Genomic DNA, 72089 nt, shown 5'->3' with positions numbered 1-72089 from the left:
CTGTGAGCATGTGCTGGGCGCGTTGAGATGGCGTGGAGTGCCGGAGGGCACGGTTTCGTGTCATTCGCTGGCGCCGGAGAGCTTCCTGGTCGTCTGCGAGTCCAGGGAGCTGCGTGACCATGTCGCGGCCATGCCGGCCGTGCTCGTCGCTGGAGCACCGCTGCTGTTCCGCCCGTGGAATCGTCAGGCTCATGCGTCTCTGGCGCCGTTGAGGAAGAAGGTCACGTTGGTCTTGGAGGGGGTTCCACCTCACGCGTGGGATGCAGCCGTGGTGGAAGATCTGCTGGGGAACAGCTGCGCGGTGGAGGCGGTGGCGCCGGCGACGAAGTCGAGGAGTGACATGTCGCTCTTCCAGCTGTCTGCCTGGGCGTCAGACCTGGAGGCCATCCCTGTGGCGCGGTTGCTGGCCATCCCGGAGCCCGTTCTGAGCGGCGGCGCGAGTGCTGCTCCAGTCAGTGCGGTGGCTGGAGGTCCAGCGGGCGAGGCGGAGATCCAGACGCTTCAGTACCTTGTGCTGATTCACCTGGTCAGGGTGGAAGAGGAGGCCCCTGAGGGTCCGGGGCGTGTTCTTGGACGTGGGCAGGATGGCAGGGGAGAGCAGGATGAGAGCGGTGGTGACGGCGGAGACGACGGCCGTGGCGCCCGTGGTCGCAGGGTGTCCAGGGACCTGCCTTGGCAGCGTGGGGTTCCAGATCAGAGACAGGGGCCGGGAGGTGTGCCTCAGCGCAGCGCCGTGCGCTTTCCCGCGGTGGCGCCGGAGTTGGGGAAGAGATGGGAGCTGCCGGGGATGGCCAGCCCTGCTCCGTTTACCGTTCAAACGTGCTTGGACGGTCAACAACAGCGGCGGCCGCATCCGTCAGCCACAGCTGTGGCGGTAGACGCTGCCAGAAGCGCTACAGGAGATGGTCTGCATAAAGCGATTTCAAAAGTTCCAGAGGATGAGGGCCTGCATGCAGATCAGTTAAAGCCGGTGCTTTCCGTGGGCCAGAGTGAGAAGGAGCCTATGGGAGCGGGCGACGTGGCGGACGTGGAGCCGGTTGCTCCAGTTTTGGAGCAGGTGGAGTGGGTGGACGCGGCCGACTCGCTGCCAGGCGCGGATCACGAGGAGCTGGGGCCAATCGGGTGCCTGGGTGAGGACAAGGTGGACATGCAGGCCACCAGGAGCACGCCGTCTCCGACAGGCTCTGAGGAGGAGGTGGGGTCCTGGTCTCCGACACTGTCCGAGGCCAGCTCTGAGTCTGTGGTGTCCAGGCCGCGGTCTGCGGAAGCGGATCCGAGGGATGGAGTGACAGGTGGGGACGGGGAGTCTGGCATGGGGATTGGTGAGGATTTTGTCTGTGTCTCCGTGTCTGGCGTGGAGCAACAGGGGAGGGCCATGCCTTCAGGCCCGGATCCTCTGTGGCAGCAGGAGGTGGTGTGCCCAGTTCAGCAGTTGGAGTCTTCTTTCGAGGGGGAGGCCAGCAGGGGCAGCACAGAATGGACCGGTCCCAACAGCCTCATGCAAATGTTTCCTAGGAAGCCGGGGCATCAGCTGGAGGGGGCCCTCGGCCACAGGCCTGGCTCTTCGCAGGACCATGCGGAGGCCATGGAGCTGGCAGACGTGGTTGAGCAGGATCCTGGGGTTGAGGAGCATCAGCTGGAGCGCTCAGAGCTGGTTAGAGTCAAGAGTTTTTGCTCTTCCATTCTGAAGTCGTTGGCACCGCCGCTGTTGAGCGAGTTTGAGAGGACTACGGGTCTTAGGGCGGATGCTGAGCCCTTCACACCAAAGAGGGTGACTCGCAGGTCTGCTGCGGTCTTAGCGGGCACGCAGGTCAAGATGGCGTCAGCCGCGGAGAGCTCCTTACTCAAGGCCTTGGGTTTCTGCCCGGAGAACCTCCCGGTCAAGGAGGATGATTTGAGACGCTTCAAGGAGTTTTTTGACTCACCGATTCAGGACGCACACATTCGAGTCCTTGCGGCCATCTTCGGCAAGGAGCTCCCCGAGAGTTTCCACAGGGAGGCACACTGTGCGAGGGCAGTGTCGGCGCACTGAGCCTTTGGGGTTTGGTGGAGTCCGGAGACTACAGTGTTTCCATGGATTGTGCCTTTGAGTTACTGTGCTGGAACGTTCGTGGTCTGAACGACCCAGCAAAACGAGATGCGGTGCGTGAGTTCATAGCTAGCCTTAGAGTGAGTGTCGTGTGCCTCCAGGAGACGAGGCTTGATGTAATCGATGATTTTCTTGTTATGCAATGCCTCGGGCAATCTTTTGATGGTTATGTTTTTTTGCCTGCGGTTGAGACGAGAGGAGGAATCCTCCTTGCATGGAACAAGTCCATTGTGGACATTGAGCGTATTAGCTATGATGACTATGCGGTTACCGGGGAAGTTATCCCTAGAGACAATAACAGGTGGTGGATCACCACCGTTTACGGGCCACAAACGAACGAGGACAAGTTGTCTTTCCTTCGAGAGCTCTCCGAGAGGCGAAGCCTCTGTCCGGGGCCTTGGCTGCTTCTCGGGGATTTCAACATGATCATGTACGCGGAGGAGAAAAACAATGATCGTCTTGATAGAAACATGATGGCAAGGTTTAGGAGCTTCGTCCAGGAGCATGAGATCAAGGACCTCTACCTCCATGGGAGGAGGTTCACCTGGAGCAGCGAGAGAGAGGTGCCTACGCTCACTCGCATCGACAGAGCGATTGCCTCGGTGGACTGGGACCTCATGCATCCCGACGCCATCTTACAGGCTTTATCCTCTTCGGTGTCTGATCATGCACCTATTCATCTCTCGCTGAGTGCAGCTTTTAGGCCTAAGCGTAGGTTCAAGTTTGAAGCCTTCTGGCTAAACCTGGAGGGCTTTGAGGCCGCCTTGAGAGAGGCCTGGGTATGCGACCCCGGCATTGTGGACCCCTTCAGACGTTTGGACGCTTTGTTTCGTAATGCGGCGGAGTTCTTCCAGGCTTGGGGAGAAAAGAAAGTGGGGAACATCAAGCTAAAGATCGCTATGGCTAATACCCTGATTCTCAGATTTGATGTTGCCCAGGAGTCGAGAACGCTCACGCATGCGGAGGCATGGTTGAAAAGGACGCTAAAGCTTGTGGTGTTGGGGTTGTCGTCCCTGGAACGCACAATCGCGAGACAACGGTCGAGAATTAGATGGTTACGAGAAGGGGACGCAAACACCAAACTGTTCCATGCGGTGGCTAACGGAAGAAGAACCAAGAACTACATCGCCTCGGTGAGAGTAGGTGAGGAGATTGTAACAACCCAGGAGAGGAAAAATGAGGTGTTTACCGAGGCGTACGCCAGGCTCATTGGGAACATTCAGAACCGGGAGCACACCCTTAACATGGAGGCCTTAGACATCCCGATTGCGGACTTGAGTGACTTGGACTCCATGTTCACGGAGGAGGAGGTGTGGAACACTATCCGCGAGATGCCAGGAGACAGGGCGCCAGGACCGGACGGGTTCACTGGGGCCTTCTATCAGCGAGCTTGGCCCATCATTAAGCCTGACATTCTGGCCGGGCTCATGAAGCTAGGAGTGGGGGATGGTAGAGGTTTCGCTCGGCTGAATCGTGCTTTGATCACCTTGATACCTAAGAAGCCGGAAGCGGAGGAAATCAAGGACTTTCGTCCTATCAGCCTGGTGCATAGCTTTGCCAAGCTCTTTTCGAAGATCATTGCCAATAGGCTACGGCCAAGGCTGGGAGAGATCGTTAGCATGAATCAGTCCGCGTTCATCAAGCACCGCAGTTTGCATGACAATTTTGTTCTGGTGAGGCAAGTGGCTAGGAAGATCAACATTAGGAGACAGACCGGAGTGCTGATAAAGCTTGACATAGCTCGTGCTTTTGACTCCATATCTTGGAGCTTCCTTTTTGAGGTCTTAAGGAGGATGGGGTTTGGAGAGAGGTTCCTAAAATGGATAGCTTTATTGCTGTACACAGCAAACACGAAAGTTATGGTGAATGGGGTTCCAGGCGGCCGCATCTATCATGGTCGCGGTTTGAGACAAGGGGACCCCACGTCACCCATGCTCTTTGTGGCGGCCATGGAGACTCTCTCCGCCTTAGTCACCAAGGCGGCGAGAGAGGGCCTATTCGGAGATCTAGCTTCCATCTCACCCCTACAGAGGATTTCGGTCTATGCGGATGACGTTGTTATTTTTATCAAACCGGAGCACAGAGAGCTGTGGGCTGTGAGCCACATGCTCACCCTGTTTGGTGAGGCCTCGGGCCTGAGGGTCAACTTTACAAAGACTACGGCCACTCTGATAAGAGGAACTCAGGTTGAGGAGGAGAGGACTACACGGATCCTAGGTTGTCAGTTGGCGAGATTCCCAATCCGGTACCTGGGGCTTCAGCTCGCACTCAGGCCTCTTTCGAAGGCAGAGTGGCAGCCGCTGTTGGACCAAGTCATCAAATGTGTACCTGCTTGGCAAAGGGGGCTCATCAGGAGAGAGGGAAGGCTTGTGCTGATCAATTCAGTTGTTACAGCTAGAGCGGTGCACCAAATGGTGGTGGCAGAGGCGCCAGCTTGGCTCCTGGAGGACATAAACAGATGGATGAGAGCTTTCTTTTGGGCTGGCAAGGATGAGGTGCAGGGGGGCCAGTGTCTAGTGGCATGGAAGAGTGTATGCAAGCCCAAGGAGTTCGGCGGCTTGGGGGTGAAAGACTTGAGTTTACAAGGACTCGCCTTGAGATTGAGATGGATGTGGCTCAGGCGCACGGACCCGGCGAGACCTTGGCAAGGTCTACCCGGCTTGAGGGATCAGCTTGTAGTAGGAGCGTTTCAGAGTCTCGCGCGTTTTGTTGTGGGGGACGGACGGTTGACCTACTTCTGGAGAGACAGATGGATTGATGGATATACTGTGGAGGAGCTGGCGCCGGAGGTATTTGCCTCTGTTACCACCAGGCGGAAGAACACCAGACTGGTGGCAGAGGCCTTGCAAGGGGACTCTTGGATAGATGATATATCAGCAGAGATGACGGAGGGGTTATGGAGGCAATGCTTAATCATTTGGGAGGCGGTGGAGAATGTCGAGAGAGACGCCTCCGCTCCTGACCGCATACTTTGGAAAGGTGCGGATTCGGGAGGGTACTCGGCAAAGTGCACGTACCAGATGCTTTGCCAAGGCAATGTGAGGTGGAGTATGTGTAGACCGGTTTGGAGCTCCTTTTCACCCATGAAATGCAAGATCTTTGCATGGTTGGCTTTGAGGTACCGCTTGTGGACATCTGATAGGAGGGCGAGACATGGGTTGCAAGAGCATCCGAATGCATGCTACACATGCCTGCAGGAGGAGGACAACGTGGACCACATGTTAGTCCTGTGCCCCTATGCGAGAGAGATATGGTGCAAGGTGCTGCATAGCGCAGGTCTAAGGATGGCTGACCCAGGTTTCACAGGGAACCTGCAAAGGTGGTGGACGGAGGCCCGCAAGCGAGTGAGGAGGTTCGACAGGAAGCGCTTTGACTCTATGGTCATCAGCACGGCGTGGACGATCTGGAAGCAGCGAAACGCTAGGGCTTTCGGCAACGACAGGGAGCAGAGGACGGTGGACCAATCGGTCGCTCAGATTAGGGATGATTTCTACCTATGGGAGAGAGCCAGGAGAGGAGGGAGGCTAGATATAGCGAGAGAGTAGGCCTAGAGGGAGGTGGTGTGTGCGTGGGTTCTCAGTACCTTGGTGCTGATCTTGTAATTTGTTTTGCTCTCCTTCTATAAAGATAAGGCACGCTTTGCGCGTGCTCTCGAAAAAAAAGTATGCTAATCAATAAACGGTAATTAATCAATCACAACCATAATTGGAAGTCTTTTTTATACCTTCTTTGCTCGTTAGCATTAAGTATTAGGGCATCTACAATGCAAGACGCTAAGTGAGGGTGCCGCCTCCTCCTCTCCCGCCCCCCTCCCGGGCGGCGGCGGAGGATCTACCCGCCCCGCTCCGAGCAGCCTTCCCTGGACTGCCGCACCTCAGCCGCCGCTGCTGCCGGTCTCGGCCCCGGCCCCGGCCCTGGCTTCGGCCCCAGCCCGACCACAGCCCCGGTGACATAGGCATCCCCGATGGGCCTGCCGAAGATGGTACCCAGGGTTTACTGAAGGCCCACGAGTCGAAGAATACGAAGCTCGGAAGCCCAATTAGTTGTTGATAAGGAAAGATAGAATTGTATTAGGAATAGAGATTTGTAACTTTACGGGTCGAACTCAAAGAGTCTCCCGGAATCTGTAAACTTGTGTAATACGAAATCCTCGGCTCCGCCTCCTATATAAGGGGGAGTCGAGGGACAAAGAGAGCATCGATTTCATTGTCAACACAACCCTAGTTTTCATAGCAGTCGAGTACTTTTCCGGCTGAACCTTCGAGATTTACTTGCCCTTTACTTCCCTGAAAACCTAGTCTACAATCTGTAGGCATTGACAAGTTAATCCCTTGTCAATTGGCGCCGTCTGTGGGGATTGAAGGCGACAAGGATCTGACCTTGATGGCACGCTCAACATCGTCGACGTCTTCGGTGGGAAGCAACGCAAAGGACAGAGGTAAACAGATCGAAACTGATCTAGTCGATTTTGTTCTTCACCCGCCCTCCCATGTGGATGCATATGCGTATCTGGAGGAGCCTATGGAGATGACGTTCGGGAGGTTCCACTTCCGCGTCGGAAAAGAAGGGTCGCATCGTCTCGAGGTTCCGGTTTCGTCGGGATCATCGGCGGTCGATTCCAATTTTTCGGGATCATCGTCATCGTTCAAGATCGACGCCGAGGAAGTCTCGTCGCCGCGCTTCGCCAAGTCGGCAATAAGCGGTGAACTCGTCAAGATCTTCGGCGGCATGTCCTTCGAGTCGTTTGCGGACTCCAATATAAGCAGCGACTCAGATAGCATCGACAGATCTACTTCTGTTCGTGAGGTCTTCACCGATCTATACGACGGTGTCACCAACCCCAGCAAATATACAGCTTCAAAATATCATCAAGTTTATACAATTGGAGAAGGAAGTCGCCCGCAGGAGGAAACGTCAGAGGATTTCGATGATGTGGGAAATCCATACATCGATCCTGTTGATCTCACGCGAGGTTTGGGCACCAAGTACATAGGGCCTGCAACGTGACATATGGTACAACTTCCGCAAGCAGCCTGGGACAGAGAGGCAAGAGCTATGAACGGCACAAAACCAATGAATACGACTGCAACAACCGAAGAATTGCAAGCGTACCAATATAAACTTGCCCGTGCTGGACGAGAACTTGAAAAACAGAAAGCTGAGCTTGGAAAAAGGAAAGCCGCCGCTTCTGCGTCAAGCAGGCGACGAGCTGAGTTGAGTCGACAGTCAGGAACTTCGGGAGATAATCACAGAGACGAGCTGAGTTAACCGATGTCTCGTGTCAGCCTACAGGATTCCGTCAACCCTAAGCCCCAACCGGAGGGCATTGCCGAGGAGTACCCTCGACAACACTCTTTATTATTTGCCTCTAGGGTACTATATCCAACATCCTCCGCCTCCACAAATACTGCTTCGGCTTAGGCGAAGCCCTGCAGAATTTCCACCACCGTCCCCGCCGTAGTATTATAGATACAATGTTATCTACCTCTCTACCTTCCTCGCTGGATCAAGAAGGATGAGATGTCATCAAGCTTAACGTTTGCACATGTCGGAGGCTCTGTACGGCGTTGATCGGATTGGAACATGAATAAAGTACGACTACATCAACCACGTTTTTACGCTTCCGCTTAGCGACCTACAAGGGTATGTAGTTCTCAATCTCTCTCTTGCTACTTGCATCTTGTATTTTGGATCCTGGCCTTTGTTCGTATTCATAGGATTTTTTGTTTTCTATGCTGAGAATCCCATCACAATCATAAATATTGTATTATGAATCTTAAAGAGATAAATGATAAATAATCTTACAATGTCGCCAATCCCAAATGAATAAAGATTAAAAGTAAGGGAGAGAGAGAGAGTGAAAGTGCATGGAGCCCCCATGTGTGGTTTTGGTAATCAATGACAATCCCTATGGACTAATGTTTGCATTGAGCTATATTTGTAGGAGTTGTTCATAGGCAATGCTTGAACCATATGTTGGCTTCAAGATTGCAATAAGAAGCAAATGAAGAAGATCAAGTGTCAAGTATATCTTGAAGGTGAAGATGAAGTGAGCTCTCAAGGTTAACTTCAAGACATCAACGAAATGAAGTGCAAAGTGTCAAGTATGTCTTGAAGATGAAGATCAAGTGAGCTCTCAAGGTTAACTTCAAGACATCAACGAAATGAAGTGCAAGTTCAAGATGAGCCATCTCGAAGAGATCATATGCTTGAAGCTTGCCATCCATATGGTGATCATGGATATGTGAAGTGGCGTCAAAGAAGAAGCTCTCCCATGGTGGATTATGGGGGAGCAATCCACAAGACTTCATCAAGCAAGCACAATCAAGAAAGGCGTTCCATCTTGTTGAGGTCAAGATCGTCATCATCGAGTTCAAGTGGAATGTGCAAGTATAAGGTTTGCTCTTGATAGGGTTTCTTTCTACCGGTCTCATAGTGTAGTTGGAGACCAGTTTATAGTTTAGTTGCCGTACTATCAAGAGGGCTCTCGAGTGAGTAACTCGAGCGTATCGTTCGGAGAGAGCTCAAACCTTTGCATCCTTGCATCATATTTCTTGGTTGTTATTTGGATCTTATCCATGGGATGTCTTAGAGCTTGTGCTTAGAGCATCTCCACTCGTGCCCCCGGCGAGCGTTTTTTCCATCCGGACGGCGTAATTCGGCCCAGTCGCGCCCCCGGTTCCTCGTTTTCGCCCGGATTTGGCCCTTCATCCATCCGGCGAGCCCACGCCACCCCCGCCCCCCCGGGGAGCGCTCGGGGACTCCGGACGAGTGAAAAGCGGGGAAGGGGCCGATCTGTCGGTGACTCGACGCACGAACCCCACCGCCACATCAAACAAGCCATCTCCCCTACCCCTCGTATCTCTCTCGCCGCCGGCACCACCCCACCGGCTTGTTGCCCAGATTCCGCCGCCCCTCCTTCCCCACCTGCCTATATTCCGCCGTCTTTGGACGACGGCCTATCTGGCTGCTCTTCCGCCGGCCTGTTTTCCGGCCTGCTTGCTCGTCGTCGCTCGCGGCTCGGGTTGCCTCGACCACGCCCGCCGGGTGTTCGTCCATTTGCCTCGTCGGCCATGGACTCGGACGAAGAGGAGGAGCAGATGTTCGTCGAGCTTATGCAAGAAGAGATGGCAGCAGCCGCCCAAGACGACGAGCACATGATGATCCTTGGTTGCTTGGCAAGCATGTACGCCGGACTGGCAACTCGTCGACGTGGTGGGTCGGCACGAGGTCGCCGGAAGTGCAAGCCGAGACAGCGAATGGAGGGCTACCGCATGTTGTACGCCGACTACTTCGCCGACAATCCATTGCACGGTGAGAGTGTTTTCCGGCGTCGTTTCGGGATGAGTAGAAAGCTATTTCTGCAAATTGTGTATGCCATCCGCCACTTTGATCCCTACTTCGGATGCAAGGCGGATTGCACCTGGTTTGGTTGGATTTTCGTCACCGCGAAGTGCACAAGTGGCTATGAGGATGCCGGCGTATGGAGCTCCCGGTGATACTGCAGATGACTATCTTCGGATGGCGGAGTCCACCGCCCTTGATTGTTTCTACCGGTTCAGCAGTGGCCATCATAGCAGTTGTTCGGGGACTATTTCTTGAGATCACCCACTGTCGAAGACACTCGGAGGATCCTTGCAACAAATGAAGCTAGGGGTTTTCCGGGGATGCTTGGAAGCATTGATCGCATGCATTGGCAATGGAAGAACTGTCCGTTTGCGTGGCGGGGAATGTACAAGGGTCACAAAAAGGCTGCACCGTGATACTTCAAGCGGTGGCTACCCATGATCTTTGGATTTGGCACTCTTTCTTTGGTATGCCTGGATCCAACAATGACATCAACATCCTAAACTGCTCCCCGGTCTTTTCCAAGCTTGTTGAGGGTCATGCTCCTCCGGTGGACTATGTGATCAATGGTCGGCACTACAACAAAGGATACTACCTTGCAGACGGTATCTATCCAAAGTGGGAAACATTTGTGAAGACTATCTCCAACTCTGGCACCCCCAAACTTTGCGAGTTTGTCAAGAAACAAGAAGCTTGCCGAAAAGACGTCGAGCGAGCATTTGGTGTCCTCCAGCAGAGATTTGTCGTCGTCCGGTTCCCCGCTATGACTTGGTCCAAAGATCAGATGTGGGAGGTGATGAACTCGCTGTGTGTGCCTACACAATATGATTATTGAAGATGAGCGAAAGCATCCGGTTCCTCCGGCTGAGCAAGAAGCACCATATGAGAGACAGGGTCCTCTTGCACAGCCTAATCACCGGGTGCCTCCATCATGGGCCGCCTTCTTTGCTATGCGCCGGGAGATTCGAGACTCTACAATGCATCGAGCTGCTGCAAGATGATCCGGTGGAGCACATATGGAGGCTCCGAGGCAACGCCAACGCCGACGCCAACTAGTCTCGTCTTAATTTGTTTGAAAAATTGTGAAATTGTGTGCTTCATTTGTTTCAGCACTTGTTAAACATTGTACCGATTATCGCCGAATTTGTTTCAGCAATTTTCGTACTCTTGTTTGCCGAACTTGTTAAATTTTATGTTGAATTTGGTTGAAATATGTCAAATGGTCGAGGTTGGGGGTTTCCTGCCGGGGGGACGGCTGGAACTTAGGCGCTCCCCACGCCAAATCTTCATCCAATCCGGACGAAAATTTCGCCGGATTTGGCCGTGGGGAGCGCCAACGAGTGGGGATGCTCTTATTCTCATGACAAGCTCTAGTTCATCGAAAACGGATTTTGCATAGATCACTTGTTGCGTTTTCGAGTTTGGTGATTTTCTCGGTTTCTCATGTTGAGGTATTGCACCTCTAAAAATAATAGAAAATCACCCCCACTGTTTTCCATATTTCCACTTTTTGTTGGGTAGCTCTTGTCGTCCTCTTTCCAACAAAATTGGTTTCACTTAAATCCGAGTTTCCTAACTCAACTTATTGCATTTTCGAGGTTGGAGGTTTTACCGGTTTGTCTTTTGCTCCTGGCGGAAGTTCCGGCCTCCTCTGGCGGAAGTTCCGCGCAGATGCTCCTCTCAGCAGATCCTCAGCGCCCCTCACGTTGAAGCTCGTCGTTCGTTGGTCGGAAGTTCCGGTGCTGTTGGCCGGAAGTTCCGGTCAGCGGAACTTCCGCCCAACTTCCGGGCAAGTTCCGGAAACGTCGTTTTTACTCGCAGATAGTTCCAGTATGGTTTTCTCGCAATTCCGGAACTTGGCCGGAACTTGGGCGGAACTTCCGGTCGCCGGAAGTTCCGCCCTAGTTCCGCCCTAGTTCCGCCCCAATCTTTTTTGACCAGGTCGTCTGACGCAGAATCTTCCTGGCGGAAGTTCCGGCCCTCCTGGCCGGTACTTCCGGTGCTAGCCGGAACTTCCGGCCCTCCTGGCCGGAACTTCCGGTGTTATACAGAAACGTGCATAACGGTCAGATCTGGAGCATCTTCTCATATAAATAGCTTTCTTCCCCATTGGAACAAAGTGCTCCTCTCACTCTCTCTCTCCTCCATTGTTGAACTAGAGAAGCTTGCACTATCTCTCAATCCCTCCATGATTCTTGCCCCCATTTGAGGGAAAAGAGAGAGGAGATCTAGATCTACATTTCTACCAATCAAATCCATCTCTTTGTGAGTGGAACTCTCTAGATCTTGATCTTGGTGTTCTTTGTGAATTCCTTTGTTCTTCCTCTCTTATTCCCCCAATAGCTTTTGTAGCTTTGTTGGAATTTGAGAGAGAAGGACTTGAGCATCTTTGTGGTGTTCTTGCCATTGCATTTGGTGCATCGGTTTGAGTTCTCCACGGTGATTCATGGAAATGAAAGCAAGAAAGTTGTTACTCTTGGGTTCTTGGAACCCTAGACGGATTTGAGGCCTTTGTGGCGATTTCTTGGGAGCCTCCAATTAAGTTGTGGATGCGTGCCCCAAGCTTTGTGTAAGGCCCGGTTTCCGCCTCGAAGGAAATCCCTTAGTGGAACCGTGACCTAGGCCTTTGTGGCGAGGGTCACCGGAGATTTAGGTGAGGCGCCTTCGTGGCGTTCGGTGTGTGGTGTGAGTACCGCATCTTGGGGTGAGGCCTTTGTGGCGTTGGTGTGCATCGAGCAACCACACCTCAAGGTGAGCCTCTTGTGGCGTTCGGGAGCACTAAGCAACCGCACCTCTCCACCGGAGATTAGCACTCGCAAGAGTGTGAACTCCGGGATAAATCATCGTCTCCCGCGTGCCTCGGTTATCTCTATACCCGAGCTCTTTTCTTATGCACTTTACCTTGTGATAGCCATCGTGCTTGAAGTTATATATATCTTGCTATCACATACTTACGTGTATTGCTTAGCTTAAGTTGTTGGTGCACATAGGTGAACCTTTGCTTAGAATAAGTTGTTGGTGCACATAGGTGAACCATAGTATATAGGCTTTGGGCTTGACAAAGTAAACGCTAGTTTTATTCCGCATTTGTTAAGCCCATCTCGTAAAAGTTTTAAACCGCCTATTCACCCCCCCTCTAGGCGACATCCGTGTCCTTTCAGAGAGGATGGAGATGATTATGAGTCATGAAGTCGATGGCGGTGGCGAGGGCTTCGGCGGGGATTGGATTTGACTATGGCGGCGGAATGTGGCTCTTCTCTTTGTGTATCTCCCAAATGCCTAGGGTGCCTTCACATTTTATACTGGGTTTGACGAGGCGAAGCCCACCGACACATGGTACGGTTAGTCCGTATGGGTGTGTATGACCGTTCTAGTGGCCGTTAAACCTTTTGTGATTCAATTCTCAGCCCTAGTTGACTTGGTGACATCTCGATCTCGTAATTCTTCATTAACTTCTCTTGATTTCTTTCAAAATAAAGAAGGAGATCTGGACATCCTTGCATTGATTAACACTTCTCAGCGGTTGTAGGAAGATATTTATTTCATATTGAGACAAGATATCCCAGTTTAAATGGAGATAATGTGTTTTTTTTTCACGAGTCATCACCTAGCTACTAGATTTTAGTAGTTTGTCGAGATGTAACGTCGCTAATATCAAATAGCAGTTCACCACAAGTACAAGTTATACTCACAAATATTTGTTCATAAAACACAACGACATGGTGTTGCCTCTTCAGCTCTTCTTCTTCACTTATGCAGTCCATACTGTCAATAAGAATCATTGCATCATGAGCCGATTCTTCCCATCCAGCTAACACATATGTGAACTTCATTTCAAAATCAACAATGACAATCACATTTTAGCTGGTGTAGTGCTTTCTCCATGTGTATGTATGATACTCGCTTCTTGGCGCCCTAACCGTGCCATGGGTACCATCAATTGGCCCAACACAATCCTGACATAAACATGAACATGACCAAGTTGTTAGGCCTTCAGTGCAATACAACCGTGTAATCGACTACAAGACAGAGTTGCTCACCTTGAAATATAGAAACCATTGGTAGCTATCTTTGATCTTGGGTGACTGCGAGCAGATGGCGGCTTGCTCATCTCTCCTCTGAGTTCTCCAATAGCATACATGACTTGGCGGCAGTAACAAGATTTTATCTCAGTCGACCTCCTCCATATGCTGTGAATGACTCAAAATCTCTAGTAATGTCCAAGAACATGAAGGAACGTTGCCACTTGCTCTTCAATACATGTGTTGATGGTATCTTTAAGCAACCCATAGCCCTTAACGTGCTCGCGAGGTGGTTAAAAATGGCTCTTTTCATCCTAAGCATATTGGTAACATCTACATCGTTATTGTTGTTGATGTAGTTGAGGTTTGTCATCCTCTGTCTGTCATGCTAAAAAATGGAACCATATGTGATGGAGGGCCTAAAGTTGCGACGAATCTGTGGATCAGAAGAATCTAGGCCTGAATCACAACTATGAGGGTAGCCGCGTGAACGAAAAGTTTGAACAGCTTGGCCTAAATATTTCAATTTCATGTAAGTAACAACTTAATCGGCTAAAAAATGAAACAAGCAAGCTAGCTATATAACTAAGATAGGGGTGGGAGTGGGTTATAGGCGCTTAGGGCATCTCCAACCGGGCGACCCAAACGGATGCGTTGGGCTGTCCGTTTTGGACCGTTTGAGTGGTCGAGCGGACACGCGGACCCAACGCGGCGACCCAAAAAGACGCCATGTGGTTCGTCTTCCTTGCGCGGCACTGCGCCATGGCAGGCCTCGACGGGACAGCAATGGTGGGCGGTGGAACGCGCGGGAAAGTTCCCGCGCGCGGCAAGGTTCCCCCGCGCGCGAAAAGGCTATTAGCGCGCGCTCGCGCCCAAGTTTCCCGCCAGGCTGCCAGCTATAAAAGACGGCGGCGGTCACAGACCGCATCTCACGCCCACTCCGCCATCCTCTCCCCCTCCACCTTCTCCGGCGCCCTCTCCATCGCCATGCCGCGCAATCTGCATGCCACGTGGGCCAAGCTCTCCCTCGCCGCCCGGGCCAGGTTCCCGCGGACGGAGGAGGAGGAGCGCGCGGACTCGCGGTGGGTCGCCGACGACGAGGCGCTCCGCGTCGCTGCCGAGGCGGCGGCGAAGAAGGGAGGGGACGTGGAGATGGTGGAGGCGGCCGCGGACGGCTGGCACGAGACCGCGGATGGCTGGTACGAGGCCGCGGAGGAGGGGGCGGCCGCCGCGGAGGAGGAGCCAGTCGACGAGGAGGACCTCGCGATGGCGAACATCAATGCCGCGATCGAGGAGCGTCTCGCCGACCTCACGCGCGTGACGAAGGAGCACGAGGCCACCTGCCGGGCCGGCTGCCGCTGATTAGGCGACCTCCTCGGCTAGAAGAACGAGCTGCTCACTATGCGAGCAGCCCGCCACCTCATCCAGATGCCCTCGCCCGAGCGGCGCGCCAGGGAGGCTGTGGCGTCGGCGGAGCGCGGCCGGCAAGAACGCATGCGCCGACGGAACGCGAACCACGAGGCCCAGGCCGCCGGCCGCGTTCGCCTGGAGGCGCGCACCGCTGTGGAACGCGCTGCCCTGCAGGAGCTGGAGCTATGCAGGAAGCGGATTGTGCCACCGCAGGAGGTGGAGCGCGAGCGTGCCCGAGGCGCGCGGGCGGAAAGGAGGAGGATGAAGGCCTCCGCCGCGCCACCTAGCTCGTAAGCTGGAGTGGAATCCTCACGCGTACAGGCCGCCCGCGTCGAATGAAATCCACGGCCCCGACGGCGAGCCGGCGAGGGAGTCGCCGGCGAGTCCGCCGGCCCCGTACGTATTAGGATAGAAGTAGTAGGCTAAAAAAAATGTGATGGTTCCTTTGAATGAAAAAAAAGTTTCTATTTCTATGACACGCGGGCCATGGGCGGACAAGGGGCGGACGCGAGCGACCAGCATTCGGCGTCCGCGGCCACGCAAACTCGCCCCAGATTTGGGCCGGGTTTGGGTCGTCCCGGACGCCGCAGCCATCCGTTTTAGGGATGGGTCCGCGCGCTGGGCCGCGTTTTCGTCCGGTTCGTCCCATCCGGACGCGCGGGCGCGGTTTGGGTCGCCCGGTTGGAGATGCCCTTACAACCTTGGTTGAAGGTGGTGCCATGCTACCAGAGCCGGAGACGGAGACGGAAGTGAAAAGATGATGCTAGAGATGAAGAGGGCTCGCTGGTGCCGCAGACCTATGACACCCACCACAACCGAACGACGAATAGAGAGGGTGTCGGAGCAGGTACCGGAGATCTGCTAAGGCGGAGCAGTTGGTGTCCCAGATCTAAATCGATGCCGCCTTCGCTGCTCGAGAGCAAAAGTGGGGATCGAGTTTGTTCTATAGTGGCGGTGGCCCACTGAGAGAGTGGTGATGTTACTTTTCGCACCTAAACATGGAGAGGTTTTATCACTTAGCACCACTAGTTGAGGAAATTTTATCGCAAAACCACAACTCTATTAACTTTTTTCACAGAACACCAACATTTGGGGTAATTGTATCACAAAACACATAAATCTCTACTGATCCGGCTTGACAAGTAATTAGTTGACTCTAGTTATCTAGAGTGGCCCCCAATTACTGTACTCTCTCCCGAGCATGTTTGTGTGACAATATGACAATATTTGTTACACAATAATATTTGCTACGCACCTGCTGTTGTCCGAGCCCCCTCCTCCTCTTCCCCTCACCTCGCCGCTGCCAGAGAGAGCCGACGGGAAAGCCTGCGCGTTTCCCAAGGATGACGGCGGCGGGGATCTCTCCAGTGCTGCTCGTTTGGCCGACGGGTGGCACACCCATGTCCGAGATCTGGAGCTGCAGTTCCCAATCTGGCTCCGGCTGCGGTGCTGGTCCAGCGGACCCCGGCAGTGGAGGCACCCATGGGCTTTAGCGGAAGGGATTGGGCCAGGTGTGTCGCGGCAGGACGTCCATGCCCAGGGTGCTGCTGCCGACAGAACATAGAGGAGGCGGGGGAACCATGGGAGCCCCTGCTCTGGTCCTGTTGGCAGCGAGTCACCTTAGACTGCGCGTGCATCAGATCCCACCTCTCCAAGTCTCTCACCACCAGAGCACCGACCAAGACAGGCAGCAACCACACTTTGACGCGCACCTCCAGCTGGCCACCGCCAATCCAACCGACCGAACTCCCCCGCACCGACGAAACGAAGCAAAGCAGAAGCCTTTCATGGCAAGGAGGACGAAGTTGACCGAAGGACCACCAACCAGGGCACCACTACATGACCCATCGAGAAGCTGCCCGACCAGATCAGCCGACACCGGCCAACTCAAGTGGGGAATTGCGCTAGATCTGGGCGAGGGAGCGCTAGGCACGAGATGGAGGGGAAGGAGAGGGGATACCTCCCGTGCACGGCCGGAGACAGCTCCCAACGCTGGCGTTGAGTGGCCAGGCCCCTGCCATAGCCACCCGAAACTCCCACCGCACCTCCTCACCATACCCACCCTGGGCATGGACGTCCTGCCGCAACACACTGCCGCAACACACCTGGCCCGATCCCTTCCGCTGAAGCCCATGGGTGCCTCCACTGCTGGGGTCCGCCGGACCAGCACCGCAGCCGGAGCCAGATTGGGGACTGCAGCTCCAGATCTCGGACATGGGTGTGCCACCCGTCGGCCAAACGAGCAGCACTGGAGAGATCCCCGCCGCTGTCATCCTTGGGAAACGCGCAGGCTTTCCCGTCGGCTCTCTCTGGCAGCGGCGAGGTGAGGGGAAGAGGAGGAGGGGGCTCGGACAACAGCAGGTGCGTAGCAAATATTATTGTGTAACAAATATTGTCATATTATCACACAAACATGCTCAGGAGAGAGTACAATAATTGGGGGCCACTCTAGATAACTAGAGTCAACTAATTACTTGTCAAGCCGGATCAGTAGAGATTTATGTATTTTTTTTTGACGAAAGGCAGCAAGGCTGCTTTCATTGCGATTAGATAAGAGAGAGTACAAAAGGAAGAAGATTTTCCAGGGTACAAAACAAGAAAAAGGAACAGAACCTAAGAGAAAAAACGAAAGAAAAAGAGCTACAGGCAGAAGCTTTGCAACCTACCGCTACAAAACCAAGGCTAGCAGTCAATCTGGTTCGCGAGGCCTGATTAGCAGGGCGCTCACCCTTCCCCTGCCAGCATCAGCCCAGTCCCTGGCCTCAGTCAAAATTGATTGGAACAAGGCTGTAACCGGCGCCGCAGTATGTCTGAAAATTCTGTTGTTCCTTTCCTTCCATATGCACCACCAGATCAGAGGAACCAAAGCTCGCCAATCTTTCCTGGAATTGGCCCCTACGAGCTGATCAGAACTGCACAGCCAAACCTTGATGTTGTCGTGGGCGTTCGGAGCAATTGTCAAGGGAAGCCTGGCCCTGGCGATGACCATCCTCCAAACTGTCTGCGCAAAGTGGCAGTTAATCAGCAGGTGCGAGGCTGTTTCAGGATAGTTGTTGCACAGGGAGCACAATGGGTCATGCGGACATCTTCTCATAGCAAGCACATCTGCAGTGAGGCACCTTCCTTGGACTGCTAGCCAAGCAAATAATCTGCATTTTGGTGGTGCTTGAGAGCTCCAGATGATCTTTGTGAACTCAGGTCTTATGGAGCCGATGAATTGTTACGCGTATGCCGAGCCCGCCGAGTAAGCTCCGTCTGCCGTCCATCGCCAAGTGACCCTGTCAGGGACATCCGTGAGCAGCTGCACCTGGCGGCAGAGGTTCCACAAACAGGTGAACTGTCGGATGGCGGCCGGCGTCAAGTCCTCCTTGAAGTGTTTGACCCACTTGTCACGCTCCAGAGCCTTATGGAGGGAGATACGGCGCAGCGTACAAAACTTAAAAAGATCAGGGAAGCGGATGGAGAGTTTCCCTGCGGCATGCCACTTATCTGTCCAAAACTGAGCCGTCTTGCCATCACCGACCGAGATGATGGTAGATGCCTCGAATAACGACCTGACCCTCTCGTCGATTGGCAGTGGTAGCCCTGCCCATGGTTTTTGGTTGTCCATCCACGCCTGCCATAGCCACCGGCAGCGAAGAGCGATGCTACGGGCGGCGATGTCAGGAATTCCAAGGCCACCGTATATCTTAGGGGAGATTTATGTGTTTTGTGATACAATTACCCCAAATGTTGGTATTCTGTGAAAAAAGTTTATAGAGTTGTGGTTTTGCGATAAAATTTCCTCAACTAGTGGTGCTAAGTGATAAAACCTCAAACATGGATCCAATTTTACGGCTCACGCTATCTCCATTGTTCTACCCCACCCTCCTCCTGCGCATGCATTCCCTCTTTGTGCGCCCGCTAGCACATGTTCCAGAAAGAACTGTGGAATCAAGTGTTCCTTCGAAGACAGGCCCGAGAGTGCTTTAAAGTTCGTGATAACCAAGAACACGGAAAAACGTTAGCAACCAAATGACCATTTTTTTTTTGCATCCGTGGATACAAGAAACGACATTGCGAGTATTCAAACAGCCCCAAGTCAATACAAATATACATGTATATAAACAGTAGCACTGCTACATATTAAACTTGCATGTGTTTGGTGGCTTCACAACGCGCGAGCTCACTGTTTGTGTACATAAAACAGCACCACTGCTACAATACTCGAACGAGGAGTGAGAGTAGCCGAATGAGTATGGAGGTGGCGTTTTGGCTCATAGGAGCAAATGCTCCTATTATACAAAATAATTAAAAAACAATTTTAAAAATGTCAAAAAATTCTAACATAATTTTTTCGTTGTATATCGTGACATTCTATGTTAGTGCACAAGTTTTCATGGAGAAACAACATTTTATGTGGCGTGTACAAAAAAGACAAAAAAATGTACGTAGTCGTGTTATAGCATCAAAATTTGTCTTTTTTACTGGAGCCACAATTTTTTATATTTTTTTTTGAAAACTTGTGTACGAACATAAAATGTGTAGATGTACATGAAAAATTTTAGTTTAGAATTTTTTGACACTTCGAAATGTTGATTCACACAATGGGAGCAAATGCTCCTATGAGCCAAAGTGAATATCCCAATGAGTATATGAAACTTCGGGGAAAAACAGCTACACGGCAGCAAATTAACATTACGAAGGGAAAAAATTTGCAACTCTAATGTTCATCAACGATATCTTTTGCAGTAACTTCAAAACTAAAATTGATGCACTAAGTTCATCGTCTCTTTTGTTCAAGAAAAGTATTACTGTCTTCTTTTACATTAACTTTGTAAGAAAATTTTCATTATTCATCACCTATTTTATTCGAAAAAGTAATTCTACCTTCTTAGGGCATGGCCAACGCGCCGCTCCAACTTGCTGCCCCGCAGGCCACTAGGCTCGGATGTCAGGTTCGAGCCTGCAACTCGTCGCCCTGCAGACTAAGTAGTCTCTTGCAGGGGAGGCAACATCCTCAGCAGAGAAAGGTAGGAGAAATAGGAAAAAGGGAAAAAGGTAGAAGAAAGAAGATGGTCACGAGCTCCCAAATTACGGCCATGGACGGCCGCGGCTGCTGAGGGTCACGGCCATGGCGGCCGAAACCCAGCCAGCCGGAGCTCGTTGGTGAGGCCATGGCGGACGCGGCGAACTCGAAAAATACGGCCAAGACCGGCAGCGGCAGCTCAAGGTTCCGGCCATGGCAGCCGAAATCCTACTAGCACGAGGTCGTTGGTGCAGCCATGATGGGCGGCGCGAGCTCAAGACGATGCAGCAAACAATGATTTCGGCGATTGACCAACTTGGTGCTTTGATTGAACCGATTTGAGCAGCTATTTTGGTGATCTTCCTGGTTCTATCGTGTATGTGGGGAAGAACGGGGTATCATCAGGGAAGTGTACTAGAAAGGGAAAAGGGAAAAGTAGTACAAAAGAGAGCAATGTAGGCCCCACATACTACTGCTTCCGTTGGGTGAAAATTTAAGAACATAGCAGCTTCAGCACTACAAGCCTACGTGGAGAGGCTGAGGCGACCGCTTGGTACTGCCTCCATTATTCATGCCCTTATGTTGATCGTCTCACGATCGCCCTACCTTTTTGCAGTATCTACACTACTTAAAAAGAATGAACCTGTTCCTTATTCTGCCAAGATATCAATACGTCAAGATTTTGGTCGTTGGCTTCGTCGTTCCGCATTGGCTTAACTGGGCCGAAGCCCAGCTACCAGATCGTTAACTCGTGATGGAACCTAAAACCAGCACCCGAAACCCTCGCCCCTCGACCCTGAGCTCGTCATCCTCCCCCCGTGATAGAAACAGAAGCGTAGGGTTCCTCCCGCACATCCTCCGCCGCCGCCGCACCTGGCTGCTTCGGCCTCCGGCCTCCGCCTGCCCCTGGCCAGCCGACCGTCGCCAAGTCGATCCCCGTCTCTCCCCGCATCCATCCCATGGAGCAGGGCCAGCCCGCGGCCACCCCCCTGCGCGTCTTCGGCCCATCAAGCGGAGCTCGAGCTCACCGGGTGACGCTCCCTCCGCTGCGGCCTAGGACTGGCGATGCGATTCCAGCCCCTCACTGCGCTCCCTCCGCCGGCCTCCTCAAGCCGGAGTCCCGCCTACACCTCGCCAGTCTGAATCCACGCGAGGTCGACCTCATCGGCCAGGTCGCGATGTACCGCGCATCCTCGTCGGCGTCTTGACCAGGATTTGTCCATGCGCGACGTCCTTGCAGCATCTCCTATGCCGCGGCCGACGCGGCAACTGTATCCCTCACGCCCAGTCTCCTCGCGGAACTGAGAGCATGTCAAGATACGGGCGGGTGCCAAGGTAGGCAGTCCCAACCTACTGCCATTTCACTAATACTGCATATTATGGTTGGAGAGTTTTCATAATTCGTGAGATAGTAAGAAAGACAATGGAGAAAATCTGCAGCATTTTTCTTCAAAAAAGAGAGAGATATACTTTTGTCTTGTGAAACTTGCACGTACAAGCTAGACTGCTAGATTGATGTCGGTAGCACTCACGCACATACAAGCTAGCTATCTTGGTATATTGTCTAGATGTATAGAGCTAGCATTCAAGCACAACACCTACAAGCACCTTACTATATCGGCCACATTGATGCAGTGAATATATGGTAAATTAAGCTTCTGTAGCTCTCTGATTTTGTGTTTATACAATGCAGGTTTCATGGTTCAGAGCATGTACCTCTCCTCCACACGCGCCCCAGTTCACCACCAGTTGTCAACGGAAGCTGACGGGGTCGTGTATCACCCGGTAACATCATTTCTCTATTTCTCCTTCTCTTCCCAATGTTTGCTTTTCCCAGGATATCCCATTGTTTTAAATTTGTATAAGTGTATAACTGGGCCAACCCTTCTTGCACAGTTAAGTCTGACAAATTTGATTTATACTATGATTTTGGACACAATTTTGTCAACTGTGGAAGTGCAAGAGCCCTTTGTTGTGTGACATAGCATTTTTACATTTTAATCTTGCTCAGTTTTATAGAGTTAGAGACACCAATTTGGGAAAAGAAATGAGTATTGTGGTTTATTTATTCGTACATGGAGTGTATTTGCTGAACGTTGTTTTGTTTGTTGTTTCATACCTGCAGCTTACTTCCACATTGTACTAGGAAATTTTTTGTATCAGCCGGAACTACTTAAGTTGATATATTCTAAAAGACTAAAAGTTCTACTTCAATTCATATTTTTGTTTGGTCTGAGATCTGAATTGTGTTTACCCTTTCAATGGAATATTTGATGTTTTCGTGTAATCACTAAAGTGCTTGCTACATGAGAATCAATGATTTTGTCTTCTGAAACAGGCATTTTGCACGGTCATTCATCTCAGCAAGGGGAAAGAAAATGGGGAACTTACATGAGTGTCAACTCTGAATTTGTGCTGAATGTAGGTACTTGTCCCCGAAGCACACATCGACATGGAAGCTGATGGAGAAATTAATCGGACGTGTTCTCCTTTGGCACCGTGCTCTTGGAGCTCATCACCGGCCGGAAACCTGTGGACTCGTCCTGTCCCCTCGATGATGAGAGCCTGGTGGAGTGGGTAAGATGATATAGCAGTAGTGGCACTTTGTTATTTGTATCGGTAATTGTGACAACATGATGTATCCAAATTCTTAACGCAGTCGAGGCCGCTGCTCACCCGCGCGGTTGATGAACATGATTTTGAGGAGGTGGTGGACCCTTTGCTCGCCGATAACTTTGCCGATGTGAAGATGTTACGGCACTCGGCTGCAAGGAGGCTCAAGATTGGGCAGGTACAGACTAAATCATGTACCAGATCCCTACTACTACGAGTCCAAGACGTCGACACCATGGGGGACGGGGATGGATGATCTTGGCCATAGAGATGGGGTGGGTTCGGTGGAGCATGGCCATGGGAACAGGGACGGGTCTTGCTGTAGGGTTCGCCCATGCGCGTTCTTTCTCCCCCTTCCCCTGATTCTGTCTAAATCAACTGACCCTTTTCCGAATGCAGGAGGAAACCCTCGAAATTGCGATGGAGGGGATGGCGTCGAAGGCGTCGGCCGCCACTAGACACATGCCTGCCGCCCATGACCGAAGGACTGCTAGCATGCCAAGCTGGTGTTTGCGCCTCCTGTCGATGCGACCATTATATGGATGTGGCAGCTCACCAAGGAGCGCAGCTCGTCAACCACTGGTACGAATCAGTGAACATCATCCCAATTTAGATTTCCTCTTGAGACCTCATTCCAGTTGATGCATACAGACGGAGATTGTATTTGGAGTGATACAGGCTTAGGTTGCACGTGCGAAAGGAGCCTGACCGTTCTCCTCTTTCAACCTCTTTTCACAAGGTAGCAATCTCCTAATATTTTTCTTTGCAATGATCAGTATATAAATCCTACCGGTCTTGTTTCTGCATTTTCTTGTATAAAATAGATTGATAATTGTTTTTATGGGTTGCAAATTTATGATCAAGTACGAAAAAGGCTTTGCTAATTCTTATGCTGTGTTTGGATGCACAGAAAGTTAGCATGGAATTGAAATGGAGTAAGATTCCAAATCTGAGATGGAAATGAATTGGCTTCTAATTCAATTCTGTTGTTTGGATGTCTTTGAAATTTGCTCTTGAAATCAAAAGATATAACTAATTCCAAATCTTGTTTGGGTGTATAAACTATGGAATCTGTGGAATCTGATATTTTGTTGAACTTGAGATGAATCTGGAATGGCTGCGAGGATGGCCACCTGCTGGCGAGGGCACGGATCGGAGCATCGAGGACGACCACCGGCCGGCGAGCGCGCGGGCCGGAGCTGCTAGGAGGGCCGCCTGCCGGCGAGCGCGCGGGCCGGCCATCTGCCGGCGAGCACGGCGGGGGAGCTTGGTGGAGGGAGACGGGGAGGGCTGCCTGCCGACGCACGCGGGCCGAAGCGTCGACGAAGGCGACCTGCCGGCGAGCGCAGCGGGGCGGAGCGTCGACGCCGGCCACCTACAGGCGAGCGCGGCGGGGGAGCGTCGAGCACGGCGACCTGCCGGCGAGCGCGCGGGTCGAAGCGCACCGGCCATCTGCAGGCGAGTCGCGGCGGGGATGGGGAGATGGGGAGGGATGCCTGCTGGCGTGCTTGGTGGAGGGAGATGGGGAGGGATGCCTGCCGGCGTGCGCGCGAGCCGGAGCGTCGAGCGCGGCGGCCATCTGCCGGCGAGCTTGGTAGGGGAGCTTGGAGAAGGGAGGCAGGGAGGAAGACGGGAGGGACGCGACGATGTAGACGAGGGGCTGTTTCCGTGCCTTTCCGAGCTCTGGCCCTCGGAATTTTTTCTAATCGATTTGCACGGGAGGTGGGTGGGCTTGGAATTGCGTTGGCTTTCCATAGATCAATTCGGAGCGCAGCCCAAACGGCGGAATTTGCGGAATCGAGCCCAATTCCAATTTCATGCCCAGTTTCTATGCATCCAAACACAGCATTATACTTATGCATAACATCATTTAGCTACCTTTTACACTACACATTCTGTGATAGGGAAGTTTCCTCATTTTGTACCTCTTTCCACTTTACGAACAAATATTTACTTGTGGAATTTTAGTTACTCTTTTTTTTCGCACAATGGCTTTGCATTGCTAAGTCTAGGCTATACTTTTGTTGGGCAACCAAAGAAGCAGCAAATATTCTTTAGTTTAAATGCTTAGTGTCAACACCCGGATTTTTAAGTCCAGGTGCCTGTTATGCCATACATCGCAATCCCAGGAATATTGTTGTTGCGAGACATAACAGTTGAATATCATAAGTCATCATTCATTACATATCATAGTTGTCTTACAAATAGATCACATGATCCAATATTACAATAATAGTTGAACTATTGTTTCAACACACATCACAAATACATAGCGGAAGCGTAGATCGAAGGGGACTCTATAGTCCACAGGCCAACGCTTGACGTCAGGAGTAGTCCTAGTTGTCGTAGACGTCCTGCTGTCCATCCTCTTCATACTGCTGCTCCTCTTCATAGTCTGGCCATTTGAATAGCCGGGGACACAGCCGTGAGTACTTTAAAGTACTCGCAAACTAATACTAATGTAAGTACGAACATTTCACGGTAAGGGGGTGCTAAGCTCTAGTTTCTTTTGCATAAAGCCAATTTTAGTTCACAAGTATTTGAAATCAAGACCTTTCATGTGCTAACTAACTCAAGTGGGAACATTAGTGTCATTCCCACAACCTTTGTTGTAATTCAAGTCAAACTCAACATTCACCTTTCAAAAGCAAAAATCACAAGTCATAGGTCACATTTTTGAAAAAAGTCCGATGACGGAACGAGTATGGCCTTTCCAACCGTCCTTAACCGTGGACGCGGCTATTCGAATAGGTTTACACTCGCGAGAGGTTGTACGCTTGTGCCACAACTTTTGATTACATCCGTCGGGGTAACCCTGAATAATCGTAACTCGATACGCGGATCATCAACCAAAACCTTTCACTTACATTTCCTAGTATAGGTACCTCTCCCCATGAGCTTGGCCTCCCAGTGAAGACCAACTTGTCAACTCCGGGAGCCGCACGAGGCTTGGGCCGGACATTCACCTCATCTTTAACGTCGTTTCTTTTGTGGTGGAGGCAGCTTTCGGCATAACCCCGATGACGCTTGTTTAGAGGGAACCCATACTAAGACACATAAACTTCCAGTTAAGCCCTACCCATAATCAGGTATTGTGGGGGTACTTGTAAATTGGAATGGTATCGCATCCGAACCCAACCATCGGTTTTGTAAAATTCACCAAGTCATTCACAAGTCATATTCACCTTCAAAATCTTTCAATAGAATGGATCATCATTCCAAGGTTTTCAAAGTCCTTTCATTGCACATATTCCCATCTAGAGTAGTCATTTTTAATTTAGCACTAGCATCTAAGTATGAGGGGTGCTAAGTAATTTTCTTTGCTTCTAGGCTAACTTTGATACTCTTGTACTAATCCAATACTAACCAAGTGAATCATAAATCAAAAAGTACTTTGATAAAACAAAAGTAAATAAAGCTTGTAGAGTAAAACTGGGAAATAGGATCATTAAGCATGAAGGAAAAAGTAATGGTGCCTTGCTCGTGAGGAGCTTTGCACTTGGGTAGTCTTGCAAGAATATTAGCTTGCCTTGGTGGGTGTATTGATCAAAATGTTCCTCCTTCTTCTCCGTAGATGTTCTCGTCGTCCCCTTCGTAGCCTTCGGCACTAGCGTCTATGAATACGAATACGGGGTATACAATCACCACACAAGTTCAAGAGCTATAAAAAGCACACACATAAATCACACCAACTATTCTAGCATTATCACAGTGTCATCATGTGGGTTGATATGGCTTTATTTTTAAGAAAATTAATTTCCTCTCTTTATATATGTAAATGATAGTTTCCTTTTAATTCTTGAGGAATAATTTCCTCTCATTGAATCTTCTTAAGATTTAATTTCTCAAACCATCACACATGAATTTATGTTGACCTAAGTCAACCATTCATCATCATCATTTGAGAAAATGATTTAAATGAGGTAGAGATACCTCATACCATTTAATAATGCCTATTATGATTTAAAATCTCCAAGTATTTCATGTGAGAGTATTTGACCAGGGGTTCAAACTTCATATGAAAATACTTGGGACAAGATTTAAATGAAGTGAAACACCTCATATAATTTACACAAGTTAAACTAGCATCACACATTACTATTAAGTGGGTAAATGTGTTGTTTTCTTATTTAGGAAAAAATAATTTCCTCTCATACTAATTAAGGTGTTACTTTTAATTACTTAGAGAAATAATTTCCTCTCTTTGTCTTATTAAGATTTAATTTCTCTCATGAACAATATATGACCTAGGTTGACCAAAGTCAACCTCTTCATACTTATTATTTAAGAAAATGATTTAAATGAGGTGTAGCACCTCATACCATTTAATCCTAACATGGTAGAGATTTAATATCATCAAACAATTCATATGAGAACTAAATGACCAGAGTCTCTATCTCATTTTTAAATGTTCATGACAAGATTTAAATTAGAGAGAAACTCCCATAGGATTTATTAATAGTTTTGGACAATATATTTGACTAGAAATAGCCATATGGTCCTTTAATTAAACTAGGCCATGATCATTCAAAGTAAGCATGGCATATTTTTGCAGAAACAATTAGTACAAGTGAAATGTGAATTATAGGAGTTGGAATTAACTAAAAAGCATTTTTGGTTGATTTTTAATAATTATTCTAAGTCACAAAAGTCCCTGACTTGTTTATTTTGCTACTTTAATTATATAATAGATCTAGGGTTCAATATAGTGGCATTGTGTAGATAAAATCCTAAGCTTTCCAAATATATAAAATTTGTAAAATTTGGCCAAGTATATTTGGAGTTATTAAATTTTTAGCAAGGCATCTGATAGCAATTTCACTGAAAAAGAATTAAAGCAATTTGAATTCAAACGGGGGCGGGAAGGAGATTGGGCCGGCCCAGCTGTGGCCTGGGCCACGCATGCATGGCGCATGCACGTCGGGTGCAGGCGACGCACGCGGTGCGCTGGATCGGGATCGGACGGCGCGGTTCATCGCCTACCTCGCGATTCCGCAACCTTGCGGGGCCGTATCTTTCACTTCGTAGCTCGGGTTGAGGCGGGGTTAGGTGCGTTGGAAAGCTCTTTCCAAGGGCTACAACTTTGGTATAGGTGTTGGAGGCTATGGTGTCAAAAATCTGGGCGGCTTTTGGTGTGGTCGCCGGCGAGCTTGTGGACGCCGGTGAGCTGCGAGGAGGGCGAGAGGAGCGGTGCTAGGAGGGAGGGGAGGATGCTGTGGGATGGTGTGGTGAAGTCCAGAGGCGCGGGGGAGTTTATATAGCGGCTGGAGGCGCGGGGCGCGGCGTGGTCGGCATGGCCACGACGTCACGGTTCACGGCGGGCACGGGCGTCTTCGGCACTGCTGGCTGCGTCGGGAGGTGAGCTCATGGGTAGGTGATGACGCGTGAGTAGTGGCGCGGTTGATGGCGTCGTGTGCGGGGCGCACGGGGTCAATGCCGACGTCGGCGTCCTTCAAGGACGTCACGTCGTGGCGTCGTCCCGGGGCGCGCGCGGGCCAACGGCCGTGTCCGGCAGGTGGAGCGGGACCGAGAGGGAGCCGGTGGCGCGGGGTGACGTGCTCGTAACGCGGTGTGCATGCGAGGAGAGGGGTGGCCACGGGTTGGTGATCAAGTGACATGGCATGAGTGTTGTGGTCAAGTCTTTGCTCTCCTCCACCAAGGGTCATGTCCGGTAGGTGTAGGAGGTCCATGTCAAGCGTGATGACACGGTGAGAGAGAGAGAGAAAGAGGGGGAGCAAGTGGTGGCATGGTGGTGACTAGGGTGGCCGGCATGGTGTGTCATTGGGTGTGTGTGGTGCATCAAGTCGTCGAGCATCATGTCTGGCACGTTCGGAGTGGTGAGTGGAAGGCCCGGGACATGGTCGTGCATGCTTGAAATGGACCGAGAGAGGAAGGTGACATGGGTGTGTGTCATGCATGCCACGACATGGCAAGCTCGGTGGCTTTGGTCAAGTAGTGGTGATGGCAAGTGGTGGCACTGGTGCTGCAGGGTAGGGAGGGTCTCCGAAGTGCGGGGGTGGCCGGAGTTGGACCAAGTCCAACCAAAATTGCAGCATGGGCACAACTTGATTCCCCGCCTGCAAGGTGTTTGTAGAAATGGCCGCAAGAGAAAAGTTTTCAAAATTTGGAAATTCCTTTGGTGGATCTCATTCATATATTCATAGAGATGGAATGGTGGTGGTGGTGGTCAATTTGGTGTTGTTTTGCAAGTTTTCAAAAAGTGGGTCATCTTCACATAGTTTCAAAGTCTCCACTTGTCAAATGCATTCTGGTCAACCTGGTCAACATTAGGTATGGTGGTCAACATGAAAGTTGTTCACCTTGACATGGTCTTGGATTACATGGCAAGATTTGGTCAAGGTTAGTTTGGGAAAAGTCAAAGACAGGGGTGCAAAGTGGGTAAGATTTTATAAATGGTTCACATGACCATTATCACATGTAAGTTGATTTTGAGATTTGCTTGGATTTGATTTTGGTTTCTTTGATGCAATTGTGTTTGTTTATCATATATAAGAGTTTTACAAACAATAGGTCAAGCAATGGTGGCCTTTGGTGAAGATTTGCAAATTTGGCTAAGTGTATGTGAGTGAATTTTGGGGATTTTCTCCCTATTTGATTTCTCCCCATTTGAGTTGACTTTTGTTGACTCTAATGTGATTCTTATTAGTTTAGAAACATTTTCAAACCATTGAATCCATTTCAAAAGGTCTTGATCAAAGATTTGCAAAATTGGCCATAACACATAAGAGGTGAGGTTCAAATTTTATTATTTTTGTAAATTGTTCCCCTTGCTTCACTTGGACATGGGTTAGGGTCAATTTAGTGTTATATTAGGATGAGAGATGGTTTCACATCATTTGGTCAAGATTTAAAGTCATAGGTCAAAGTTGGGTGAAATGGCTATGTGTCACATATGCCACTATGCATATGTGGCATTTGATTTTTAATTTGATTGTTCTTGGCCCATTTGATGTTGTTGAGTGTTGAAATGGTATATAGGAGTGATCCAACCATTCACCACAAGTCTTAGGGTCAAGATCCTCAAATTCACAAATTTGCATTTTACTCTCATATGCCTCTATGGCATTTTTAGTTTCTTTTTATTTTCTTTGGAAAACACTTGGAAATGGTTTGATAGGTACTAGGTAAGGTGTATGAAGGTTTTCCAAACCTCTAAGAAAGGTAGAAAGGCTTAGGGTAAAGTTTTATAAATATAGCCATAGGCACATATGCCTCTTTCTCATTTAATTTCCTTTTATTTTAATTTAACTAGGGTGGTGGAAAGAGGGGTGAGGTTTAGGGTTTTGTGGGGTTCACAATGGTTCACCACCATTTAGCATAATTAATAAAGGTAGGGTTCAAGATTTACCTATTAGGGCTATATGCCCCCATCTGTCTTTTATTTTATTTTGGAGTTCTCAAAATAGATCCAAACTGATTCTGGAGAAGATTAGGGTTTAAGGTTTTTCTTATTTGATTTCTCTCTCTTTTATTTTATTGGGTTGGTGACCTTCACTTGATCAATTTAGGGTTTTAGGGTTTAGCACATAAGCATAATAACACTCATCATGGCAAAACACAAGATTTAAACAAGATCTATATGTATCAATCTTATTTTAATAAAAGTTTTTGTTGGTTCCAAAATTTGGAACTAGGGAAATTCATTTTGTTTGTTTTCAAATTTTTGGGTTGTTACAAACCCTTCCCCCTTAAACAAATCTCGTCCCGAGATTTTAAGAAAAGTTAGGTTCCTAAGAGAGATTGAGCAGTGAGATTAACGGGGGAACATACTTGGCATGGCCTGGGGTGCTTCACGTAGCTTCGGTGGTATTCAAGCGGTAGTAACGACCGTTGCGGTTGTTTGGGTAGTTTGGGGCAAACTTTCTTCCAGTTGTGACACAGCGCTGCTGCTGGGCAGGTGCAGCGGTATTGAGGGCAATCCTGGCAAGCTTCTTGAGGCATTCATTGGAGTAATGACCCACAGTTCCACATTCATAGCAGGTTATCGTTGACTTGTCCTTTTGGGCAATGGGTACAGCATTGCTTCCAGTCCTTGGGGCATTGTTGGCGGCTTTCATCGGGCACTTTTTAGAGTAATGACCAGTAACACCACATGCATGGCAAGTCACAGTGGACTTGTCTCTGGGGGCATGGTTGGGTAATGGGATGAGTTGCTCCAGGGTTGCTATCCTCACGCGGAGACGAGCAATGAGGTGGTCCTTCTTGGCGTGCTGATGACGAAGTGCCTTGCGCTCCATTGCGAGGATGTTGATGGTGTCAATCATCTTGGTGTGCTTAATGTGCATCTGGTTGGCTTGGGCACGGGGGTTGTTGCGGGTAGGAGGGGCCATCTGAACAATGAGGTAGATCATAAGATAAAGGGGGAATTTCTATGGTCTGGTTGAGATAAAATTTGAAAAGTTCCAAACTTGAGTAGTGTTGAGGGGGTACAACCAACAACACTTTTTCATTCATACCAAGCATCACACATTACAAATCTAACACACCGTTGGTTTGAAGAACCATTCATCGCTCTACGATACAAGGGGGATCCTGATACAAACTCTTGCGTAGGTGTGAGTTCTACTAAAGTGATCAAGTGTGCAAAATTTTAGGTAGAATTTCAAGGAAAAGTAGAGCATGGACTTCTCCTTTTGAAAAGATTTCAAGGATAAGAGTGAGAATAAGTTTTCATAAATATTCACTTCATTGGTTTTGAAACTAAGTTTTTCGGACGTCCATTCTAACTAGGGTCTCCTAAGGTCAAACAATGGCTCGATACCAACTTGTCAACACCCGGATTTTTAAGTCCAGGTGCCTGTTATGCCATACATCGCAATCCCAGGAATATTGTTGTTGCGAGACATAACAGTTGAATATCATAAGTCATCATTCATTACATATCATAGTTGTCTTACAAATAGATCACATGATCCAATATTACAATAATAGTTGAACTATTGTTTCAACACACATCACAAATACATAGCGGAAGCGTAGATCGAAGGGGACTCTATAGTCCACGGGCCAACGCTTGACGTCGGGAGTAGTCCTAGTTGTCGTAGACGTCCTGCTGTCCATCCTCTTCATACTCGCTGCTCCTCTTCATAGTCTCGGCCATTTGAATAGCCGGGGACACAGCCGTGAGTACTTTAAAGTACTCGCAAACTAATACTAATGTAAGTACGAACATTTCTGGTAAGGGGGTGCTAAGCTCTAGTTTCTTTTGCATAAAGCCAATTTTAGTTCACAAGTATTTGAAATCAAGACCTTTCATGTGCTAACTAACTCAAGTGGGAACATTAGTGTCATTCCCACAACCTTTGTTGTAATTCAAGTCAAACTCAACATTCACCTTTCAAAAGCAAAAATCACAAGTCATAGGTCACATTTTTGAAAAAAGTCTGATGACGGAACAGTATGGCCTTTCCAACCGTCCTTAACCGTGGACGCGGCTATTCGAATAGGTTTACACTCTGCAGAGGTTGTACGCTTGTGCCACAACTTTTGATTACATCCGTCAGGGGTAACCCTGAATAATCGTAACTCAGTACGCGGATCATCAACCAAAACCTTTCACTTACATTTCCTAGTATAGGTACCTCTCCCCATGAGCTTGGCCTCCCGAGTGAAGACCAAGCTGTCAACCTGGGAACTGCACGAGGCTTGGGCCGGACATTCACCTCATCTTTAACGTCGTTTCTTTTGTGGTGGAGGCAGCTTTCGGCATAACCCCGATGACGCTTGTTTAGAGGGAACCCATACTAAGACACATAAACTTCCAGTTAAGCCCTACCCATAATCAGGTATTGTGGGGGTACTTGTAAATTGGAATGGTATCGCATCCGAACCCAACCATCAGTTTTGTAAAATTCACCAAGTCATTCACAAGTCATATTCACCTTCAAAATCTTTCAATAGAATGGATCATCATTCCAAGGTTTTCAAAGTCCTTTCATTGCACATATTCCCATCTAGAGTAGTCATTTTTAATTTAGCACTAGCATCTAAGTATGAGGGGTGCTAAGTAATTTTCTTTGCTTCTAGGCTAACTTTGATACTCTTGTACTAATCCAATACTAACCAAGTGAATCATAAATCAAAAAGTACTTTGATAAAACAAAAGTAAATAAAGCTTGTAGAGTAAAACTGGGAAATAGGATCATTAAGCATGAAGGAAAAAGTAATGGTGCCTTGCTCGTGAGGAGCTTTGCACTTGGGTAGTCTTGCAAGAATATTAGCTTGCCTTGGTGGGTGTATTGATCAAAATGTTCCTCCTTCTTCTCCGTAGATGTTCTCGTCGTCCCCTTCGTAGCCTTCGGCACTAGCGTCTATGAATACGAATACGGGGTATACAATCACCACACAAGTTCAAGAGCTATAAAAAGCACACACATAAATCACACCAACTATTCTAGCATTATCACAGTGTCATCATGTGGGTTGATATGGCTTTATTTTTAAGAAAATTAATTTCCTCTCTTTATATATGTAAATGATAGTTTCCTTTTAATTCTTGAGGAATAATTTCCTCTCATTGAATCTTCTTAAGATTTAATTTCTCAAACCATCACACATGAATTTATGTTGACCTAAGTCAACCATTCATCATCATCATTTGAGAAAATGATTTAAATGAGGTAGAGATACCTCATACCATTTAATAATGCCTATTATGATTTAAAATCTCCAAGTATTTCATGTGAGAGTATTTGACCAGGGGTTCAAACTTCATATGAAAATACTTGGGACAAGATTTAAATGAAGTGAAACACCTCATATAATTTACACAAGTTAAACTAGCATCACACATTACTATTAAGTGGGTAAATGTGTTGTTTTCTTATTTAGGAAAAAATAATTTCCTCTCATACTAATTAAGGTGTTACTTTTAATTACTTAGAGAAATAATTTCCTCTCTTTGTCTTATTAAGATTTAATTTCTCTCATGAACAATATATGACCTAGGTTGACCAAAGTCAACCTCTTCATACTTATTATTTAAGAAAATGATTTAAATGAGGTGTAGCACCTCATACCATTTAATCCTAACATGGTAGAGATTTAATATCATCAAACAATTCATATGAGAACTAAATGACCAGAGTCTCTATCTCATTTTTAAATGTTCATGACAAGATTTAAATTAGAGAGAAACTCCCATAGGATTTATTAATAGTTTTGGACAATATATTTGACTAGAAATAGCCATATGGTCCTTTAATTAAACTAGGCCATGATCATTCAAAGTAAGCATGGCATATTTTTGCAGAAACAATTAGTACAAGTGAAATGTGAATTATAGGAGTTGGAATTAACTAAAAAGCATTTTTGGTTGATTTTTAATAATTATTCTAAGTCACAAAAGTCCCTGACTTGTTTATTTTGCTACTTTAATTATATAATAGATCTAGGGTTCAATATAGTGGCATTGTGTAGATAAAATCCTAAGCTTTCCAAATATATAAAATTTGTAAAATTTGGCCAAGTATATTTGGAGTTATTAAATTTTTAGCAAGGCATCTGATAGCAATTTCACTGAAAAAGAATTAAAGCAATTTGAATTCAAACGGGGGCGGGAAGGAGATTGGGCCGGCCCAGCTGTGGCCTGGGCCACGCATGCATGGCGCATGCACGTCGGGTGCAGGCGACGCACGCGGTGCGCTGGATCGGGATCGGACGGCGCGGTTCATCGCCTACCTCGCGATTCTGCAACCTTGCGGGGGCCGTATCTTTCACTTCGTAGCTCGGGTTGAGGCGGGGTTAGGTGCGTTGGAAAGCTCTTTCCAAGGGCTACAACTTTGGTATAGGTGTTGGAGGCTATGGTGGCAAAAATCTGGGCGGCTTTTGGTGTGGTCGCCGGCGAGCTTGTGGACGCCGGTGAGGCTGCGAGGAGGGCGAGAGGAGCGGTGCTAGGAGGGAGGGGAGGATGCTGTGGGATGGTGTGGTGAAGTCCGGAGGCGCGGGGAGTTTATATAGCGGGCTGGAGGCGCGGGGCGCGACGTGGTCGGCATGGCCACGACGTCACGGTGCACGGCGGGCACGGGCGTCTTCGGCACCGCTGCTGCGTCGGGAGGTGAGCTCATGGGTAGGTGATGACGCGTGAGTAGTGGCGCGGTTGATGGCGTCGTGTGCGGGCGCACGGGGTCAATGCCGACGTCGGCGTCCTTCAAGGACGTCGCGTCGTGGCGTCGTCTCGGGGCGCGCGCGGGCCAACGGCCGTGTCCGGCGGTGGAGCGGGACCGAGAGGGAGCTGGTGGCGCAGGGTGACGTGCTGTAACGCGGTGTGCATGCGAGGAGAGGGGTGGCCACGGGTTGGTGATCAAGTGACATGGCATGAGTGTTGTGGTCAAGTCTTTGCTCTCCTCCACCAAGGGTCATGTCTGGTAGGTGTAGGAGGTCCATGTCAAGCGTGATGACACGGTGAGAGAGAGAGAGAAAGAGGGGGAGCAAGTGGTGGCATGGTGGTGACTAGGGTGGCCGGCATGGTGTGTCATTGGGTGTGTGTGGTGCATCAAGTCGTCGAGCATCATGTCTGGCACGTTCGAGTGGTGAGTGGAAGGCCCGGGACATGGTCGTGCATGCTGAAATGGACCGGAGAGGAAGGTGACATGGGTGTGTGTCATGCATGCCACGACATGGCAAGCTCGGTGGCTTTGGTCAAGTAGTGGTGATGGCAAGTGGTGGCACTGGTGCTGCAGGGTAGGGAGGGTCTCCGAAGTGCGGGGGTGGCCGAGTTGGACCAAGTCCAACCAAAATTGCAGCATGGGCACAACTTGATTCCCCGCCTGCAAGGTGTTTGTAGAAATGGCCGCAAGAGAAAAGTTTTCAAAATTTGGAAATTCCTTTGGTGGATCTCATTCATATATTCATAGAGATGGAATGGTGGTGGTGGTGGTCAATTTGGTGTTGTTTTGCAAGTTTTCAAAAAGTGGGTCATCTTCACATAGTTTCAAAGTCTCCACTTGTCAAATGCATTCTGGTCAACCTGGTCAACATTAGGTATGGTGGTCAACATGAAAGTTGTTCACCTTGACATGGTCTTGGATTACATGGCAAGAGTTGGTCAAGGTTAGTTTGGGAAAAGTCAAAGACAGGGGTGCAAAGTGGGTAAGATTTTATAAATGGTTCACATGACCATTATCACATGTAAGTTGATTTTGAGATTTGCTTGGATTTGATTTTGGTTTCTTTGATGCAATTGTGTTTGTTTATCATATATAAGAGTTTTACAAACAATAGGTCAAGCAATGGTGGCCTTTGGTGAAGATTTGCAAATTTGGCTAAGTGTATGTGAGTGAATTTTGGGGATTTTCTCCCTATTTGATTTCTCCCCATTTGAGTTGACTTTTGTTGACTCTAATGTGATTCTTATTAGTTTAGAAACATTTTCAAACCATTGAATCCATTTCAAAAGGTCTTGATCAAAGATTTGCAAAATTGGCCATAACACATAAGAGGTGAGGTTCAAATTTTATTATTTTTGTAAATTGTTCCCCTTGCTTCACTTGGACATGGGTTAGGGTCAATTTAGTGTTATATTAGGATGAGAGATGGTTTCACATCATTTGGTCAAGATTTAAAGTCATAGGTCAAAGTTGGGTGAAATGGCTATGTGTCACATATGCCACTATGCATATGTGGCATTTGATTTTTAATTTGATTGTTCTTGGCCCATTTGATGTTGTTGAGTGTTGAAATGGTATATAGGAGTGATCCAACCATTCACCACAAGTCTTAGGGTCAAGATCCTCAAATTCACAAATTTGCATTTTACTCTCATATGCCTCTATGGCATTTTTAGTTTCTTTTTATTTTCTTTGGAAAACACTTGGAAATGGTTTGATAGGTACTAGGTAAGGTGTATGAAGGTTTTCCAAACCTCTAAGCAAGGTAGAAAGGCTTAGGGTAAAGTTTTATAAATATAGCCATAGGCACATATGCCTCTTTCTCATTTAATTTCCTTTTATTTTAATTTAACTAGGGTGGTGGAAAGAGGGGTGAGGTTTAGGGTTTTGTGGGGTTCACAATGGTTCACCACCATTTAGCATAATTAATAAAGGTAGGGTTCAAGATTTACCTATTAGGGCTATATGCCCCCATCTGTCTTTTATTTTATTTTGGAGTTCTCAAAATAGATCCAAACTGATTTCGGAGAAGATTAGGGTTTAAGGTTTTTCTTATTTGATTTCTCTCTCTTTTATTTTATTGGGTTGGTGACCTTCACTTGATCAATTTAGGGTTTTAGGGTTTAGCACATAAGCATAATAACACTCATCATGGCAAAACACAAGATTTAAACAAGATCTATATGTATCAATCTTATTTTAATAAAAGTTTTTGTTGGTTCCAAAATTTGGAACTAGGGAAATTCATTTTGTTTGTTTTCAAATTTTTGGGTTGTTACACTTAGGCCTTTTCAAATTTCTAACGTTTAGTGACCTGAAGGAAATGATACATGTTCTTTAGTTTTGTTAGTTAAACAAAGTTTTATTAACTTTTTATTTAACCATAAGTATCATGTCTCTTCCTTCATGTGGACGATGCATGCTTATATATTGCAGGTTGAGAAGGAAATATTTATTTATTAGCACTGTTATCTTGTGTTCTGCTCTCCTAATAGGTGAAACTTTATAGGAGATAAACTTGGTGCTTTCATTGGTACTGTAACTGCATTAGTTTTAATAATTTCCTGGAACCATCCAAGCTCAGTTTCATGTTGTTTGCAGCTAATTCTTGGCATCCTTTTCCTTGGCAATGAGCCGATATTTGCACTTACCGATTGGATTGTCTATTATAGGGGTGACCTAAGAGTTATATAGTGTGATTTAAATTTAACCATCGAAGCGAATGAGCAGCATGATAATTTCCCTTAGACAACTAGCACTTAAAACGTTCAGTTTTCTACTTGCGATTAATGTGAGATATTTAATTGATAAAATTGGTGTTTATATGATATTGAAGATGACGCATTGCAAAATTTGTGATATCCTCTAATCTAATGGCATCTCCTCCTTGTAGAACATGATTATGTTTGAGCTACCGAAACAGCGGCAATATGCCAAGAATACTTAGATTACTTGGAGATCACAAGGAACGGCTTCCTAATCGGGCAACAACCATGTCCTAATGAATACTTGCGGATCCATCTGCCGGATCATTGCTCGGCGCCGTTCAATTTCATGCCAACAAGTACGTTTCCTGTAATTGGTTACTACAGTTCTTTGTGTGAGGAGGTAACATAAACTGCCAATAAATGAGAACATTGAAGATGAATTTTATGTTGGTGAGAGTTGGTCTGCCATGTGTGATAGCATGGTGCACCATTCTATTTAGGCCCTACTTTTCTTCTTCTCGTAAATCCTTAATATTTCCATTGCTCTTTTTGCACGATTTCTCTAATCTTCCAGCAATGTTGTTTTGTTGGTAAAATTGGCGAGATAGGCTTCGTTTAACAAAACTATATGTAGCTCTGACTAGAATAACATGGCTTGCTTCTGGTGGTCCACATCGCATCCCATAACCCTTTGAAGTTTGTTTTTCTTCACAAAAATCTCTAATATGAATTTTATTCTAGCATATTACCTGTACATTTATAGATGCAATCTGAATTATGGATTGTTACTGGAGGTTACTTGTTTTCTCTTAAGGCATGAATCCTTGGACTGATGCATGAATCATGTTTTATTTTATAATGGGCAAAACTAAGAAGGTGTAATTTTGCTTACTGAATTTTGTTGAATATTTTTTCAACCAAATGCAGGTTGAACCAGATGGTACGGCTTCCTCCTCTGTCAAGTTGAAGACGTGTAGCAGCGTGTCCTCAAGATATATGTACCTCAACGTTGACCTGGTATATTTCCACTTGATTCAGTTTTAAGCTAGCCATCTAAATTTGCTCTCCATGGTATATAATTTAGAGGGCTAGCTGAATATTGTAAGTTTAAACATATTGTGTTGGGGCTCCGAGCAATGCTAGGTCGTCGCCGAGTTCCGTCCACCATCTGGTAGTTTGTAACAGTCCTTGAGTCTGTCCAAATTTCAAGTAGATCTTGAATTTTCCCCCTGAGTGGCGTGTTCTGGTTTTGATTTGGGGCAGAAGGATTTGGAGGTTAGGTCCATGGTGTGTTAGTTTTTGTGTCGTTTCCATTTCGACTATGATTTTTCTTACTCATTTGTTTGTGTCGTTACCATGAAAGTACTATGTGAATGATAGCTCATTTTTTAATCTATCAGCATAGGTAAACTGGTGCCAATTTTCAATTTCTTTTTCCCTTTTCCTCAAGTTTGTTCCTACCCCACAAAATAACACATCTGCTTAGTCATATGCATTTGAGATGCTTAATGGGGTGATGGTATACACCTCAGCTGCCAATAGCGCCTTGAGATCATACATACCAGATGAAATTGTTGATGGCTTGCTAGCCTGAGATCCTTTGTCTCCATGGCCGGCGGCTTCCATGGATGATGTCCAGTGGCCGGAGGGAGCGTCAAGAAGAAAGAGGTACCGAGATGAATGAATTCCAGGCCACATCTAACAATCACACTTATCAGCCAACCTGACATTTGTTTGTACTGTTGTCTCACGCAGCTGCTTGATCAGCGATTCATTGTGAATCATTACTTAGAAGTTTCTCTATATTTTTATGCAAATATGCAGTAGACATGGTTCAAAAAAAGGGGCCACAGTTGAACACCATCAAGAAGATGAATGGAGACATCGTCAAAAAGATGGTTGCATTGCATTCTGGAATTATAACTCAAGAGATAAGTGTCCTCTCTTCTGATGTATGCTTGTTTCGTTTAAAGAAAAGCGATGCGCACATGCTACATCTTATAGTGTAGCCACCTCACTGTTGTGTTATCAAACATTTTCTTCTATGACTACTATGATACATTATGTGCATAATGACCGAAGCTTATAAGGCATGTTGTTCTGTATTCTTTCATATTTTGCAATCGATCAATATATTGTAACCTATCATATGTAATGATTATCAGATGTGAATTATTGAGTCGTTGATTCTTTCAAGCATTTAAGAAGCTGATAAAGAAAGTAATGGGATTGAAGAGACGAGTCAACTGGAATGGCATAACATCAACTGACAGTTTTTTTGGTTCGCTTGGTTTTCTCCAGTCCCATCAAAGTATCATGGCCAAATAGATTTCATGAAGCTGACACAATATGTGCCTTTTTAGCTACTGACGATATAACATAAGACAGCAAGAAAAACACACCTGAACTTATCTTTCCTTTGATTACAATTCGTATTTCTGATAAATTTCGTTTATTAGTTTTTGTTTTCCTCATATAAGTTTTTGTTTATTTGAATCTAATATGTACTATGGAGCGAGTCACATAGTTTGTGAAGTAATCAGTTTGGTGTGTCAGGGAATCTCAATGGGTTTTTTAAGGATACTATATAGTATGATATACTTATATAATTTTATCGAGTAGTATATTTCAAGCATGTATGAGCCATGATATATTTCTTAATACTTGGAATGTAATTGGGAAAAAAGGTAAAGAATTTTGCTTGATTAATAATCATGATGAGATTAAATTATTCTAATATCCCAAAAGCAGTTTGCAAGATAATGGTGTAGAACATTGATAGGATGAAGAAAGCAGTGTGGTGGTGTGGAGAGAGATGTGCAGCACAAGAAGGAAGAGATTCAAGTGGGTGCTTGGTGCTGCCTGAAGTGGTAAGAAAGAAGTGGGCATTCATTGCAAGACAAAATGAAGCTGAAGTGTAGGCTTGGCAGCCTAAATTAAAGGTCTAGCTGTTTAGTACATATGTGTTATTAATGTTGCTTTTTAATTGATAGATTTATGCACGTAACGAGATTTATGTGACTACTTGATTGAAAAATATAATAATACTTTCGCTTTATCGCTGGATGCTCAGTTTCTTTATAAACACATGTGCCTACAATGAGAATATAGTTGAACCATAGTGTGGACAAAGATGATTCTATTGAAGTTCTTTGATAGAAGGAATGTTTTTCCAGTAAGGAAATATACATCCCTTATGTATGTGTATTTAAAAATAAAATTTGCGTCCCGTGACAACGCACGGGCATTTGTACTAGTAACTTTAAAAAAGAAAATGGTTGCACTGTTCATTGCTTCTTTTATTCAGGAAACGTACTACAGTACTACTTTTTTATTTGCCTCTTTGTACTGTGCTCCTATAGTAAAATATCTTTCTAATCGACGTGCACTGTGCTGTGTATGACTACACAAAATCCTTGGCGCTAAATATATTTGATCTCGTTTGAGATGCCGAGGAGCGTGCACACTCCAACGGGTGGAATGAGAGTCAACTTATTCTGCCAACGAAGTTGACTTTCTGAGCATAAAAGGGATATACCGACGGTGGGGCCCAGGTTCTGAAAAGAGCCATTTCGCGCTGTGACTAAAGCAAATGATTCCTCAATCGCAAGATCATCGTGCTGAAAACAACTTTTCTTTTGGGTAAAATGCATATCCCATGCTCGGGCGGATTTGCACACTTCCGAGTGTCTCAATGGAAGTTTGGATGTTCCAATTCATCGTCTAGAATAAGGGCTTAATAGGTTTATAAAAACTCAAAAATTTCATATTGTGTAGGATTCGAAGTTATTTTCTTATGTTCAGATCGTTCATTTTGCAGGACTAAAAGTTCAGGACTTTCCCTTTCTTACAAGCCACTTGCACTCAGTTTCAAGAGAAAATTCCCCGCAAAAAAAAAAGTTTCAAGAGAAAATTCACTGGATCGTAACCTTCTTGAACCAAGGCAAAAACTTTAACTTATCTCGTACTCCCTCCGATCCATATTACTTGCCACTAAAACGGATGTATCTATCTACAATTAAAATGTGCCTTGATACGTCTATATTAGCGTTGAGTAATATGAACCGGAGGGAGTAGTTTAGCAATAAGAGTTTAGAGGTTGTTCAATACTCATGCATGGGCTAAAAGCGGCCAAGAATCAGAAAATATCGCTCCCCGAGATATAATTCTTCAAAGATTGAGCCTGACCAGAGGGTCGGATGGCTAGCTAAAGCAGGAGTGCGCTCAGCTACCTAGCAACTCGGGTTCGAGTCTCGGACACCGTGGTTTGCTGCTCATAGCTCCCCTGCAAGAATATGCCCTGGGTGCTCGCCCATTGGGTTTCGTTTTTCTTTTATAGATTTCTTCAAAGATTTAGCCCTAGTTTGAACCATAAGTGGTCTACGTAGTCAGCAAAATATTTTGCAAATTGTTTCCTAGACAAGAATAAGTTAGTATTCATAAATTGGCAAATAATAGTTCGTCCCTCCCAGAAAAGAATGTCACATATTTTGTTTTAAATCGAATGTACCTAGACACTGAGAAGAAAGTAGAAGGAACACAACCAACATAAACCCTGGCCAGCAAACAATATGCATGTCACATGTGGCATGTGCATGAGTCGATGTAGTTATGATGATAATCGAGTTTACCACGTGACTCAGGTAAAATCTCCATCATTCAAAAGCTAAGTAAGAGCCAGACGAGACAAATTTCCCAATCTTCACCGTCAAATGAAACGGATACGAGATCCCTATCCTATGGCCCACCCGTCAGCCTTTCGCCGGCCGGCCTCACTCCCGGCCAAACGGCTACCTTCCTCCTCAGGCTCTCTCGCCCCGCTCAGCCGAATCAAACCTCAGCCGTCCGATCTGCCATCCGGACCGAAGCCTACCGTTGCGGCACTGGTAACGCCCGCGCGTCAGAGCCGACGCACACTCGACCGTTGGGCTCGCCGTTTTCGAAAGCGGGGAAGGGAATTCGAGGGGAATAAATAACGCCGCGCCGGCGACACGCCTCTGCCACAGCTCAGATCCTCGTCTCGCTCCCCGAGGTTCAGCAATCGATTGCTCAATCCTTCTTCTTCCCCACCATCTAGATCTCGCCATTATTTCCAGCTCGCCCCGCCGCGACCAGCTTTCAGTTCCACTTTCTTTCTCTCTTTGAGCGCGCGGAATGGGCTCTAGCTGAGCTCTCTGCTTCTTGGTTGTTCTCGAGCTAAGCTCTCTGGTGACTGTTCGGTTGGAGTTCTCAGCTGATTTGGAGTACGAGTGATGTCGCGGCGGCTGTCGTTGCCGGCGGGCTCGCCGGTGACGGTTACCGTGTCGCCGCGGGGAGGGAAGGCCGCTGCTGCCGGTGGCGGGAGCCCCGGGGATGGGGTGGTGAGGAGGTCTTCCGGGATCACGAGCCCGGTCTCCAGGCACTCGATCGGCTCCTCCACGGCCACGCTGCAGGTCTCCCCCGTGCGCCGGAGCGGCGCCGGGGGCAGCCGGTACGCGTCCAGGGACGCCGCCGCGGACGGGAGCGCCGAGTTCGTGCACTACACCGTGCACATCCCGCCCACGCCGGACAGGACGACCACCACGGCGTCCGCCGCCGCGTCCAAGGAGGACGCGCCCGCGGCGGCGCAGCGGAGCTACGTCTCCGCCACCATCTTCACCGGCGGGCTCAACTGCGCCACGCGGGGCCACGTGCTCACCCCCGCCGGCGCCGACGGAGCCGGCGCCGCCGCGTCCGCGAACCTGTCGTGCAAGATGCGCGGCTGCGACATGCCGGCGTCGCTCCGCCCGCCCTGCGAGTGCGGCTTCATGATCTGCCACGAGTGCTACGCGGACTGCGCCGCCGCCAGCGCCAACTGCCCGGGCTGCAAGGAGCCCTACTCCGCCGGGAGCGACACGGACGACTCCGTCGACGAGGAGGAGGAGGACGACGAGGCGGTGTCGTCGTCGGAGGAGCGGGACCGGATGCCCATGACCTCCGTGGCGAAACGGTTCTCCTTGGTGCACTCCGTCAAGATGCCCATGGCCAGCACCAACGGCAAGCCCGCGGAGTTCGACCACGCGCGCTGGCTCTTCGAGACCAAGGGCACCTACGGCTACGGCAACGCCCTCTGGCCCAAGAACGGCCACGGCGCCGCCGGGGCCACCACCGGCTTCGTCGGCATCGAGGAGCCGCCCAACTTCGGCGGCAGCTGCCGCCGCCCACTCACGAGGAAAACCAGCGTCTCCCAGGCCATCCTCAGCCCTTACAGGTAAACACACCAATGCTTCGACAAACAAATTCGTTCCCTCAAACTTCCATTCTTGACTTGTGGTGACGATGATGGGTTCCTCTGCTCCTCCGACGCAGGATGCTGATCGCGATCCGGCTGGTGGCGCTGGGGTTCTTCCTGTCATGGCGCATCCGGCACCCGAACCCGGACGCGATGTGGCTGTGGGCGCTGTCGGTGACGTGCGAGGTGTGGTTCGCCTTCTCCTGGCTGCTCGACAGCCTCCCCAAGCTCTGCCCGGTGAACCGCGCCTGCGACCTCGACGTCCTCGCCGACCGCTTCGAGCGCCCCACGGCGCGCAACCCCAAGGGCCGCTCCGACCTGCCCGGCGTCGACGTCTTCGTCTCCACCGCCGACCCGGACAAGGAGCCGCCGCTCGTCACCGCCAACACCATCCTCTCCATCCTCGCCGCCGACTACCCGGTCGAGAAGCTCGCCTGCTACCTGTCCGACGACGGCGGCGCGCTCCTCACCTTCGAGGCGCTCGCCGAGACCGCCAGCTTCGCGCGCACCTGGGTGCCATTCTGCCGGAAGCACGGCGTCGAGCCGCGCTGCCCCGAGGCCTACTTTGGCCAGAAGCGGGACTTCCTCAGGAACAAGGTGCGCCTGGACTTCGTCCGAGAGAGGAGGAAGGTGAAGCGGGAGTACGACGAGTTCAAGGTGCGCGTCAACTCGCTCACGGAGGCCATCCGTCGCCGCTCTGACGCGTACAACGCCGGCGAGGAGCTGCGCGCCAGGAGGAGGCAGCAAGAGGACGCCGTAGCGGCCGGTGACGCGCTCGGAACGGCTCCGTTGGCAGAGACTGGGGCAGTGAAGGCGACATGGATGTCTGACGGTTCCCAGTGGCACGGCACTTGGCTCACCGGCGCCAAGGACCACTCTCGCGGTGACCACGCAGGCATCATTCAGGTGATTGCTCGAATCCTCAATTCCCCATCTACTTGTTGCTGCTGACATGAATCATTCCATTTCTGTTCAATCGATTCGGAATGCTCATGTACCCAATTATTGATGAACATCATTCAGGCAATGCTTGCGCCGCCGACGTCCGAGCCGGTGCTTGGCGGCGAGCCAGCGGAGTCCGGCGCGCTGATCGACACTACCGGCGTGGACATCCGTCTGCCTATGCTGGTGTACGTTTCGCGCGAGAAGAGGCCAGGGTACGACCACAACAAGAAGGCCGGCGCCATGAACGCGCTGGTGCGGACGAGCGCCATCATGTCCAACGGGCCCTTCATCCTCAACCTGGACTGCGACCACTACGTGCACAACTCGGCGGCGCTCCGGGAAGGGATGTGCTACATGCTCGACCGCGGCGGCGACCGCATCTGCTACGTGCAGTTCCCGCAGCGGTTCGAGGGGATCGACCCCAACGACCGGTACGCCAACCACAACCTGGTCTTCTTCGACGTGGCCATGCGCGCCATGGACGGGCTGCAGGGCCCCATGTACGTCGGCACGGGCTGCATCTTCCGCCGCACCGCGCTGTACGGGTTCAGCCCGCCGCGCGCCACGGAGCACCACGGCTGGCTCGGGAGGAAGAAGATCAAGCTGTTCCTGAGGAAGAAACCCAGCATGGGGAAGAAGACGGACAGGGAGAGCGAGCACGAGTCCATGCTGCCGCCCATGGAGGACGACGACCACAACCAGCTCAGCGACATCGAGTCATCCACGCTGATGCCCAAGCGGTTCGGCAGCTCGGGGATGTTCGTGTCATCGATCCCGGTGGCGGAGTACCAAGGGCGGCTGCTGCAGGACATGCCAGGGGTGCACCAGGGCCGCCCCGCCGGCGCGCTGGCCGTGCCACGCGAGCCGCTGGACGCCGCGACGGTCGGCGAGGCCATCAGCGTGATCTCCTGCTTCTACGAGCAGAAGACGGAGTGGGGGCGGCGCATCGGGTGGATCTACGGGTCCGTGACAGAGGACGTGGTCACCGGGTACCGGATGCACAACCGCGGGTGGCGGTCGGTGTACTGCGTCACCCGCCGCGACGCGTTCCGGGGCACGGCGCCGATCAACCTCACCGACCGTCTCCACCAGGTGCTCCGGTGGGCGACGGGGTCCGTGGAGATCTTCTTCTCCCGCAACAACGCCATGTTCGCCACTCGGCGGATGAAGCTCCTGCAGCGCATCGCCTACTTCAACGTGGGCATGTACCCGTTCACGTCAATGTTCCTCATCGTCTACTGCGTCCTCCCGGCCGTGTCCCTCTTCACCGGCAAGTTCATCGTCCAGCACCTCGACGCCACCTTCCTTGTCTTCCTGCTCGTCATCACCATCACGCTCTGCCTGCTGGCGCTGCTGGAGATCAAGTGGTCCGGGATCACGCTGCATGAGTGGTGGCGCAACGAGCAGTTCTGGGTCATCGGCGGCACCAGCGCGCACCCGGCCGCAGTGCTGCAGGGCCTCCTCAAGGTGATCGCCGGGGTTGACATCTCCTTCACGCTCACGTCCAAGCCGGGCGGCGCCGAAGACGGCGAGGAGGAGACGTTCGCGGAGCTGTACGAGGTGCGGTGGAGCTTCCTGATGGTGCCCCCCGTGACCATCATGATGCTGAACGCGGTGGCCATGGCCGTGGCGACGGCGCGGACAGTGTACAGCGAGTTCCCGCAGTGGAGCAAGCTGCTGGGCGGCGCATTCTTCAGCTTCTGGGTGCTCTGCCACCTCTACCCCTTCGCCAAGGGCCTCCTGGGACGCCGCGGCCGCGTGCCGACCATCGTCTTCGTCTGGTCTGGGCTCATCTGCATGATCGTGTCGCTGCTCTGGGTCTACATCAGCCCGCCCGCCGGCGCCAGGGAGGGCATCGGTGGATTCAGCTTCCCCTAGTACTGTAGTAACTTTGTCTCAAGAAAGAAACTCACATGAAGGAGTACTTGCTTCATGGAGTTTCCAGGTGTTGTTAGTGATTAAGTAGCTGTTTGTTTGATGATGTATTCTTAAGCAGCTGAGCTCTACTGCTGCTCTACCAATATTCAAAAACATGGTTATGCTACGTATATCTGACTAATGTAACTTGTACCGCGAGTGGTGTGCTCGCTGTTATAATACAATTCATCCAGTATGAACTTGAAAGTTTAGACAGACGCACGGCAGCTGGATCTTGACGCATCGAAAGTACTCCGTAATTCGCAGAGCTCATGTTCAGTTAAGCTCATGTTCGTCTGTCAGAGCAGACGACACATTCTGAATCTTCTTACTCACCCAGGTCAAATTGACCAATTTGCTTCTTGAGATTAGCACTCCAGTTTAGCTCTGTCATATAAACTGGATGTAAGAACTTTGTGAATTATGGGAGCATTAGCTCTAGGCGTTGTTGATCATTTACTTCCCGGATACAAAACTTACCAATAGTTGTTCACACTGAAGCAGGCATCAGCAATCCAGAAAACTCCATGGGCTCTGAATTAGTTCCACTGTGACAAGATCCTCGTGCTGCAGCAGTGCAACGTCTGAAACTTTCTAGCACAGTGGTCTTAATTAGTTACATGAATTACAGTTTTATGGCTTCCAATGAAAATAGCACCAGTCACATTGTACACCAGCATCATTACAAAATGCCAATCGTTCTGAAATTTCTAGCCCATTTGACAGATGGATACCAATATTATGACAACTAAGGCTATAAATTTATAGTTGTTAGATATATAGCATACCCCAAACTTTTGTTAAAATCTCAGTAAATCAATAGTAGAGCTAAGCTACTGAAGAATATATCCTTTTAACAAACCTGAAATTAAAATCTATTTCAGTGATCAATCTCTGAAAGCCTGATCCATAAGCATTCCAGTATTCAGTCAGGGCGAATGTGTACATGTTTTTCTTTTGCGATTATTGTTTATCGGAAGAATTAGAGCATCCTTGTTTTTTTAAAGGAGGTTGAGACCCCGGCCTCTACATGTATACGGTCTTTATTTAAATTTTATTTAACAAAGGTCTGACAAGAGCATACATTAAACTAACCCAAAGCCGGCCATCATAACACATAACACGTGCGAATCCGGCAATGGAGGAAGACCATGCTATTAGGGCATTATGCTCTAAAAATGCAAACAAATACCGGGAGCATCACCGAGTCACCTTTTAACGATCTGGGAGCACACATCCGTTCCAACATACCCTGAGTGTGCACCTCATGCACACGCTCTGGAAGTCGTCACCGCCATCGAGCCGTTGAGCTATCTTCATAGTCCTTGCCAGTCCTATTGTCGACGCTGCCACGGTGCTAGATAACGTCCCTACCTACGCAAGTCGATGAGGTATCATCCTGCGTCGAGACCCCTCTGCACCACGCCACCAGACTCGTTGTCATTGATGCCGTAGACGCAACACCGCTCCAGCTTGGTCACCACGCGAGAAGCACGTGAAGATCGTCGCCCAACAACTGAAGCCATCCACTTGTCTGTCTAGACAATGTATGTCTCCAAAGATGATGCCCCCGTGCTATAAGGGTACTTTGCCCTGATGGCTGTAAAATACGCCATATTTTCTCACGTTTAAACCCCTAGCCAAGTAAAGAAATTGACTAAGTTTGCCTCTCAAGTTGCCACTAATGCCTAATCAATGCAAAGATGTGCAATCTCATCTATTTTTAGATGTCGTGCAGGATATCACGTCATAATGGCAAATAAACTTACAATTACTGAAGAAAATCGCGTCAGGAGCATGGCAAAGTTGACTACGCTCGGAAAGGTGGTTCCGGGTTCTTTAACGGGCATCGGTACGGGCAAGCCCCGCCCGTACCGTGTGCCGCTGCGTTCCCGAGGTGAAACACTATAAAAGTCATGAAGGGACCGATGCTAAAAGGAGAGCCATTCGTCGCCAAGCAGAGCCGCCATCCACCAGATCCATCTGCAACACACCGAAGGAGATCCATCCCCATAGTTCATCCATTCCATCCTCCATCTCCTCCTTAGCCATAGTCATCACCATTGTAATAGAGATCTCCTTGAGAATTGATGACCGTTGTAAGAATATTGTGATTTCAATCTAAGTATTCTGCACAATGATTTATATGTTTGATCTTGATCTTAATATTATGTGTGAGTAGTCCTCACGGGCTACGGGCTGGGGTGAATCCTCGCAGCAACTATGTGCATCTAATCTTATGTGTAAAGATTGAATATGAGTTTTGTGATCTTGTATCCTTGTCTCTTTGCCTCGTCTTTGACGATCTGCAGGTATCCATGTCATTAGAGAGGATCAAGGGAAGAGGTGGGATGAGTGGATAACGGCGTGTACACGCGAAACCTCGGTGATAGAAAGGGGAAAGTACCAGTACATGTTTAGTGATTCATTCGGGATCATAGCATAATCATCTAGCTTAAGGCTTTGGTCTGTATTTACTTAATAACTGTTGTTGCTTGCGGCTGTGAGGATAATGGTTGGACCATTAGGCTATTGTCACCTCTGGCTTTAGGGGTAAGGGTATTTACGGATGTGCTACCCACAAATCTCTTATCTATATTTTATTTGTTACACATATGAGCTTTATAAATATATATGTATGCATAACTGCAGGTGGAACCTTAACCCTGGCCTATTTCCATCATTAAACATAACCCCCTTAAAAGTAAACTAGATAGGTCTGGTAAACTGAAGATAAAATACACTAGCAAAGTCTTGTAGAAGTTTCCTTCATACACCATTTAGCAGTGCTTCCCAAGGTTCGATTAAACCTAGGTCTTCTAGGGAAAAAGCTTACCATACTACAATCCATAATGCGGATCGGATGTATCAACATTTTTTCTGGCGCCGTTGCCGGGGAAGCAATTTCGCTATTCCGGTAAGGTTACTAGAGACCTTGTTAGTTATCTTATTTTTAGTTTTTAGTTTTTATTTACTGTTATTACTTTACTATTTTACTTATACTTGAAAACCCAAAAAGATAATTACTATGGCAGAAAAGAAGCTTCGGGAATATGCTATCTCCAATGATGATTTTATTCGTGCACCCATAACTCAGACCCTGTTGAAACGGAGAACTATGAAATTAAGCCTAATCTTTTAAGTTTGGTTCATCAGAACCAATTTGGAGGCTCAGTTGCTGAGGAATTAGGTATTCACTTGAACATATTCACTGAAATATGTGATATGACGCGCATTAAAGATGTTGATCCAAATGCTATTAAATTGCGCTTGTTTCCCTTTTCATTGAGAGGAAAAGCAAAAGAATGGTTGGTAGCTTTTCCTAAGGGCAATATAAATTCATGGGATAAATGTACTAATATCTTTATGACTAAGTTTTACCACCAGCAAAGACTATGCAACTGAGTTGTAATATTACAGGTTTTAGACAAGAAGACCGCGAGCCACTAGCGCTTGCATGGGAAAGGATGAAGGAGGCCACCATGAACTGTCCAAGTCATGGAATGGAGGATTGGTTAATCCTACATTTATTTTATAATGCCCTTAACTCAATGTCAAAGTCTATGCTTGATAAGGAGGAACATTCATGAGCAAGCCAGTTGAGCTGGCAAGGAGCCTTCTTGATGATATGCAAAGTAACCATGCCCAATGGCATGTAGACAGATCCTCTTCAAGAAAGGTGAATGCAATCACCAAAGGTAATAATGAAGCACTTACTTCAAAGGCAGATGAGCTTTTACATATTCTAAAGGGTAAAGAGAAACTACCCAAGTTAATGCCATCACCAATATTAAAGTTGAGGAAACAGACTTCATAGCAAGAAATCCTTATAACTCTGCATGGAAGAGTCAAAATTATGGCTCTAATTTTCCTAGATCATATAATAATAATGCAGGAGTTCCTAGTAATAACTTCACCAACGGTAATGGAGCAAGCAATGGTAATACTTCAGTTGAAAGTACTTTCAAGAATTTTATGCATGCTCAAGCTAAACAAAATAGTACCCTTACAAAGCTTATTGAAAACCCAAAAAGCGCTTCATGGGAGGCTACCCATGCTGAATGTACTAGGACGTCGCCTAGAGGGGGGGGGGTGAATAGGCGGTGTATAAAAACTTCTACTTGAGAGCTAAACTAGGCGGAATAAAACTACTAAGTGTTTACTAGTTTAGCTCAAAGCATATCAACAAGGGGTTTGCCTAAGAGCACCAACAACCTATGCTAGCATGATGAGCAACAATGTGATAACAAGATAGGTATAGCATCAAGCATGATAGATATCACAATGTAAAGCGCATAGGTAAAGGAGCTTGGGTTGAGAAGTAACCGGTGCACGAGGAGACGACGATGTATCCCGAAGTTCACACCCAAGGGTGCTACGTCTCCGTTGGAGCGGTGTGGAGGCACGAGGCACTCCAATGAGCCACTAGGGCCACCGTATTCTCCTCGAGCCTTTCCTCCAAGGAGGAAAGCCTCGATCCACTAAGGGACCCTTGAGGGTGGTCACCGAACCCGTAAAAGCTTGGGCAAAACCCCAAGTATCAAGCTTGAGGCAACTCCACAACACGGAGGCTCTCAAGTACAAGGCCACAAGAGGCTACAACACGCCACACCGGCAACAAAGCCACCAAGACACCAACGCGCCACAACCGGATCCAAAACCACAAAGGCTAACACACTCCACAAAGGCAACAACGCCACAAAGGCTACCACGCCACAAAGACGACAAGGCCACAAAAGGCTACAAGGCCACAAAGGCTACAAGAACACCACTAAGGCAACAAGGCCACTAAGGAAACAACACCAGTAAGGTCAACATGCCCTCTACGAGATCGAAACCCCGGAGAGAACCCAAACCGATGCACCTAATGCAATGGCTAAGAACACCACTAAGATGCCCAAGTTCTTCTCTCCCAAATTCCAACAAAGCTACAAAAGCTATTGGGGGAATAAGGGAGGAAGAACAAATATGAGGAGAAACACCAAATAACTCCAAGACCTAGATCTAGCAAGACCGCCTCACTTGGAGAGGGATTCAATTGGTGAATCTCTAGATCTAGATCTCCTCTCTCCTTTCCCCAAAAAATATGCAAGAAATAGTGGGGGGATCAAGAGGAGGAAGAAACAACTCAAGGTCAACAATGGAGGAGAGAGAATGGAAGGGAAGAAGTGTTTGGGTCGGAGGTGGAATAGAGGTATAAATAGGGGGCCCAAAATATAGTTGTTGGAGGCAGAAAAACGGCCAGATTCGCGGCCGAGCGGTATTACCGCTTGTCAAAGCGGTACTACCGCTCGCGCGCAAAACTGTGCAGAAAACGGTCAAAAATCGGCCCAAAGCGGTACCACAAGCGGTACTACCGCTCGAGCGGTACTACTGGGTCGGTACCGGGTCAATACCGGACCAGATCCATTGTCTCACAGAGACCGAACCGGTACCTGACCGGTACTACCGCCCTTCCCTTTTTTCTTTAAACTGCGATACGAAAACGGCAATATCTCGAGCTAGGAAACTCCGATTGAGGTGAAACCAATTTTGCCGGAAAGAGGACGACAAGAGCTACCACTACACAAGGTGAAAACATGCAAAAGAGTGAGTGATGATTTTCTCATGGTCATAGAGGTGTAACCTCTCAATATGGTATATGGGGAAAATCATCACCCTTGCACATGCAACATGCAATGCATCCGGAATCCGTTTCCGATGAGCTAGAGCTTGTCATGAGAATGAACACAAGCTCTAACTTATCTCATGGATAAGAACCAAGAAGAACTAACAAACACGATGCAATGCATGCAAGGTTTGAGCTCTCTTCGATGATGCGACCTACTATCCTATCGAGCACAAACCTTATCCTTGCGTGTTCCTCTTCCTCTCGAGTCGGCAAGCTCCGTCTTCACCCTCTTCATCATTGTACATGCCACCGTCTTCCTCCAACTTACACGCCACCGTCTTCTTCGATCTTGTACGCACGCCACCGTCTTCATCCATCTTCTACGCCGTCTTCAATTCTCTTCATCTTCAACACCATCTTCATTCGTCTTCTTCATTGTCCTCGATCTTCTCCATCTAGCAACCTTGAGACCATCATATGTCTATGGACATGTCCTAAGATTGATTCTCAATGCAACCGTTAGTCCATAGGGATTGTCATCAATTACCAAAACCACACATGGGGTAATAGACATGTTCTTTCACATGCTCAATAAAGTTTTTCTATCTAGCTTTTATTCAAGTTTAATGCTTAGTTTTATTTGTTTGTTTTGTTTCGTTTTTAATAAAGAGTGTTCATGAGATCCTTGGAAAAGAGGAGAAGAAGTTAAACAACAATGTATTCATGATTTTCGATGCTAACGGTTGCACATTCTTGATATATACTGATGTTTTCCCTTAGCCATTTTCGAGGTAATGTTGATGCATAAAGGCACGTGAAGATTGCACAAGAATTTTTTATGTTCACAGGTTCCAGTGACTTTAACGACCATCGATACGGTCGTACCAGACCGTACCACGTGCCCGTACCGCATCCGCGACCACGAAAGAGAAAAGTTGAAGGTTTCGTCAATGCATGCAGTAACTTTGGCGACCATCGGTACGGTCAGGCCCGACCATACCATGCGCCCGTACCACTTCGATGAAGAACACATCAGCTCTTCGAAAATATACTATAAGTTTACCGAGCGTCGGTACGAGGGGATCCGACCATACCGTCCGACCGTACCGCGTCGACCGACCTAATCCAAGGCGGTTGGACCTACTACGGGCGGAAAGCGCCCGTACCACGCACTCGCGTGTCAGACGACTCAGCCGGGAAATAGGTATGCAACCCAAATTTTCATAATCTCTCTCTCTTCCTCCTCCAAACTCAAAACCTACTCCATTGGATCTCCAAATTCGTTTGTTTTTTATTCGATTCCTTGCACTCCGTCGAAGCATGGAACGTTTCTCCTCCGATCCCCAGCTTTTTATTCGCGAATGTGATACGTTGCAAACGTATCTATAATTTTTGATGCTCCATGCTTGTTTTACACCAATTTCTATATGTTTTATTCACACTTCGTTGCACTTTTATACATTTTCCGGCACTAACATATTGACAAGATGCCACAGTGCCCGTCCATGTTTAATGCTGTTTTGTATTTCAGGAAAGTTGTACAAGAAATATTCTCGGAATTGGACGAAAAAGAGCCGAAGATCTTATTTTTCCGTAACGAAGACGAGGGCGAAGAGGCGCCACAGGGTGGCCAGACCAGACCTAGGCGCGGCTCAGGCCCTGGTCGCGCCTAGGGGTGGTCTGGGGCCACCTGGCCTCCACCGACTTCGCCCTTCCGCCTATAAGAAGCCTCCCGACGCGTGAACCATAAAGGAATCAGCCTCCGCCCACGAAAAGTTTTGTAGCCCCGCCGCCGCCAAAGATAAGATCCGGGGGATAGAAGTCTCTGTTCCAGCACCCTGCCGGGACGGGGAATTTGCCCCCGGAGCCATCTCCATCGACTCCACCACCATCTTCATCGCCATTGTTGACTCCCATGATGAGGAGTGAGTATTTCTCCCCCGAGGCTGAGGGTTTTACTGGTAGCTATGTGGTCTTTGTATCTCTCCATGTATGATCTTTATGTGATCATGAGCTTTGTAATCTTGTTGAATAAGTAGATGTTATTCTTCAACTATTGTGCTACTCAAGTGGTTTTATTATGTGATCTCTGGGGACACCTTGCCAACGGTGTGAAGGTGACAGTGTGCACACCGTGTTTGTTTCTTATGCTTAATTTATAGAAATACTTATGAATTGTGGTGACTAGTTAGTACCATCTTTGCATGCTCAAAGTGACAGTGTGAGGTGTCCATAGATTGAGAATGCGAACTTTAAGGAATGCTTAGTGTTTATTATCAAACCGAAGAGTGGTTTAGAGTAGCATAGTGAAGTGATAATATCTATGTATTCAATTATGGTATCATTGTTGAGAGTGTCCACTAGTGAAAGTATGATCCCTAGGCCTTGTTTCCAAGCATTGAAACACCATTTACAACCAGTTCTGCTACATGTTTGCTTGCTGCCATTTTTATTTTAGATTACAATTACTACTTATAATAATCCATATTACTTTCAAAGAAATAATTGTGTTAATTATTTAAAACCAATGACAACTCGTATCATACATATGAAACGTTCAATAAACCAACCATGTAGGCACATACATATACATGTAGTTTGTTTTTTTTGAAGCAAAATACTCTCACACACACACTGAAATAAACATCTAACACCTTATGCTTCTTTATTCTTCGCTGTGACTCCATAATCACCATCATATTTCTCTTCTATGTTGAACTAGGCGTACTCGGAAGGGTTGGTGATGAGGTAGGCCTCGATCGCCTTTAAGATGCCGAGGTAACCCTCAACAATCACTGCTTGGTCCTCCGGTGCCAGCGCACCGTCACCGTCAATCCTCTTGTACTCCACCCTGAACTTGGGCATGGGCACACAGGCATCCTCCCCAGCCATCTCCAACTTCACCTCGTTCAACAGAGACTTGAGCTAGCTCCTCACCTTACCACTCTCCAGCACCTCAGTCCTCAGCACTCGCGCCACGTCGTCGCGTGCCACCACGCGGCCCCTTACCACGCTACTATCTGATGTCGTTGCTGCCGCGACGCTGAGCATCGTAGTGGTGATGCTTCCAGGGCCTCCATCGCCCTCCACATTCACGGCATCAAAGAAACCCGCGCAGGCATTGAGCAAAGCCTCGCCGGAGCAGCTCACCTTCCACATCGCGGTCGGCTGACACCACCAGGGCGCATTCCTTGGTGATGGAATAGCCGGCAACCATGTTTTCAGTCAGTCGGTGCACAAAGATCGATGGTGGAAAGTTCTCCGAGTTGTCGTGGCTGTGTGATTGTTTGATTCAAGAAAGAGACTTTTATAGGTGCAAGCCAATTTAGATAAAGCCAAGCCTTAACATGTGAATCCTGGACTAAGGATATTTTTTTCTTTCGAAATGGGGGGATCCCCTCCCTCTGCATTCAAAATATTACACATCACGGATCACAAAGGGTCTCAACAAAAATGAGCCACCGAAAAGAAAGAAGGATATGAAGCGCCTTTGCATCAGCATGTCAACCGTTTGTCAGCACACCATCCGCACCCGCTGTAAAAATCCCGTGCTACCATCGCCGGTTGCACCCAATATCCATAGCCTGGACTAAGGAGATGACATGGTTGAACATTACTATGCGCGCTGACTAGTGGCTTTTTTCTAGGGGCTGCTGACTAGAATAGTGGAGCTAAATTCTAGAAGGGTTGAAATCCACATGAAACTCAGATGAAAGGAATACTTCCTTCATGGACTTTTCAGGTATTGTTAGTGGTGGGATTCTCAGATAAATTGTTTCTTAAGTAGCTTAGCTCTACTGCTGCTTTACCAGGGTTTTAACAAACATTTGAGCTATGCTATATCTACCAATTGTAATTTTGTAGTTTGACTGTCAAATAAGCTAGAAATTTCAGAACGAATGTATTTTGTACCGCTATAATAATTGTGTAATATGACTGGTACTACTCTCAAGTAAATCATAATATTGCAATTCATCCAAAGAAAAGGGGTAGAAATTTCAGACTGGCGCAGCAGGCTGGATATTGTCATGTTGGAAGTCATTCAGAGTCTATGGAATTTTCTGGGAGTCTCTTGTGATGCCTGCTGCAGCGTGAACAACTTCTGTTCAAGTTTGAATTCCGGAAGGAAACCATTAGACAGAGAACAAGAAAACCAAAATTGTTGAGTCCAGTTTGGAGTTTCACCCTGAGATGTTCAGCCTAGCACTCTTGACTCTGATTTTGCAGTCATGGGCCCTTCTATTACTGTGTAGCTTGCAATGTTTGTAGTACAAATTTTCGAGAATTGTTTGTGAATGGAAAATAGAAGCTCAGAATCTAAGTGAAGCAAAAAAAAAAAAAAAACAGGAGGTATTGTTGTGCAGTGCACACTTTCATTTGGAGTTGATGTTAAACATATTTTAGTAGTATATTAGAAAATGCCATCATAATTTTAGCACAACAGTGTTCAGCTATTACAGCAGAAGGAACATTCTGAATCTTCTGGCTGAGATCAGTTTAGCTCTGTCATGTCAACTGGACTACAAGAACCTTCTCAACTCTGGGTGTAGCAACTGTGATTTCAGTGTTATACCAGATTTGAAACTCTGATGCAATATTTATAGGGATTCCTGCCCAAATTGTTTACTTTTCTTACCCTCTTAACATTTTTTTAGGGGAAACGGGAGGAGCTCTACTTTTGCATTATAACTAGGAAGCATTGGCGCGGCGGCACGCCGCGCCCGTGGCGCTAATTCGTTGGCATGAATGGCTAGTGCTATCGAATTTGGAGTGTTTTTGTTATAGGCTGCACAGTGGTTTATCTGGAGAATACTGTCTGGAATGTGTGGCAAGGAGGACTATTTATTTTCCTTGTCGAGAGTATGACCATTCTAAGTATTTCCTAAACAGTGATTTAAGTAGATGATATAAGAGCCAACAGTGAGGAAAACAAAGTTTTGCGACGCTGCCGTGTTGGTGTTGTTAGTTTGCTGGCATGGATCAGATTGGACTTTATTGTTGTTTGATTACGTAAGTATAGGAACATGACAGTGGGTAGATAGAGTACACAGCTAAGTTGATTATACGTAAGCATGAGAACATTATAGGGCTTAGTTTTCTTAGGCGGAGTAGCACAGCTGAGATAATCGTACATAATGTTTAAGCAAGCATCTAGTGCAGTGATGGGGCGGAAATATTTGGTCCTTAAATGACATATAGGCTGATTATATTATAAATTATGTTTTCAATGGTAAATTGGTAGCTTGGTCCTCTAAAAAAAGTTGATAGCTTGGTAACTTGGTGGCGAATCTCTGGAGGTGCTCATAGGGGTAGGGTGTGCGTGTGTACGTTCATAGGGGTGAGTGTGTGCGCGTATGTATGAGTGTCTTTGATTGTACTGTGTTTCGCAAAAAAAGAATCTCTGAATCACCAGTTGAACTTCCTCTGAGTCTTCTATTCCTGAACTATTGTCGGCCCTGAATGCACAAATGGCATTCAGTCAGTTTATATATGCCTCGAGTGGTTGCATGGTGTGTAAACATCGCAGTAAGCGGTGGTAGTGGCGTGTATAGAGAAGAATTATGTGAAATGCTGCCCAAAAGAAAGAATTAGCTCGAAGGAGAAACGAAGAGAGCAACTGAGTGCTTCATTTCGTTCGTCGGTCCAACAATGATCGCTCCTGGCCTTTCTAATCGTCTAATTGACTGATCGGCGTAGGTCATATTAGAATTTCTGGCCTGCACGTGAGCTGTCGTGACGTTGCTCTTTTGCTTTTCTTTATGTTCAGGTAGTAGTCTATAACTCTGTATCCGTTCATTTTTTTTCCTGAGACCATGCCTGGCTGAAAGCCTGAAACATTGAGAAAAATGGAGAAGGAGCAAGCAGCTGTAGCCGTAGGCAAAGATGAGATTAATCGGGGGTTAAAAAGAAGAAGAAGAAGCGGCAATAAGTAGGCCGGAGAGTTGAAATTGAGAAGCTCTGCTTTGCTGGTGCATGCAGGGACGAACCCCTGCCGGCACTCCAGATCCAGCACCTCAGGCTCAGAGCAGAGGGGGCGTGGAGTGGAAAGGTAGAAATTTCGTTTTGCTGAGATGCGTGGCTGTGAGGCCCTGTTCCTTGCTGCTGGTGTAGATCGAGTATCTTGGCATCGCCGGTCCAGCCAGTGAGCCCAGTGGCGGAGGAGCCATTCTGGCAAGCTGTGGCGTTTGCCATAGCTTAATTTGGCCACGGGTCCTTGGTTGAGTCAAGAATAGTTTATAACTCAAAAATTGGCTTCTTTTTTTATCTATTGTTCCTTAGTTTGCCATAGCAAAACTTTCGTTTGTCCTCCGCCACTGAGTGAGCCCGTGGACGAAGAGGAGGCGGGCGGTGGCAGATGCAACCGCATAATACTACTACAGTAGAAGAGATGAAGTTCGATTTCGCCGGCGTGCGTGGCGGTTGGGACCTGGCACCGCTCATGGACGAAGAGGAGTGGAGCAGTGGCAAGCACACGCGAGATAATCGTGCATCAACTGGTACCTCCCCGCCCCCTCTCTCTGGTAGAAGCGAATTTCCTTTACATGTGGCAGTTCCTTAGATGGAGAAAGTAATTGTGATGTTTTTGATTTTATTCTCGTTTTGATTAGTATATGCTTAGTTCTGCTCTCTGTGCTCATGTCAATATGATGAAACTAAAATAGCAAATTAAAAGTTTAAATGTACAGAACTGGAAGCTTTTTATTCAATTAAATGGTTACAACAGAAACAATAGAAGACAGGCAAAGTAAAAGTCAGTCTTCAGCAAGCTAATTACACTCTCATAAGCCAACAAAAAGCACTGATGAAAGCAAAAGCTACTATCAACAATATAGCTCGAAAGTAACTGCTATACTGTTAATACTTGGACTTTACTGGGTTCTCTGCCTTGCAATTGTACCAGCTTTTATAGGTAGCTTAAATACTGGATGATGATAGGTATCTTCTGGAGATACTTGAACTTGAATGCTGCCTAAGTATCATCTTGGTCCTGCAATTTACTTTAACACGTAAATTAAATACTAAACAATGCATGTAGATATAAGTTAGTTGGTAAGCAAAATCCCCGCTGTCCAAAATTATTATGACATAATTTCGCCCCTACAATTGATTTTAGTTGATCAATTCTCGGCCTGCACATACCAATAAAGATTAGTGCATCAAACAGTACGCCCATAGAAACTTACCATATCACAAACTAAACAGGCAGCATTCCATCTAGAACAGCATCAGCGTGTATAGATATGTCGAGCAGTGGACATCTGCACTTGCCATCTGAGGAAATGTGTGTTAAATCTGTAAGTTAGGAAGGCAACACTTAAACTCGCTTACAAATGAAAAATAATGCAGGTGCCCATCATGGTTGGTATAACGTCAGTAGCAACACTGAACAGAGCATGCCTGCATACAAAAATCAAGTAGACCTACGGAGTGCTAAAATATGTGAGATCTAAACTTATTTTTTAGGTATAGTATAACTGCTTTCAAATCGAGCTACAAAATGTCTTGAGCCAATTTGTATGAATAAGGTCACACAGTCAGAATTTCTGGCTTATTGGCCTAGCTTCAAAATCATTGGAAAGTAAAGGTAACAATGTTGTGTACCAAAAAACGCAGCTAATCAATATTTGTTTGAGACCAAAGGAAAAGTTGTATAACATACATAGTTTCCATGCGGTGCAATCTGCATGTCTCAACGCTTATGTTCATCTGAAGACTCACGAGATAGTTTCATCTTCCATGGTTTGCTATCTTACTTACAAAAATGTTTCTTCTTCTAATATCATGCATAGTTAGATTAGTTGGCAATTTCATAACTATGAAGCTCCTGGAAAAAATGACTGGAGCACAAGATATGCTGAACTGTCCTTCTACCATCCAAATAAGCTCATACTTTTATGTTACTTAAAGTGACATTTAGGCATACTTTTCCTATAAACTGGGCATACTTTTCCTATATATTATAAACAACCCAGAACCTCTGACCTGTTATCTCTATTGCAATACCCCCATACGGCTTCATTTTCCTATCTTCACCATATAGATAATTAACACTGCTATCTCAGTTTGTTTGAACATTGTTATATGTTCTTTGCCAATTAATAGGGCAAGGACCTTATACCCCCATTACATTAAAATCTACAACTCAGTTTGAATCACCTATGGATTTTATCCTTTAGAAGAGACCGTTAATTATCTCAAATGTCTAATGTACCTTCCATAGTAATTCCCAGCCGTGCCCTAGCTTTCATAAATATTCTATTAAAATAGAAATATATTATCTGATATGTGTGCAAAACTGCAAACAAAAGTGTGAATGACAAACAACAACAAATCTCACCTGACAAAAGTTACCATCACAAAAGAGCACTGAAGATCTGTAGCCAATAACATTCGGCAATACCAATGTGTCAACAGATGAAAAGTACACATCTGGAAAATAAAAGGATAGTTTTCCGTTAAACAATGAGTACTTGGATTGGGCCCTTGTGATCAATTAATATCCAAGTCGGCAACTTCCTCTCCCACACCTCAGCTTCTTGATGGTAGTACAAATTACTGGAACATAATTATCTTTTGTCTTCTGATTGTTGCAATGACCACCTGTGGGCCAATAGGCAAGCAATATTCCAAGAAAACCAACATTTTTCAAGCAGAGAAAGCTTCATATGTTCCTGAGAAATCTAAGGTCCATAATACTCTCTTGTCATATGGGCTGCTGAGATCACCATGAGCCTGAACTCTAGCATGAAAAAGATGATTATGGCCTAACACAAAGAATTAAGAAACAGTGAAACTAAAATAGGAGCAATGAACTTGTACTAAGTAAAAAAAAATGAATAAGAAGAGCACCTGGTGCAATCCACGGAACAGCTGAGATGGGTGATGCAATCCACGGAGCAGCAGATATTGGGAGCGGCCATGAAGAAAAACCGACCCAAGTACGGAAAAAGTAGGGGCGGCGGGTGGCCAGGTCAATCGCTACCTCGGCGCCAAGCCATCCCAGCGCAGGACAAAGCAGATGAGGACGAAGTGGCTGACCGCGGCCATATTTGCGGATCAACTATAGTGGAAATATGGGAGAGTGAGCTGTGAACCTGCAAACAAAATCGCCCAAAAGAAAGGACATTAGAACAATATTTAGATAAAAGGAGAAGGAATGAACCCTGCTGCCAACATAAAATAGCAAAGGGGGAAAAACACTCTACCTCGGCGCCGAGCCATCCCAGCGCAGGACAAATCAGATGAGGACGAAGTGGCTGACCGCTGCCATATTTGCGGATCAACTATAGTGGAAATATAGGAGAGTGAGCTATGAACCTGCAAACAAAATCGTCCAAAAGAAAGGACATGAGAACAATATTTAGACAAAAGGAGAAGGAATGAACCCTGCTGCCAACACAAAATAGCAAAGGGAAAAAACAAACCTAGAACTGAATTTGACTATCAGGCCCAACCATAGGCGGGCAGGAGATGAATTCCAATGAAAAGAACCCCATGTTAGACCACATCAGCACACATGTTGCCTGCATCTACGCCCTTGCTCTCGTCATCTCAGGGAGAAAATGTAAGAAAGGGGAGAAGAAGTGGACAGGAAAGGTAGTGACGAGGCCCGCCTAACCTGAAGAGGGCGGCATCATTGTTACACGGGTGGCACCTTCATAGCTTGAAGCAGAGGGCGCCACTTCAGAGGCGATGGCCACAACATTGGAGGAGCACCTGGCTCAGGCTACAGCCAACAATCATGGAGAAGGCCAGCTAGGGGCAGATGGCGGCAAGGGAGAGAGCCCAGATAGGATTCGAATTGAGTGGTGGCTTGGGGGCAGGAGGAAGAAGGAGACGGAACGGGCTCTTATTTTGACATGGCTGTGCAGATGCCTCTCGATGAGAAAGGTCTAGATGGAAATAGAGAAAAGAAATATCTAGATCCTAATCAGTGGCTAATTAAGCGGTGGAAGGTTGACCAGAAGACCAGAAGCCTAACCGGTAGCCCACCTGCCCAAAATAAATTAAAGAAGAAGGAAGGCACCTGGAAAAAAGGAGATCCACCGGCACACAACCGGTAACTCCAGACTTTAAGGCTCAAAAGAAAAAGGAAGAAAATAAGGCAGTGTGCGGACCAAACATAGCAATTTAAGGATCTACAGTTGCAAAAGGAGTACGTGGCACAGCTAAGAAAACGCAAATTCGTTCTAATTAGGCTAGAAACTGTACAATGATAAAGCCAGGATCGGACCAAAAGGTACATGTGGAATTAAATTAAGTTGACCAAAACTGTATAATGGCTAAAGGCCTCTAACATCAACGAATCTGTGGCTTAAGACTTGATAGTGAACACTGAAATATTCACGGATTAGACTTCCAAAGAGATAAATGTGTTAATTATTTAAAATTGATGATAACGTGTATCATGCATACGAAATCTTCAATAAACCAACCATACATGCACATACATATACATGTAATTTTTTTTGTGAGCAATGTATATTATTTGTTGAAGCAAAACACTCTAACACACCCTGAAATAAACATCAAACCCCTTATACTTCTTTATTCTTCGCCATGACTCCATAATCACCGTCATCTTTCTCTTCTATGTTGAATTAGGCGTACTCGGAAGGGTTGGCGACAAGGTAGGCCTCAATCGCCTTTAAGATGCCGAGGTAACCCTCAACAATCACCGTTTGGTCCTCCGGTGCCAGCGCACCGTCGCCGTCGATCCTCTCGTACTCCACCCTAAACTTGGCCACACAGGCGTCGTCCCCAGCCACCTCGAACTTCACCTCGTTCACCAGAAACTTGAGCTGGTTCCTCACCTTTCCGCCCTCCAGCACCTCAGTCCTTAGCACCCGCGCCGCGTCGTCGCGCGCCACCACGCGGTCCCTTACGAAGCTACCGCCTGAGGCAGCGGCTGCCGCGGCGCTGAGCGTCGAAGTGATGACGCTGCCAGGGCCACCATCGCCCTCCACATTCACGGCGACAAAGAAATCCGCGCAGGCCTTGAGCAAGGTCTCGCCGGAGCAGCTCACCTTCCACATCCTTTCGGCTGACACCGCCAGGGCGCATTCGTTGGTGATCACACAATCAGCCACCATTTTGACAAACCGTAAGTGTACACTGATGGATGCTGGCAAGTTCTCAGACTCGTGGTAGCTGATGCTCGTGTGTGTGTGCGTGTGTGATTCAAGGAAGTGGCTGCGTTCCTTTATTTATAGGTGCAGGTGCAAGAGAGTTCAGATCAAGCCTCATGTGACGCGCTCGTCAGGAGCTTTCCGAGTTCTTCAATCTTCTCCCATGTGTGCTGACTAGTGACTTTTTTTCTAGGGCGGCAAGATTCTAGATGGGTTGACGTGAAAGCGACGGACGGAGATTTAGTGATGCTTACCTGTGTGTTTTGCCATCCAATCAAAATCTAACAGTTATGGTTTATCAAATATGAAATTCGAAATTATACCTGCCTAGAAAAATTGAAAAATCTAGTAAATCATACGTGTTCTCGGAAAGTTTTATTTCCTTCAGATCACTCGGTTTATGTTTAAAGTCATTTAATCATAAACCACTTCTTTAAATGAAATAAAACTTTCTGAGAATGTACAATGAAACCTGTATGACTTATTGGACTTTTTTGCAGCTTTTCAGAACAGTTTGAATTTTGATTTCAAATTCTGGTCACGTTGTCCGTTATCTGAATATCAGCCCGAAGGTGACATAGATGTCTGACGGTGTAGATGTGAGCGGCGATAGGCAGTTCTAGGGCCCTTGGCACTAGCGGTAGTGCGAGGCCGGCGGTCGCGACACCATCTCTAAAACAGAAGGTGCTAATTCTGCCCTCCTTTGTATATTTGGATTCTCTCTTTTGGTGGTGGTCGTGTCGTGTGTGCGTGGTGGACTAGGGTTCGCTTGGTGGCATCAGTTGCAATATTTGTCTCGCGGTCTTCAGTTATGGTTTTGTCCTGAGTGGAGGGTGCCGACCTAGTCTTTAGCTTGTAAACCACTTGTATATATCGACCCAATGAAATGGAAAGATTTTGTATTTTCTCGAAAAAATTGTAAAATGTATAGTGTGATGTGTCGTAATACTGTTACGAGCTTGAAAGTCCGGGCAACGAGGTAAAGGTGGCAGGATTTGTCACATTTTTCGATAGTGGGAATTTATTAATATTGCAGATGTCAATTACATCTAGCCTCTGCAATGATGCAATAAATTTGGCAGCACCGATGGACACAGCTAAAAAGAAGAAAAAAGAAGCTAAAAATAGAAAAGTCCCTGCTTCGGTCTTTGCAGCAGCACAAACACCACCAAGACAACACCTGAAATCCAGGTTCTTCGAAAGCGACGCCTTCAAGAAGGAAACAGGTGCACAAGCGCCACCGTCGCCGATCGAGGATTTTAGATTTTTACCCTAAAGATAGTCACCGCTCCTAAAATAATGCCTTTAACAAGTCCGTTGCTAGACAAAACAAATTAAGGCTAGACCTTTAATTTTCACATGAAAGGTAAAACTTTAAACTTCACGTGTGTTGTCGCCCCCACTTGCATACCGCTGCTACGAAAACTGAAACACCAAGCCAATCCTCACCGCAGCAAAGACTCAAACCACCAATACTAGTCCTCAATTATGGGCTTTCATAATATTCACCGCATCTAACTTCAACATGGACCAAAACATGTCCCTAAATGGCAACAAATAGCAGAGCTTCGCGCCACTCCCTCCATACCTCGGATGCCGCGCCAAGTCCAGCGCGTCCCATCTACTCCTCCACTCCGCGCGAAGAGGAGAACTAGGAGAACGCCATCCTCACTCACACCGTCTTTGCCGGCCGGGGGCCATAACAACCAGCAGCGGTGGCCAGGAAGGGCCCCTAATCTGGTTTGTAGGTGAAAGAGCCGATCGCCCCGGAGTCGTACGCGTGTGCGACCCGGGGCTTCATTTCCTTTTTTTAATACAAAAACGGCATAATGGCTAAAGTCCTCTAACATCAATAAATCTGTGATTTAAGATTTGACAGCAAACACTGAAATATTAGACTTCCAAAGAGATAATTGTGTTAATTATTTCAAATCGATGACAACGGGTATCATACATATGAAATCTTCAATAACCAACCATGCAGGCACATACATATATATATATGTAATTTATTTGCGAGCAATGTATATTATTTGTTGAAGCAAAATACTCAAACACACCCTGAAATAAACATCAAACCCCTTATACTTCTTTATTCTTCGCCATGACTCCATAATCACCGTCATCTTTCTCTTCTGTGTTGAATTAGGCGTATTCGGAAGGGTTGGTGACAAGGTAGGCCTCAATCGCCTTTAAGATGCCGAGGTAACCCTCAACAATCACCGCTTGGTCCTCCGGTGCCAGCGCACCGTCGCCGTCGATCCTCTCGTACTCCACCCTAAACTTGGCCACACAGGCGTCGTCCCCAGCCACCTCGAACTTCACCTCGTTCACCAGAAACTTGAGCTGGTTCCTCACCTTTCCGCCCTCCAGCACCTCAGTCCTTAGCACCCGCGCCGCGTCGTCGCGCGCCACCACGCGGTCCCTTACGAAGCTACCACCTGAGGCAGCGGCTGCCGCGGCGCTGAGCGTCGAAGTGATGACGCTGCCAGGGCCACCATCGCCCTCCACATTCACGGCGACAAAGAAATCCGCGCAGGCCTTGAGCAAGGTCTCGCCGGAGCAGCTCACCTTCCACATCCTTTCGGCTGACACCGCCAGGGCGCATTCGTTGGTGATCACACAATCAGCCACCATTTTGACAGACCGTAAGTGTACACTGATGGATGCTGGCAAGTTCTCAGACTCGTGGTAGCTGATGCTCGTGTGTGTGTGCGTGTGTGATTCAAGGAAGTGGCTGCGTTCCTTTATTTATAGGTGCAGGTGCAAGAGAGTTCAGATCAAGCCTCATGTGACGCGCTCGTCAGGAGCTTTCCGAGTTCTTCAATCTTCTCCCATGTGTGCTGACTAGTGACTTTTTTCTAGGGCGGCAAGATTCTAGATGGGTTGACGTGAAAGCGACGGACGGAGATTTAGTGATGCTTACCTGTGTGTTTTGCCATCCAATCAAAATCTAACAGTTATGGTTTATCCAAATATGAAATTCGAAATTATACCTGCCTAGAAAAATTGAAAAATCTAGTAAATCATACGTGTTCTCGGAAAGTTTTATTTCCTTCGGATCACTCGGTTTATGTTTAAAGTCATTTAATCATAAACCACTTCTTTAAATGAAATAAATCTTTCTGAGAATGTACAATGAAACCTGTATGACTTATTGGACTTTTTTGCAGCTTTTCAGAACAGTTTGAATTTTGATTTCAAATTCTGGTCACGTTGTCCGTTATCTGAATATCAGCCCGAAGGTGACATAGATGTCTGACGGTGTAGATGTGAGCGGCGATAGGCAGTTCCAGGCCCTTGGCACTAGCGGTAGTGCGAGGCCGGCGGTCCGCGACGCCATCTCTGAAACAGAAGATGCCAATTCTGTCCTGCTTTGTGGATTTGGATTCTCTATTCTGGGTGTGGTCGTGTCGTGTGTGCGTGGTGGACTAGGGTTCGCTTGGTGGCATAAGTTGCAATATTTGTCTCGCGGTCTTCAGTTAGGGTTTTGTCCTGAGTGGAGGGTGTCGGCCTAGTCTTTGGCTTGTAAACCACTTGTATATATCGACGCAATGAAATGTAAATATTTTGTATTTTCTCGAAAAAATTGTAAAATGTATAGTGTGATGTGTCGTAATACTGTTATGAGCTTGAAAGTTCAGGCACCGTAAAGGTGGCATGATTTGTCACATTTTTTTGATAGAGGGAATTTATTAATATTGCAAAGATGCCAATTACACCTAGGCTCTGCAATGATGCAATACCCTAATGGCAGCACCGATGGACACAATCAAAAAGAAGAAAAAAAAACTAAAAAAAGAAAAGTCTCGTTACAGTGCTTCGGTCTTTGCAGCAGCTGAGCAACAACACAAACGCCACCAAGACAACACCTGAAATCCAGGTTCTTCGAAAGCGACTCCTCTAAGAAGAAAATAGTGCACAAGCGTCATCGTCGCCCGATCGAGGATCTTAGATTTTCACCCTATAGATAGTCTCCGCTCCCAAAACAATGCCTTTAAGAAGTTCGTTGCTAGACAAAACCAATTAAGGCTAGACCTTTGATTTTCACCTAATGGTAAAACTTTGAACTTTACATGTGTTGTCCCCCCCACTTGCATACCGCTGCTATGAAAAATGAAACACCAAGCCAATCTTCACCGCAACAAATACACAAACCACCAATACACTATTCCTCAATTACGGGCTTTCATAACATTCACCGCATCTAACTTCAACATGGACCAAAACATGTCCCCGGATGGCAACAAATGCCGGCATTACCCTTCGGGTACCCAACATTGTCCTACCTCTTTTGGCCCAACAAGGGGCCCATGAGAATCACCGCAGCCCAAGATGGACCAGTACGTCGGTTGCAACGGAGGAAACCTAGAAGGAGACGGATTCTAGATGGACAAGGAAAGGAAACGTCGAATAAGGAAAGGATAGACTAGATCTTACTGTAACATAGTTGAATTCGTGTAGGACTCTCGAGACCTGGCCTCCTATATAAATGCCGGGAGAGGGCTTGCCGGAGGACATCGATTCAACCTACACAATCCCGCATACACCAAACCCTAGAAACCTTACCTACCGGCGAGATCACCACAACGCAGCTCTATCGGCTTCCCCATTGTAACCTTTTTCATCAATAAATCAAGATCAGACAAGAAGGAGCAAGGGCTTTACCTCATCGAGGGCCCCGAACCTGGGTAAATCACGCCTTTTGTTCGTTTGGTATTTGATGTATCATGCTAACCTGCAGGATCCCGTCAACCCTAAGCCCCTCATGGTGGGCATTGCCGAGGAGCCCCCTCGTCAATGGGTGCGCATGACCGAATTCCATCATATCCAGAATCTCCATGCATGAGGCATCCAAGGGAGTTCGCCGGTGGAGCCTTCCAAATCTCAAACTTCGGTCGGATCAAGGATCTTCGTCTTGGCATGAGAGGAACCTTTTTTTAAATGGGGACCCCGGCGTGAGAGGAACCCTAGGACCACCTCCATTATTCGAACCAGACCCGCATGCCACTTCGTGTGAACCGCACCGAGCGGAGACCACGAGCATGGCCAGGCACAAACCATGCTAGGAGGCCAAGCCCACCCCCTCCCAAGCAGGTCCGACCAGCCCCTCACCGACATGAACGATCTTGGGATACGCTGCCCCGCCAAGATCTCGTCGAGATCCATGGACAAGCACCACCAAGCATATGGATGAAATGCCTCCAGGCGTGTGTTGTGGGTATACTTTATGGGTATATCAACGGCATGGCCTAGATCCGGCGAGCCCGGGTGGCACATAGTTTGTGATGTGGCATGTGGCCAATCGGGCGGCCCGGTGCTTCGTAGATCCCGAAGGATGAAGTCCAGCCCAGGAACAGGAATCCGGATCCCAACCGACCTACGAAGGAGGCCGGATCCGTAGAGGCCTGATACGTCTCCAACGTATCCATAATTTATGATGTTCCATGCTTGTTTTATGACAATACTTACATGTTTTGCTTGCACTTTACAATGATTTTATGCGTTTTCCGGAACTAACCTATTAACAAGATGCCACAAGTGCAGTTCTCGTTTTCTGCTGTTTTTGGTTCCAGAAAGGCTGTTAGGGCAATATTCTCGGAATTCGACGAAACGAGGACCAAACATAATAATTCACCGAGACAGACCAGGACACCGAAGGGGAGTCATAGGGGAGGCCTGGGGCCCCCACACCATAGGGCCGCGCGGGCCAGCCCCTGGCCGCGCCGGCCTATGGGGAGGGCACCCTGTTGCCCCTCCTGCACCGCCTCTTCGCCTATATAAGCCCTTTCGACCTAAAAACTCGATATCTTTTGACGAAACTCCAGAAAGACTCCAGGGGCGCCGCCACCATCGCGAAACTCCAATTCGGGGGACAGAAGTCTCTGTTCCGGCACCCTGCCGGGACGGGGAAGTGCCCCCGGAAGCCATCTCCATCAACGCCACCGCCTCCATCATGCTCCGTGAGTAGTTCCCCCATGGACTACGGGTTCTAGCGATAGCTAGTTGGTACTCTCTATCCCATGTACTTCAATACAATGGTCTCATGAGCTGCCTTACATGATTGAGATCCATCCGATGTAATCGGTGTTGTGTTTGTTGGGATCCGATGGATGACACATTATGATTAGTCTATCTATAAAGTTTGTGAAGTTATTGTTGCTGCAATCTTGTTATGCTTAATGCTTGTCACTAGGGCCCGAGTGGCATGATCTTAGATTTAAGCTCTATACTTATTGCTTAGATTGTATCTACAAGTTGTATGCACATATCGTTGTCCGGAACCAAAGGCCCCGAAGTGACGAAATCGGGACAACCGGAGGGATGGTGGTGATGTGAGGATCACATGTTTTCACGGAGTGTTAATGCTTTGCTCCGGTACTCTATTAAAAGGAGTACCTTAATATCCGATAGATTCCCTAGAGGCCCGGCTGCCACCGGCTGGTAGGACAAAAGATGTTGTGCAAGTTTCTCATTGCGAGCACGTACGACTATATATGGAAACCATGCCTACATGATTAATGATCTTGATATTCTTTCTTAATGCTTTGATTCCTATCAATTGCCCAACTGTAATTTGTTCACCCAACACTTGTTACTTGTTATTGGAGAGTTACCACTAGTGTAGATAGCTGGGAACCCCGGTCCATCTCTCATCATCATATACTCGTTCTACATGACATTGGAAGTAGTGTCAACTATTTTCTGGTGCCATTGCTCTCATACTACTATTACTGCTGCTGTGTTACTGTTACTACTGCTCTCATATTATCGTCTGCTTTCACATCACCCCTGTTACTAGTGCTTTTCCAGGTGCAGCTGAATTGACAACTCGGTTGTTAAGGCTTATAAGTATTCTTTACCTCCCCTTGTGTCGAATCAATAAATTTGGGTTTTACTTCCCTCGAAGACTACTGCGATCCCCTATACTTGTGGGTTATCAAGGCCCATAAGGTATCCGGATCTCGCACGACATAGATGGAAGGCGGATCCTTGACGTACATGGCAAGACATTGTACTGTAGTTAGGTAACTTGTATTCCGGCTAGGACTCTCCATGTAAACCCTAAATCCGTGCGCCTTTATAAGTCGGATCCCGGGAGCCCTAGAGGCACAACCACAACTCATTGTAACAACGCGAAAGCACCCAGATAATTCTGTTGGAGATATGCACAAGAGGCAATAATAAAATTGTTATTATAATATATCTTTGTGTTTATGATAATGTTTGCATATCATGCTATAATTGTATTAACCGAAACATTATTACATGTGTGTTATATAAACAACAAGGAGTCCCTAGTAAGCCTCTTGTATAACTAGCTTGTTGATTAATGGATGATCATGGTTTCGTGATCATGAACATTGGATGTTATTAATAACAAGGTTATGTCATTGGGTGAATGATATAATGGACACACACCCATATGAGCGTAGCATAAGACCAAGTCATTAAGTTCAATTTGCTATAAGCTTTCGATACATAGTTTCCTAAGTCCTTCGACCATGAGATCATGTAAATCACTTACACCAGAAGGGTACTTTGATTACATCAAACGCCATTGCGTAAATGGGTGGTTATAAAGATGGGATTAAGTATTCGGAAAGTGTGAGTTGAAGCATATGGATCAATAGTGGGATTTGTCCATCCCGATGATGGATAGATATGCTCTGGGCCCTCTCGGTGGAATGTCATCCGATTAGCTTGCAAGTATATGATTGGATCATAAGAGATAACATACCACGGTACGAGTAAAGAGTACTTGTCGTAACGAGGTTGAACAAGGTATGGAGATACCGATGATCGAACCTCGGACAAGTAAAATATCGCGTGACAAAGGGAATTGTGTGGCACCCCCGGGATCAGGGTTAGACAAATACCAGATCTTCGTCTGATATAAGCCTAACCTCGAGCTCGGAAGACTACAGTGAGAGAATCGGTAACACAACAGTGACTCTACGACTCAAAAGGATATATTACAACTCTTAACAGAGTAAGATCCAAATTATTACACGCAGAGGTCACTGACCCAACATTCAACAAGCAACGGAAGCAAATTATGTTATTCTAAATAACAAGATAGCAAAGGGCTTAATAAGCCATAACATAAAGCGACGTCCCAGCCCATAAGTCGCAGGCTGCTGCCTGGGAACTCCAAACTAACCATCGATGTTAACGTAGAAACCACCTTCGGCTGTAGCGACTTCATCTGAAACAAAAGCATGCAAAGCTGAGTACAGGGACTCAGCAAGACTTAGTACAACCTTTTAGCAAAGCGGGTATCCAGGCTTTCTGTAGATCTTCTTTTGCGTAAAGCCAGTTTTCCTTTGCAAGATAAGAGAGAAGAGAAGCTCGACTACTCAGAACCTTTGAAAGTGGATAAGAGAGCGACATCTCTATCTCTATTGATCATCATATTGTATCCACCAAACGTCATCATCTCGAACCACTATCCTCGGATCACCCCCTCAACACCCGGAGAAGATAATCCGTAAGCACACATTGATTGCAAAGTTTTACGATTAGGTTCAAGTTGTCTATGATCACAGAATCCATTCCCAAGTCGTCCGTAACCGTGGACACGGCTTTTCGAAAAGATTCATAACCACCGCGGGGTGCACAACTTTACCCACACGCGCCAACCGACTCTTAGTGCCAACGTATAAGCTCTCTTCCTTGGAAAGCCGGCAGAGGGTGGTTGACCACGACCTTTACCTTGCTGTCGCCGAGACCATGAGTCACGCGCTAAGGATTATTCCGCCGTAACGGGTCAAGTCCCAAAGTCGGTCCTTAACGATGTGAGCCGAGGTGGGTTTCCCCGTAGGCCGCAACCCCTGACCACCACGACCACGCTTACCCGCTCGTTATGTACCTTTAACCCCCCAAGCAAAATGCAATGCATATGACCAGGT

At 47.4% G+C, this 72089-nt stretch overlaps 3 protein-coding genes and 1 pseudogene across 3 annotated transcripts; 1 reads left to right on the top strand and 3 right to left on the bottom strand.

Moving 5' to 3' along the window:
* Nucleotides 1-42577: 42577 nt before the first annotated feature.
* Nucleotides 42578-46398, top strand: LOC124653090 (cellulose synthase-like protein D4). Its single transcript, XM_047192143.1, has 3 exons — nt 42578-43554; nt 43653-44481; nt 44599-46398. The coding sequence occupies exons 1-3, from the start codon at nt 42578-42580 to the stop codon at nt 46396-46398; spliced, it is 3606 nt and encodes a 1201-aa protein (XP_047048099.1).
* An 8368-nt stretch (nt 46399-54766) lies between these two features.
* LOC124652082 lies at nt 54767-55265 on the bottom strand (annotated as a pseudogene).
* A 7384-nt stretch (nt 55266-62649) lies between these two features.
* On the bottom strand, nt 62650-63141 carry LOC124651624 (major pollen allergen Aln g 1-like). The gene has a single exon (XM_047190675.1). The coding sequence runs from the start codon at nt 63139-63141 to the stop codon at nt 62650-62652; it is 492 nt and encodes a 163-aa protein (XP_047046631.1).
* A 2103-nt stretch (nt 63142-65244) lies between these two features.
* Nucleotides 65245-65884, bottom strand: LOC124651427 (major pollen allergen Aln g 1-like). The gene has a single exon (XM_047190527.1). It carries the CDS (start codon nt 65812-65814, stop codon nt 65323-65325), a length of 492 nt encoding a protein of 163 aa, XP_047046483.1. The 5' UTR covers nt 65815-65884; the 3' UTR covers nt 65245-65322.
* Nucleotides 65885-72089: the final 6205 nt, after the last annotated feature.

This window comes from Lolium rigidum, chromosome 5, assembly GCF_022539505.1.
Source record: "Lolium rigidum isolate FL_2022 chromosome 5, APGP_CSIRO_Lrig_0.1, whole genome shotgun sequence".
NCBI lineage: Eukaryota > Viridiplantae > Streptophyta > Magnoliopsida > Poales > Poaceae > Lolium > Lolium rigidum.
The sequence above is the reverse complement of the archived record's forward strand: the minus strand, read 5'-3'. Positions and strand labels throughout refer to the sequence as shown.

Excerpts from the sequence above, each read along its gene's own strand:
- LOC124651624 (XM_047190675.1), bottom strand. The coding sequence starts at position 63,141 with ATGGTGGCTGATTGTGTGATCACCAACGAATGCGCCCTGGCGGTGTCA.
- LOC124651427 (XM_047190527.1), bottom strand. The coding sequence starts at position 65,814 with ATGGTGGCTGATTGTGTGATCACCAACGAATGCGCCCTGGCGGTGTCA.
- LOC124653090 (XM_047192143.1), top strand. The coding sequence starts at position 42,578 with ATGTCGCGGCGGCTGTCGTTGCCGGCGGGCTCGCCGGTGACGGTTACC. Across the intron at positions 43,555-43,652 it reads GCCATCCTCAGCCCTTACAG|GATGCTGATCGCGATCCGGC; the intron begins GTAAACACACCA and ends CCTCCGACGCAG. Across the intron at positions 44,482-44,598 it reads ACCACGCAGGCATCATTCAG|GCAATGCTTGCGCCGCCGAC; the intron begins GTGATTGCTCGA and ends AACATCATTCAG.